At 45.1% G+C, this 60,948-nt stretch overlaps 1 protein-coding gene across 1 annotated transcript; it reads right to left on the reverse strand.

The window, feature by feature from the left end:
* Positions 1 to 8,088: 8,088 nt before the first annotated feature.
* SCML4 (Scm polycomb group protein like 4) lies at positions 8,089 to 50,865 on the reverse strand (the record flags this gene model as incomplete). Its single annotated transcript, XM_084202040.1, has 7 exons — positions 8,089 to 8,214; positions 12,559 to 12,704; positions 20,747 to 21,019; positions 36,288 to 36,482; positions 39,561 to 39,761; positions 42,285 to 42,414; positions 50,710 to 50,865. The coding sequence occupies 7 exons, from the start codon at positions 50,863 to 50,865 to the stop codon at positions 8,089 to 8,091; spliced, it is 1,227 nt and encodes a 408-aa protein (XP_084058166.1).
* Positions 50,866 to 60,948: the final 10,083 nt, after the last annotated feature.

Raw genomic sequence — 60,948 nt, forward strand, 5'->3', positions numbered from 1 at the left:
AGGGTGAAGGAGACACATGCATGGTTACTGAGAGAGGGAAAGGAAGGAAAAGAAGCAATGCTGCAGGAATGGAACTGGGGAGATAAAAATGAAACTAACTACAGTGGGAAGATAGCAAAGGAAAGGGGTGGGAAGCTCCAGGGGAAAAGACTAGTTAACAGAGAAAGACTGAGGTGGAGAAGAATGAGTGCAGGGCAAAGGACTAAGTGACCTTTGAAGGCCCGTTTGGGCGCAATTTTTCAGATTCATAAGGATGTAGTTAAGGGCTGTGTGAAGACACAGATGTGGACAGCACTGGGAGAAAAGTCAGAGTAAAGTGAGTGTAGAGGGTCTTGTGGTTAAGGCACTAGATTCAACCAGGAGGCTTGGTTCAGATCCCTGGCTTCACCAAAGGCCAGGCTTAAGAGTGTTGGGTGGGAGACAATGCTGTTCACCTTCATGGAAGTTTTGCTTCATTTTTCTCAGTGTTCTGCCATTTTCCACTCACATCATTGGGGGAAATTCATGCCATTTCCTTCAGGTTTTTTTCAGCATTTATCTACAATAGGAAACAAAAACTGTCTGCAGGAAACCCTTCTCCTTAGGTTGTCTCTTTTGCCCTATGAAGCTGTCAAGTCTCCAAGGCAGGCTGAGCATCCCACAATATCTCTGCACGGCACTGGACACAATCCTTACATGTTGTTGTGACACAAACACCAATAGCAAGTTTTGATAACAGCAGCCAAACCAGCTTGCATTTAAATTTCAGTACTGTCAGAGGACAGATCTATCAAATGAGATACAGATTTTGTTTAAACTGATAAGAATGTGTAACAACTCTACTAAATTTAGAGTGTCAATAACTCTACTGTATTTAACACTTCCATTTACAGAGTCAGTGGAATCTAGGTTGGCTTCTTGTATGTACATAGACCAGGTAAGCAAAAAATTTTTTGCTACTAGGTTTCTGAGAGGCATAAAATGAAAAGCTGGGTATGTTGACCTGCTACACAACTGTGGCTATAGCTGCTTTCTGGAGTTTTGTGCGACAAGATTAATTTTTTTTTTTTTTAAAGGAAAAGAAGAGATGTTTTTCTTTAAATACTGGCTCTTACCAAGCTGATCAGAAAGTTTCTAGATGCTACAGCATATTAGAAGAACCATGAAGAAGACAGATAGTTTTTAGAGACAGTCAGTTGGTTTGAGTGGAACCTGGACATGCAGATCAATTCACCGCACTGCCCCTACAGCAAATGCTCAGGGCCATAAAACACATTGCAGATCAGGAAACCATCAAAGTGAGGGATAATATTAATCACTAGTCTTTCACTGGCTTGTATTCACTTCAATTCAGAAGTTCTTTTTCTCTCCTTCCACGTTTCAGCTGGGAGATACTGAAACCCGTGAAACTGCTCCACCCTGAAATGTCCTCATTCCTGTACCACTTGGACTTCAGATTTTTGCTATTCCCCACTCTTTTAGAGATGTCTGACAAAATGAAGCTGGTTGCACGTATTTCATGTTCACAAAGGGCAGCATGATCCCACTTTTATACAACACTAAGGGAAGACTCTGGATAATAAAGACATGCTGTGCAGGGCAAGATCAATACAGACAGGGCTGCCTGGAGACAGGGCACAAACTCCATGGGAACCCCAGTGAAGCCAGAGGCTTTCCCATTTATAAAAGCCCCTCCTTCCTAGATGCTCTGTCCTTCCATTATTTCACTCACTTCACAGCTTGTCTGTGCAGCCAGGCAAGCCTTTCTGAGCAACACACAGACACTCACACATTCTCTCCAAATGCTGCTTTTTGGCAGCTGCCCATAGCCCAAGAGGAGCAAGACTCTGTAGTCAGAGATGGAGTCTCTTCTGAAGCTCTTTGAGCTATTGCTGTCCGATTATGGCACTACCAAGAGACTTGACCATTTGAAGTATGATGAAGTGCGGTGGATGCTGAAGGAGCCAAAAGTTGTGGGTCACTGAGACTCATTTTGAAAAGTTTTATTTTTAAATTCCACCTCAGCCTTCACCTCAGGAACACATGGAAATCTCCCAGTACAATCATGTTCAAATCAGTGCAAGTTTCTGCCTAGTGGCACAGCTGAAATCCTCAGGGCATGGGCTTTGGTTCGCTCCAAAGTGGAAAACCCAAACCACCTTCCATGAAACTCACAGCTAAAATGCAAAGCTAACAGGAAAAGGTGTTGGGGTCAGGTAGAGGTGCAGCTGGAAGAACTCTCTTCCAGTAAGCTAGCAGTTCTTCTGGGAGCAGGGGAGAGGGGCTGGCCAGCAGCGGCTGGTCTCTGCTCTTTATAAGAGAGGATGGAATAGCTTGTTAGGCTCTGGTTACTACGGGATATGGCTGAAGCTTGACCTGGTTTATGAGCCAAGCCCCAGTCTTATGAATTCAATAGAAAAACTTATGCAGACCTCCGTGGGACCTGGGTTTGGCCTAACATGCTTTATTTAGAGTCTTGAGTGAGGGAAACATTTTTCTTTAGATTACAGTTGAAGGATTCTTGGGTTTCAGCTTAAGCCTTATGGTGGCAGGGTATCGCACACTCATATTTCTTTCTTTTTCTTTAATAAATCACTTTTCTCCTGTACTTAGCCTCTGACCAAAACCTGTCTGCTTGAACTGCAATAAACCTGGCTGGTCAGTGATATCTTTGCTGAAGCAATCTGCTCCAGCCACACCACGCACGCACTGGCTGACCCCCAGGCTGCCACATCCTCCCCAGCCCCAACCCCTCTTGCTCCAGGTACCTGGTGGGGAGCAGAGGCTTTGGGAACGAAGGGAGACAGAGACTGTAAATACATCTTTCTGTAGCTGCACTTCTGAGGCACAGGGATTTGCTGGAGCTGGGGCCAGAATGAGTGAGCTGTGCTCGAGTCTATCGGATTTGTGAAGTACAGATGTGATAATTCCTCTGCAACCACAAAAGAATTTACAACAGGAAGTGTTGCAGCTGTTGCTTATTAGCATTAGTACAAATTATGTGAAGCAAATTGTTAGCAGTCATGTTTCCATGATATTTAACTCATGGCAGTGAATAAAAGTGATTCTTTCTCAAGGAAAATTTTAGATTTCCAAGGGAATCGAATTCCAATTGTCCATGAAGGGAGCATGGATTGGAGAACAGCATGCAACTACTTCAAGGCATCAGAGGCAATGTGTGCAGCTACACGCTTGCCTTCTCTGGTAAAGATGTGTGAATTTAGGACTGTATTTCTTGGTGAAAGAAGGAAAATCCCTATGGCTCCATATGACCCAGTTGCCAGTGGCAAGGTGTGTGGGTGTCGTGTTTTAACTCTACCTCAGCCAAAAATCAGCACATTCTGCCCCATTGTGGAGCTGCTGAGTAAAATTCTGCCCACAGAAGCGTCTGGAAAGGGAAGGAGGATCTTGCTGACCTGTCATTTCCCTGAATTTTTACCCTCAATGTGCTTGTTATGTCCTATTTCCCTAGCAACCCCAAGCCCGTTCATGTGGAAGCAGCCTGTGCCAGCAGAGCAGTTCCCTAACACAAGCTCAAGAAGGTGGATTTGGAGACAAAATCCACACTGCAACAGATTGAATGTGCAACCGACTGAAGGTGCAGACTGAAACGTTGGGGTGCAACCTGCATGTGTCTGACAGGGAAATCCCCAGACCAAATCCCTGGGCATGACACCTCTCTCCAGCCAAACCAGTTTCAAACCAGGGGAGCAGCTGGTTTTGGTCCTTCCATGCCTGCTGCCTTGCTGGATCAGCCAGCAGCAGGCAGTCCTTTCAGGCACCTCCTTTGTCTCCCTCCTCGCTGCTTTGGGAAGAAGTGGAAAATTGGCTCTGTGGAAGGAGGCTGTAGGTCAGAGAGGCAAAGGCCCTGAAAAGCATTTAATTTTAATTAATAAAAAGGGGGCATTTAATTCTTGCCTCCCTTTCCGGTGCAGAGGGAGCATCAGTTGTATCCAGGCAGATGTCTGACCCTGGAGATGCTCCTCTGTGGGGTGAGCTGAGGGGTCATTCACAGGCTGCTTGAAGGACCTGCGGGATCTCCCTCGTGAAAGCTATTCAAATGAAAAGAGAGAGTAGGCGGGCAAATAAAGAAGGCACTAACTAATTAACTGAAAGTGTTGGGTATGTTTTGGGGCAGTAAGAGCTGACAGATTCCTCCCTGAGATTGCTCAGCCCCCAAACAGTGCAGCCAGTGATGGGGCATGCTGCATCCTATGGGCAGGAATGAGCCACGGGCTGGCTGTGCCAGGGCGAGAGGAACGGCCACCCAGGGCTGCTGCAGCCAGGACCAGGCTTCAGAGGACGGTGTGTGCTCCTGCTGCTGATCCAACAGCAGCATTCTTTCCACACAAAAACTTTATCAGCCATTTTCTTGTTGTTTTACTAATTATTGCTGGTTTTGCTAATAACGTTCCATTTAATCTCTCCCAGCCAGCCGTTCTTTACAAAGGCATGAAGTGTAACTCACGAAGGCTGCTGACAAGCTATAGAAACCCAGCCATCAGTTTAAGGCCAATAACAGCCCAGAGTGATGCTTTACATGCCGGTCCCAAGGGTGCCTGCCTGCATGAATCACGCTGAGCAAAGCTGCTGACGCTGCAAAGGCTGCTGCAATCCTCTGCCTGCCAAGCAAGACAGTGGGCTCAGAGAGGTGGAGGCATTCCCAGAGGCATTTCTTGAAATGCAATTAGGTCTGGCTGGGAAGGAGGCATTTGCTGGTGCGAGAGAAGAGGCAGGTGGATGGGAAGCAGCGCGGCTGGCCAGTTCTGGCAGCTGAAGCTGAGCTGGTCAGCCACAGTAGATCCAAGAAGATGGTCTGCCAGGGAGCACTGGCTCTGTGCTCCCAATACCCTGTAACCCCCACTCAAGCATGGGAGGAATGGTCCCCAAGTCCTTGGACTTCAACTGCTTGCTTTTTAAGGAAAAAAAAAAAATGAAAACTCACAAAAAATTGAAACTGCCTGGAGCAACCAAAGTGCCTTTTGATCCAACTACAAGCGCTTAGAAGAAGAAAAGAAGCACATGTGCTGCTTTTAAAGGTACCACACATCCACCCACCTGTTGGGAAGAGTTAAAAAATACAACTGGCTGGCTACAGTCTGAAGGGAGAGCTGTGAAAGGAATTGTGAAGTAATTTCTACTGGCAAAGCTTAAAGCAGCAGCTAGTGGAGAAGCAGCTGACATGCATACTCTGGTTCTTTAGTGCCTGTTCTGAGGAGACAGCCTGACCCCCCCAGAGCTGCTTAATTACCTTCACTGACAAGACTTGAAAGATAAAAATTAGGTACAATTTCTATATTACAGCGATTGCAATAATGTTTGTCTCTTAATTGCCTCTCAAGTGAAATAAAACAAAACAACATCATGCAATGAGGAAATTTTTGTCATAAGCATTACTTACATGTAAAAGGACTCCACTAACTGCCTCCCCTGTGAAAAACAGAACATTAAATATCATGGCCTGGACGGTCCTTGATGTACCTACAAGTGTGATATCAAATGAGATGGCACCACTGACTGTGGGTGTCAGGTGCATGCATGAAAACCACCTCAGCATGTTAAATCATGGGTATGAACATCGCTTCCACCATGGAGTCTCTTCACACTGAGCTGGTATGATCAGCCCCCACAGCTGTAACATCTGGAGTAGGGGCAGGGAGTGGAGGGAAGGGGTGAGACACAGAACAGGGGTGAGACACAGAACAGAATCAGAAGGCTTCTTGCTGAGGAAAATCTAGTTGTGGGTTGTATTTTTTTTCTCCCCAATCGCAGAACAAAATGTGAAGCTACAGATCCTCCAGGAAAACACAATCAAATGCAAAAATATTCTTGGAACAAAAGTGTTCCGCTTCCAAAATGTCAAAATGATGTTTTGACACTACTGAAAGCTGTAGTTTCAGTTAAATAGAATTTAATGTTAGAAAGTGACATGCTTTTATGAAGAGTTTTGATTTTGACAAAGTGGGATTTTCCAGCATTGAAGCCATCTGATAAAGTCTAAGCAGCTCTGATTACTGATATATTACAGCAAGGTGGGGTTTTAAGTGAAAGAATTAAAATCCCATTTTGAAAAATGGAGAGAGGTTAACTAAGTTTGCAATTATGAGGGTGAAAAAAAGATTGTTTGAGGACTCTCTGAAGGAGATATTACTGATAGAGCAAGATTTTTACATGTTTTGGGGATGTAAGAGCAAGAAATGATCTATACAGGTTTGCTGTTGATGGAATGTCACCTCTGCCTCAACCAGACAGCTGACCAAAGAGATTTCCATTCCTTATTCCACAGACACAAGGTGACGTAGATGGGTGCTGTATTACAAGCATTGGCACCTTTAGGGTTCCCTATATTATGTCACTCAATGACATATAAGACTTTTCCTTTAACACAGTTCTTCAGCTATTCCTATTTAGGGTATTTCAGCATGCAGACAGGATTTGCTGAAAGCTGGTCAGTCCTGTAATGAGCCAATCCTGCAAATTTATGACAAGTTTTTAAATTAGGAGACTAGTCCCCAGGAGTTTAGTGAAAGTCTTGTAGGACATGGTTTCTTCTATTTTTAAGGATTTCCAGGAGCAGGCCTTCGAACATGTATCTTTTTGTAGGAGTTCTAGTCTAGCAACATGCATCAAGTTGAATTTTATTTCATGAGGTATTTTTGGTAACATTCTTTTCTACATAAACAGGGTCAAACAATCTTGCATACTATCAGGACCCCGTTTCTCAGTGAAGTTGAGCTAACTAGCTCTAAAATCACCTGCATGACTTTCAAGCACTTGCTACCTCTCCCTGTCATGCACTAGGGGTTTGAACTGTATGGATGTGTCCCTTCATAGTCATCCTTTGTGGATGAACAAGGGCTCCTTCCACAGATTCATACACATTCCTCAGCCTGAGACCTGTTCTGTCCCCCTCATTTACAAGGAGCGTCAATAAGCACCTTTTAGATTTGGGTAAGAGGCAGAAGTGAATTTTTAACTCATTTGAGACTGAAAGTCCAACACGTCTGTCTGTGTACTGAAAGCCACAGCCCAATCAGGAACCCTACAGCATTTGTCCTGTGCAAAGCGCAGGTCCTCGTGAGGAAGGATCCCACCCGGCTTCCTCGTTTTGTGAAGATGCAAACAAAAGCAGGCGCAGGCGCTCAGCTTTCTCCCGGAGCGGCGGCAGGCTGCGGCGGCTCGGGGAGCGGAGCTGGCGGCCGTGCGCGCCAGACACCGTGGGTGCCATCCCCCCTGCCACCCCCGCTCGGCGACGGGAAACATCCCGCCACAAACACTCGCTGCCTCCGGGCTCCTCTCGAATGGATGATCTGTAAAGGCGGCGGGAGCAGCCTGCTGGGAGCCCGCGATTCCTCGGCGGTGTTACGGACGTGTTGGACAGGAGAGTCATGACGGTCAGAGCCCGCCCGACGCAAAGCCCCGCAGCATCAGAGCTCACGCCGCAAGTCTGCTAGGGCTGCTCCCTCTAGCGGGATAGAGTTCTTCAGCTGGGCGAAAAGCCTTCCCCTCCCTCTTTTTTAAAAATTATTTCTTCTTTTCTTCTCCCACCCCCCCCCCCCCCCAATTTTCTTTGTTCTTGTTTGTTTGTTTTTTCAGTTGTTTGAGTGAATAATTCAAGTTTTCCGGATAGGGCAAGACACGGGGCAGTTTCCATCAGACAAAGGCTGCACTTCTCCAGCCCTTTTTAGGGTAGAGCATGAAGAGTGGAGCCGGTGCCCAGGCAATGCAGGTCAGCGATTACTCCTCAGAGGCGGCAAGTGAGGGACTCTTGGTTTGTCTTCTAGCAGTCCTATGCATATGCTGTAGCTGTGTTTGGTTTTGATTTCCCACTTCTGGTTACAAAAATAAGACTTACTATAATCATAATAATATTAATGATACAAAATAATTATTGTAATTATATACTTTTTGGCAAATTATTAACACAAAGCAGCCCAAAAGATCCCATTGGATTAAAAAAAGGTGACAACGCACAAATGTTTAAAAAGACAAAGTCTTTGATAAAAAAGAAGGAAAAGCAATCTGCAAATGAATGCATTTCTGTAAGGCAACATGTTACCTTTAGTCTTCCATCTAGATTTAGCTCAGATTCTGTTGTTCAAGAAATTATTAGAACTTGGCTTGCTTGAGCTTATCAATGTGGTAACACAGTTTCAGTGCTGGTCCCAATTTCAGCCCCAGGTATTTCATGATCATGTCGCTTTTCAGCAGTAACAAAGCATTGCCATCAATTTCCTGGTTTCAAAAGAGAGGAAGAGAATCAAATGTGTTAACCCCCCCTTAAGCGCTGTGTCCTGACACGTTAAACAAGGTGAATTAGAAACAGCGTGTCATTTAGGGTAGAGCTACCTAAAATATCATGCATTTCGAAATTTCATTTAAAAAATTGAAATCTGAGGTGTGATAGAAGGAAGCCATAAAGGAAGGTGTAATTAAATACTGCTTTTTATTCTTCAAGGAACTATAAGTTTAGTTTAGGTTTTCAATTTATTTTGCAATTAAAAGTAGATTTTTTAAAAAATCAGTGTTGCTCTAAGTGCAATTCTGAGAAAAGGCAGTCAGCCTTGAGAGAAAGGTATGAATGATGGAGACAGAAAAGGATGTAGCCATATTAAACTGCTAATAGAACACCTCTGGATCTCAGTTTCATATCCCCAGTACACTTATACCCAGTGATGCAAGTATATGGCATACCTGCATATGTGTGTGTGTGTGTGTGTGTGCATATATATATATATGGGTTTTCATATATATGGTTTTTTCTCAGATTGAAGACAGTAGTAACTTGCTTCTTTAATTGCATTTATTATTAAATTTGCTAAATTTTAATTTAACCCTCATGTAAGTGGAGGAAATTGCCATCAAGCTAAGCTGTTTATCCCAGAACTGTTGGCTTGAAAACCTTTTGAAATTATGAAGTACTACTGCAAAAGAAGCCTGAGCCCACAGAGAAACAGACTCTCCTTTATTATGGGCTGAAGAATACAGATGCTTTCAGCTGTACTGTTCTTCCTTGGACCCAAAGCCTTTTTTCCTGACACTATCAGTGGATCTGCCAAAAAATACTACCCATTCCCACAGCTTCCAGCACATTTACACACTTGGAGTGTCAGAGCTAAAACATCACGAGTGCTATGTGTGTGTGCATACACATACACAGATACACACACAGCAATGCTGTCTACACTGTGATCCATGGTTTTGATGGTCAGATCTTTCCACTGTGATCCATTGCCTACTTATTAAGCAACGCTATGGATCCTAATTTGCCCTGATCATTATTATTCCATTCACTAGGTGATTTATCTGATGAGCAGTTAAGGTCACTTTCTGATTAACTCAATCAATTAATGCTCCTCATTTTGCAACCCCCACTCTATCCATAATAGAAACTCTCTCCACCTCCCCGCTCTCCTTGCCATTATTTTAAGGAAGCTAATGTAAAGTTAGAATAAGTGTTACATATAATTACTATTTGCCTAAGAAATAAAATAAGAACTCCTTTAGCTGTGGTGCCATAGGGTAAAAACACTGTCAAGGGTCAGGTGTGCAGGCAGCTGCTTCTAAATGTTGAGTTCAGCATTTTATTATTTCCATTATTATTACTGTGTAGGGGTCAAGATTAAACTCCATGACAATAGTATGCCAGAGGGAGCATTCATATCCAATTAAATAGCCCATATTAGCCATTTCCCTGTGCATATTCTTGGCTTGACTTCTTTACAGTATTACTGTGTCAGCCCTTTTAAAAATAATTTTTAAAAAGAAGACTTTGATAACGTGGTTCCCACATGTACATTAGCCACAGCAGATTTTGAACCAGGTCTGGAACTGGTAACATTCAGTGCCATCAGGGCCACCTTCCCCCTCCTCCAGTTCCTTTCCCCCTATCTTTCTGCCAAGTCTTTCCTGCTGATGGAGTCTCCACGGGATCTCACACGGTGCTGCTGCAAGGTCCCTGGCCAGGGCAGCGGCTCCTTTCCGTGAGACCAAGAGCTCCATCAGCGATGAGCTCAGCTGTCCTTGGCACACAGACCTGCTGACAGAGCAGGAAACAGCTGATGGGAGGTGCAGGAAATTTCTCAGTCTTTGGAGGACACTCTCAGGAGCTACCTGTGACAGAGCTCCTCAGGTGTCTTGGCAAGAAGCAAAGCTGCTCCCGGTGGGAAGAGCAGACAGAGCCAGGACATCCTGCAGCGCCTTTGGGGGCAGTGAAGGATGTGGCTGCAGGCTGGAAGAGCTCTGAGGACTGAGGTCAGCACCCAAATGGCCTGGTAGAGCAGTAGGAAAGCACACTGCCCATGTTCAGGATACATCCTCCAGCTGTTTTCTTCCTGCTGGTCCCAGCAGCCTCTCTCTCCCAGCTCAGATGAGCTGATTGCCAAAGCAACTATTCTGGGCGCTAGCTGGGCCTTGTCAATGACAGTAAGTGCTTCTAAGTAAATTATGCACCTGCTCCATGGAAAGATTGAACATACAGGAAGATATGGCTGAGGTTAATGGACTAATCACTTGTCTCTCACCCCTGGGGTCTTTGTGCTAATCCAGATGAGGTTTGAAGGCTGAAAAATTGCAGGGCTATATATAACTCAAAAGTGTAATTGAATTGAGTTGTGTGGCAATCATACCCAGGTTCTCACACCTATGGCATATTTTACAAGGAAACCAATGATAAGTAGAGCCCATGGGTGCTGGGTGTGCAACAAAGGATGACAGGGACAGTCTTTAGTGGCAATTTAGCTTGATCTCTTTGGTTGCAGAGCAGCTGCAGTATCATGGCATTCTCCAGCGCAGCTGGCCCATCACTGCCTGGAGCATTCCCAGGCCCTGCTGCTACGTAAAAGCATACTTTGTTACAAATGGAAACTCGACAAAATTAATGCTTTTTGCACTCTCCATAGTTACAATAAAAACTTTAAAAGTTGGGTTTTTTCCCTTTGGGATATACCTGTATGCCTCAGACCATGTAAATTCTCACTCTCTTGCATGAAGATTTTCTCTTGATGCACAGCCCCTTTTGATATTGTGAGAAACTAATTTTATAGCAAGTTCCTTCAAGTCTGAAGGTGGCTTGTTTATCTGCCTGGTTGCCCACATGACTGCTATAGGCCATGCTTTCATTATCAGCGTATAAGGCAGAAGGCAGGAAAGGTAGGCCAGCATCTAACCTGGACCTGCAGATTTGGCCCTACACCGCTGTGCCTGCTGTTGTTCTCATCCCACAGACCTGTCTACAGAATGGCAGATGGCCTCAACACCTTCCTAGGGTGAGCAGACACCAGGACCTGTGGTCATCTTAATTTTCAGCTGTTCCTCAGCCACCTCCTCTCCTGTACCTGGAAGCCCTGGAGGCAGAGTGTAGCTGGAAGTCCATTTACTACCCTCAGCTCTCATCCCTCAGCTCTCATCTGCAGCTCCACAGCTCCACTTCTCTCTGATGGCATAGGGTCAAGGAATGATCAAGCCCTCTTGCTGTCTCTGCAGCACTGGGGGTGCTGCTCAGCACTAAGTGCTGGAGAGCAATTCTCATTTAGACCTAGGTCCAGGCACTTACATGAAAACTTATGACCCCCAGCCAAACACAAACAAGTCACTTTTAGGGTAAAATCCATTTTTCATAGCCAGACTGAATTGATTAAGGAGAGATAGAGAAGAAAAAAATTGCTAATAGATACATTGGTGTCAAGTCCATATACAGCAGCAGAACAAGAAACTCCAGATTAGACAAGTCTCCCCTTTACTAATTAAGGATAATAAAATTTCCAGCACTGGAGGTTATCCTCACAAAAGCAACTATCATATCCTCTAGAGAATCAGCAGGTCTGTTAAATTTGGTTATGTAGTTACATAATACTGAGGGAGAAAAGATTAAAATATTGGCTGCTTTGGGTTCTCTTGCTAAATATCTAGAGACACATAAAAAATGCTCTTCAGAGAAGAATCATATATATCCTGAGAAAAAAATTGTCATTGAAACGAGGCTTTTTTGTGCCAATCTGACAATGATAAATGAGCACCAGATCCTCAGTGCTTTCTCTAAGGCTTGGCATAGAAACAATTTATGCTGGAGTAGCTGAGAACAGTGAGCATTTTCTAAAGACACCGTTATGGTGTCCCCATTGACGTAGAAATGAATAGTGTAGCATAACAGAGCACAAAACAGAGTGGAATGGCATGGAATGGAATGGAATGGAATGGAATGGAATGGAATGGAATGGCATGGAATGGAATGGAATGGCATGGAATGGCATGGCATGGAATGGCATGGCATGGAAAAGAATAGAATAGAATAGAATAGAATAGAATAGAATAGAATAGAATAGAATAGAATAGAATAGAACGGTTTCAGTTGGAAGGGACCTTCAATGATCTGGCCCATCCTGCTGTTTAACCACCATCTCAAGGGATAAGTGAAATTTCTTTAGCCCAAACCCTCCAGAGGTGCTGAACTCCATGCTAGGCCCTGCATTCAACCAGGTTGAGGAAGCCCAAGGCAGTTGAGGGGTTATGTGTGACGTGTGCTGTCTGTTTCTTGTGACTTAATTTACCTAGAGGTGGTAAGGGTTGCCTTCTACATACGTGTTTTCTGAAGAGCTCCACATGAGGGCCTAAAGCTTGAGGGTCTGCATCCTTCACAAACCACACCACATCATCCACCGTCCAGGTCAAAGGATTCTTGCTTGATGGCCGAGCTGCATCTTGTTGTTCAGGTGAAGGACTTGAGGCTATGGTACAAAAAGCCCACAACAGTGCATTAAAATGGCATCCAGAGGTTTCCTCGGTTTGGGATTGTGAGAGTGCAGGGCTTTGGCAGCCTCACTGCAGCCCTGGACATTGGATCTCTGAGTGCAAGTATTGGCCTGAGATGGTGGCATAGGGGAAAAAGGGGACTTGCAGAAGTTTCCAATCTGACTGCTTATTGGGAGCCATGATCCCAGCTGGTGAATTGTGTTAAAAAACATGAAACCCTTAGGTCCCTGCTGGGGAAGGAAAAATGTACCAGCTGCCAGGCTCTTAAACCAAGCTGCCCCTGCTGTCTGATCTGCAGCAGCGGGGATCTTGGCTCAAGAAGACACCACCCTCACACCTGGAGAGAAAAGTTCTTCAGCACTAAACAAAGGAGTTTGCCATTGAATGTGAAGGCTAGAGGATAAAATCAGGATTTAGCAAACAGGGTTTTAAAATTTGTATTCAGATATTCATACTTCTTTTAGAGCTTAGCTGAAGGTTTTTGGTCCGTATCTTCCAAATCTTAGTCTCTCACAAAGCTGATGGTCCCCAGTGAATGCCAATTTGGGAAGTTACTAAAACATGTGAAGATGAACATTGCACATGTGACTTTTTAATGGTATAACCCCTCAATGATTTAAGATGACTTCAGCTTGTTGTAGCTTTAAATCAAATGAATAAAGGCACATTGGAATGAAAGTGCATTAATGTTTTTATTCTTAGTCTCTGCAGAATTATAAATCTCAATCTTCACCTGAATATAATTTGTAACCCCACTTACGCTGCTTTTTTACAACAAGAACTATATTATGCTAGGTTACAGGAAAGCTGTTTCCATTTGTTTACACCCACACCAAGCAAACTTTGCATTAGCAGGCAGCAGCACACAGAAGCATTAAATGTTACTTTCTCACATCTGCTCATCTCTTTCTGTCAAGGCCCAGTTTTTAATGAGAGAAGTGCAAATGGAAAGCAAGTACACACTGCAGAATACCAGAAATCAAATGGAAGAGTGTAGAGGGAGATCACAGACACCTAAACTAGAGCCTGGAAATGCCCCAAGTAGCCAAGAGACAATCCCAACTGCTGAGGAGAGAAGGGATGAGCTCTCCAGAGAATCACTGAGCTTAAAAAGACAGATGAAATGTGTGAGAATCTCCATGCATGACACAATCCTAAGGCATGTGAGTAAATGTGGGTTTGGGGCTTGTGTTGATTGTCATTTCATTGACTTCAATAGAGCTCTGGTGATTTATATTAGCTGAGACTCTGCCCATATACACCCAATAATGGGTTTATGTGCATATTTGTCCTTTTTCCCTTTGCACCATGCTCATCTTACAGTATAATGTAACGAGGTGTATTTGCAGTTACTTAGAATGAACTCCAGAAAGCAGCAGTGCTATGAATGTGCAAATCTGGTCGACGGTTTTCATAATGAGATGAGATGTAAATATCATGATAATTGCACTCTCATTTGCTAAGTCACTGTTCTGGATACAAAGGACAAGGAACAGCCGCAGGTCCTTTTAATTAGACAGTGAGGACCGGTGTTTGTATGGACTCAGGTGACCCTGGGCTCTGCTCACAGAAAAAATGCAATACACGATGGTACAGACACCATCTGGAGCCTTTGGCATGAAACAATGAAGACAGAGAGTGCAAAACAATGAACAGGGTAGTCTTGGCCAACCCCTGGATCATCAGGGAAAATAAGGAACTCTGTCAGGGACAGTGGGAGAACTGAGACCTGTCTTGGAGACACAGGGCTATTTCTCCCCTTCATGGTCTGTCAATGGTTTGGATGAGAGCTGATGTGTGGAGGCATCGGGCACTGCATCACCTCAGACCAAAGGTCAGGAAAAAGATCAGGCCTTTGCAAACTAGTCAGAAAATAGAGGGAGGAGAGAAAGGTTTTGCTGTGACCAAAAGACTGCAGAAGTTTCTCTGCTACTGCCACAACATGGTCAACGGAAATGTGCCACTACTAAGGAGAATACTTTTTCCCTTAAATTTGTATAAACGTAAGGAAAGCCCAGAGGACTTAGCCTGGGATTTACACCAGGAACAGAAAGGGCAGCCTGCAGCCCACTGACTCCAGCCTGCAACCTGCCCAGGAAAGGGCAAAGGGGAGCAGAGAGCCCCAAGTGCAGCTGGGAGCCTTCACGGGTATTGGAAGTATCTGTAATAAAAGGAAGGGAGATGAGAAGAAAAGGTTGAAATGACAGGGGGAATCTATTCACTCCTTTACAATCCAGGAATCAATAGCATAAATGTGATTTCTGAAAGACAAATATATAAATGACCTTTCTAAAGAGACTGCATGGCTAGAACTCTTCCCTCTTCCAGACCCTAGCAGGTGAAGATAACCCTTTCAAATCCACGCCTGAGGGATAGTATAATATACAAACAAGAATTATGTGTCAATATTAATTCTTCAAATAACTTTTTTATCTTTATATACCTACCTAGTATCAAGTTTCAGATTCTCTGCTGCTTTTTCATGAATTAAGGTGTGTTAATTTACTTGTGTGAAAGGAGCTACCTTTACATGTTATTAATAAAACTGAGATACCCCCAGTTTGAAGCAAAATATCAGGTTTTAGCTGATGAGTCTGGAAACAATCTGTTTTTCCATATATTTCATAATTTATTTTGTTGATTAATTTATTTGGCTTTTTAACATCGTAGTTTACCCATCTGAGTGTAATTTCTCAATTTACAAAAGAAAATAGATCATTTCATGTCTACACAAAGGCATGGGGTTTCTTTCAATAGCACCACTTTGGTGAAAGATTATATGAAGCACAAAAGTGTTTGATGGCAGCAGGGCAAGTGCTATACATTCTTTTCATATCTGAAGGTATTCACACTTAACCTAAGAATTAGATAAATGAGGAAGTCTCATGTCTCCTGGGTATCCTATGCCATCCTGTCATCAGAATTAATCAAGATGATAATGAATACTCAGATTACAAAGAGATGGGAGTGCTTGCGACCAATAATTATTTTTAGAGATCATAATCTAGGTCAAATCCAATTTCCTGTTTTTGACAGGTGGCAAAAATTTGTCAAATTAATGGAATGAGATATGGAAATTTAGGTAATCAGAGGGAAGCACTTTCCCCTCCTGCCTCAAACCATATTGGGGAAGGACAGTGAAAAGGTTCCTCTGCAGGGGAACATCTCCAGGCATCCCAGTCAAGACCATTGCCCACACAGAAACAGCTAGAATTACCAGGTCAGTGACAAAAGCTGAGTGAAGCTGAGAGAAAGAGGTGGCCTGGCTCATTCTGAGTTCTCACCCCACACTTTTCTCTGCCACTCATCTCTATCCTCTGGACTCTCCTGAGAAGGAGAATGGAGACAGAGCCAACAGCCAAATGGCTGCAGAGGCATGACGAGGAAACAAAACGCTAAAATGGAGTTAAACCTGCAAAAGAAGGAAAGACAAATAACAGACTCCCTAAATATGTTCTTGGCAAACAAACAGAGCCCAGAGGGACTACAGTCATTGATAGATAAGAGTGGAAAGGGAGTGACAGATGAACTTTAATATTGCTGCAGGCCTAAATGATTTCTTTGCCTCAGGGGAAGGGGGTGGGAATGAAATTTTAAAAGGTTCTCTCTGATTGCACTGGAGCAGATAATAAGGAGTAGCAGATCTACTGAAACTAAGCAGAAGTAGCAGACCCTCAAAGGTGCAGAGGAATGGGAATTATTTTAAAAAACAAACCACCCCCCCACTACAAAGAAGGAAAGGAGGAAGGCTTTAAGACACTTTTCTAAAAATCTAGGGCACACCAAGCAGGAGAAGAAGAGATGCGTCAGACAAGCAGGCGTCTGGGAGAACACAACTACAGGATGCGTGGGGCGGGGCAGGGTGTTGACAAGCCACGATCAGCAGAGAGCCCTGCAAAGATCAGGCTCAGCACATCACATCTGTTTGCACTGGCCGGGGCTGGCAGGACGTGTTGGCACCACCTGCCTGGTGTCCTCCGCCTTGCAACGCGTCACAGCAGAGTCCCTGTCCCGGCAGCGTGGCAGGCGCTCCCGCTGGCAGCGCCGTGCGGGGATGCAGCATCGCAGGTGCTCCTCCGCCCGCTGCAGGAGCAGCCAGCATCCACCTGCACGAGACGTGGATATTAAATATTTATCTGGCCTTTTCTTGCTTTGCCTCTCCTTTGTCGGTGAAACAAAAAGGCGGCTCGCTGGAAGCACTGAAAGTTTCAGACCTAAATGTCCTCAAAAATTAGCAGGCAGGCTGTATTTGCTGAATCCAGTGCTGAGGCTCACAATGCCATCAGCAGCTCCTTTGCCTTGGGGCGATGCTGGATCTGCCCCCCTTGAGCTGCTTGCAGCATTGTTCTGGAAAAAGAGAAATTTCAACTCCCATGGCCCCAGACGTTTTCAGAAAATACATGTACTAATAAGCAGGACTGCCCCTTTAACAAAGACCCTCAGGTGATAATAATTAACTGCTAATACTGGATAATAAAATCTCCATAAAAATAACAAGCTACAGGGCAAGGTTAAGGTTATTATATTGTGGTTGAGCACACAATTCTTCATACTTGGGATAAAGGCTTTGTCTGTTATGTAAGCAGGCTTGGAAAGGTTTATTATGTCCTTGACCATTCCTTCCCTAATTTAAAAGCTTCAATTTGGCAAATGATGACAGGAAAGCACATGTTTATCTGTTTGCAGCCCCAACTGGCTTTCTGAAATGAGATTTTTTGTTTACATCTTTTTTTTCAGAATTTTTTAGCATAATCAAGGAGAATTAGGCACCAAGCTTCCGATCGCATTAATGAGAGCTTTGAGGTTTAATCTCATCCATTCCGCTTGAAAGACATGTTCTGCTATGCACTGAGATGTGTTTTATGATTATGGCTTTTTCCATGATATTTGCCCACCATGATAAATAAGGCAAGCTATTTTTCAAAACTATCCATAAATAAACAGGATTGGTTTGAGGTTTCAGAGATAAATTCTTCCTCTTTTTAATGAGCCCGTCTCTGCCTCATAAGTATACAAACTGAAGAGGATAAGAACAGAGACTGACATGCTCCACTTACTCATCTTTGCTTGCTTATGATTCAGCAACGTATAAATTATGCCTAGAAGGAAGAAAAACACGTGCACAGATTGTTAGGGACCTCGGCATGTAGGCAAACCCTACACCCTACCTCTACCCTATCACCCATGATAGACCCTAATCTACAATGCGTGATACCAGGACTAATAAATGCCTAAAAATTAGCAAAACTCCAACAATACAAATGAATCCAAAACCATTTTAATGGTGATCACTGCATACATTTCTGTTTTAGGAAGCCTTTACTGTTGAGCTGGCCAAATGACCCAGAGACCTCTAGGCTATGCAAGTGTCGAATGATTGTCACATAAAAACTACTAAGCTGTTTTGGGATGAGTTCTGTTAAGCCCAGGTAGTATATGTAGCAGTTTCAAGTCACTTGTGACTGCTTCAGAGGCACTCATGTCATGGATGCCTGGTTCAAAAGCAATCTCGCCCTCTTTGTTCCTCAAAGTGCTTTTAATGGTTTTAAGCCTGAGAAATACAGTGACTTTTTTTGTTGATTCAGTTCTGGAAAAAACACATGAGCCATATTTCAGCCTTCCATTTTGTAAAGACTGCAGATTTTGTGCGAAGTCATGAAAAGAGAGATGGGGGTGTCTCCTGAATTTTAGCTTCCTGCTCAGCACTACATGGAGGTTTCACACAACACTGGCCAAGACTGGGAAACAGTGACATTCAAAGTCTAAAATAAAAAGGGAAAGCAATGTAGCTGAACAAGCTTAAAAAGCTCTGATTTTAAGTTTCAGTCCCTTGAACATAGTTTCTGTCCCCTGATACCAGGGGTTTTCTCCACACAACACACGTTCTTACATACCAAAGTTCTGTAAATTCTGAAAATTCACAAAGTATTCAGTAAGCCACCAAGTGGACCAGAGGAAAAAATATCTGTGAAGGGTTACTATGTATGAATCTATCACCTCTGGCTGAGGAAGTCTTTGAGCCACAAATTTCTGAGGGCAGAGGGGGATGCACCACCATCTCTGCATTTGTCCCTTTCCTTGGGGCACGCTGCTGTTTCCTGCTGGAGACAAGATGTGTGGCTAGACAGACCTTTGCTCTGAACTGCCCTGGCTCTTCATATGTGCTACAAAGAGACAATGACTGATCCCAAAAAAGAATGATCAAGATTTTTAAGGCAAGTAAGTATCAACATTGTTAAATCTTGGCTCCTCAGAGCTGCCAACTATAAAGCTTGGTGAAAGGGTCCCAGCTCTGCTAGGAGGCTCTAAGGAAGTGGTAGGAGAGGGGTAAATGAATCCTCTGCACAGTGAACCTCTTGTGCTTCCAGCACCTGATTATGCCAGCCTGAGAGGCAGTGAACAAGATCTGAAAGAAAATGGCTTTTCATTTCCTTTTCTTTGTAACTAAGGCCACCAGTTCCTAGTGACAAACTTTTACAAGCTGGTTGCAGTGTATTTCTGTACTATCCACTTTGCTTTGAGTTAACTCTGTTAGTAAAGAATGAGGTAATTACGAGAACCAAACACTTATCAGTGGTCTCTATAATAGACTAACACATGGCTAAACCAGGGAAGCAAGTGTGTAAAAATAATAGCAAAGTCAGTGATAGTTTTGGGTGGGTATTGAATATCTGAGAAGGCAAACTTAGATAAACAAATAAATACAGAGGTAAATACTTGTAATACATATTTTGGAAGAATAATGTTCTAGAATATTAAATAGTGAAAGTTCAGGAACAAGAAATAATACAGATATTGGGGAGGTGAAGAATGTGAAAGAATTAAGTAAAGATTAAGCAAAGGATACTAGAAAGAGGCTCTGGAATGGCTTCCAAGCAAGAATATGCAGAATCAATGGAAGCTTCCAAGGGAAATGCAAGGGCAAAAAGACAGTGTAATGAGATAATGGTAGACAAAGGGGCTAGGGGAACCAGTAATCTTCTGCAAATATATCAAGATTTTAAAAAAAATAGTACTAGAGTGGCAGTAGATTCCATTAATAAATGAGGAATGGAAAAAAATTAATGACTTTAAAATGGCTGAGACATTTGACTCCTTTGTTAGATCTGTCATCAGAATGAAAAATGCGTACATGAAGTTTGAATAATTAGTAAGGGGTGAAGACACTGTTGGCATCACTACTGACAAAGACCTGTTGACTGAGAATTTGGAAAATGCAAACAAAGTTAACTGAAGTTCAGTGAAATAGCTAACCCATCTGATGAACTTGGGTAATTTCAAGAGGAAAAAAAAGCATGGCCACTAGGAACTGTAGTGGACGAGCAGAGCAACTGCCCTGGCAAATGGTAACTGAACGAAAATACAGAGAAAGAGAAGAAGAATCATTGAATGCAGTGGTTTCCATGGCATTTCTTGAATTTGCAGATAAAATTCTTATGCCTTTGCTGCCCGGAGAATAAAAGAGCCTTAAGCCATGAGCTGAAGGATTTTTAAAAACATATGTTTTGTTGAGGAGTCTTTTTCAAGCAAAATCTGGCTTGGTATGTAATTAAGGGGCAGGATGGGCACAGAGCTAGGAAGCAAAACCTCTGGGTAAATGCTTTGAGGTAGGCACTAATATTTGGGTTTGCTCTGCATCACATCTTGTACACAGCTGGTGTCACACAAATAACAGGAACCTGCCTGTAGGCAGTATAAATTTTTGGGAGGAAGGCTTTATGTATTAATGTCTATACGTCTGAGCTGATAATAACAGGTGTGATTGCCACACAGTTATATGTAATGCATATGTTTACATAACAACAGCATTAGAAAACCTTTTTACTTAATGGTGAACAGACTGATTTTTTGTTTACACAGGTTATTATTCCCCCTTCTAAATGGAAGCAGGAGTGGTCTGGATGGATTCCATCACAGAACCACCTTACTCATTTCTTGGGAATTTGGGAATGAGTTAAGACTGCAGCACAGCACCAGCATAGCAGCACACATTGCTAAATGGAAGATGTTACATTACCACTTCTTTGGTGGTTTCCTTCAAGATAGGCCCCATTCCTGGTAGGGCTGGAGGTCTGATGCCGCAGGCCAGTAGCTGAGGACCCCCCTGAAGACGTGTGGGCAGGACGATGGCTGCAGGAGGAAGAGGAGCCTCCAGCAGGGTGTCCATCTGCAGGACTCTGACGCACGGCGTACGCGGAGCCCATGGAGCCCAAGGCAGCGTCGGCAGGATCCACACCGTACTGCTTCCTGCTTGGAGCATCGGCCAGGTAGTCCTCAGGTATAACTGTCTCTGCTCAGGAGGCGAGACACAAAATAAACATCAGTAAAACAGAAACTTTTTTATCAACTGTAGCAGATGCTGAGATGGCTAGAGCCTCTTGGCGTGTGGAGGCCTAGAGATACGGGAATGCTGGTCACAGTAGCTATGCCTGGAGTCTTCACTTAGGTGCTGCTGGCCTAGCTTATCTCTCTGTGACCCCATAGGCCATTCTCCCTGACCCTTAAAATTGGTCAGTTCCCAATCCCCCTAACCCTATATAAGAGGCCACCCTGCCCCATTCTGGCAGAAGAGCTGCCATCAGAACCATTCTCGAACTCTCTGCAAATAAACCATCGTGGAATCTCCGAGGCTGCCTCCTCCTCTCTCTCCCTCTGCTTTGTGGAAGCCACTGCCGGCCGAGCACCTTAGCAAGCAAAGAGCTGAAGCTATAAAAGAGCTGAAAATCACCAAGAGCTGATAATCCCTGAGCTTGCTAAGGTGGCCAGGGCTGCAGGGCGCTTAGGGCTTGGACACCCGGCCTGCGGAAGGTGAGCTGCCCGGCCCGAGACTGCCCGCCCAAGGAGCCTGGATCAGCACTGACCTCGCTATCCGGATAGAAGCCACCCAGTGGCATTACACATATTGGCGCCTGAACAGGGTGAAAAAAAAAATCAACCCCTTGAAACAAAAATTATTTTTTATCCAGAATTCCCATTTTTTTTGGTGACAAAGTATAACTCCATTATCAACTTTCTGTACAGACAGCTGGCCCCAGGAGAGGTCCTTGCTGACAATTAATAAACAGTGAAGGGAAACACAACTGTTCAAAGTCAGTAGAGTCACAAGAGGGAAACCATGGCCTGATATGAGTCATCTGCGTCAGCTTACAATATCATTTTCTGTAAAATCCTGGGCCACTTAGCCCCGGTCCAATGGGACTCTTGGTGCTCCTCAAATACACCAAGACTAGAGGATTGAAAGGAAGGAGACAGAGGAAGACAACAGGACAGTTTGTTAGGTTCAAAATGCCTGGCAGCCAGTAGAAAGGAGTGAAGGTAATAAAGCAAAGCATTCTGGCTGCAATTACCAAAATTAATCAGAAGCATCCTCAGCTGCAGACATCCATCAGGCCCAGTATCCCGCAAGGATACAGGCTTGATGACTGATGAGCACACCCAAGGTTTTTCATGAACAGTTATATGTTATGTGTGAGTCACTTGGACCTGACTCAGGTTGTGATGTGCCAACATCACAGACAACTGCAAACCATTGCTATGATGGTTCCTGTCCTCTCCATTGCAATTTTCACACTATGTAGGAGCTAAATACCTTGCTTTTCAGATTCCTGGAAATAAACCAAATTTTGCCCTTCAAGACCTACTTGGGAGACTTACACTTCCCTTTGCTTAGGGGTCTAACACACAGGCATAAGGCAGATTTATCTCCACATTTTGCAGCATGCAGGTATTTTTTCCCATTTCCCCCTCTCATTTAGGCTCAGGTTTGTCTCTGACACTTCCATGCCTGTGTCGCTGTCTTCCTCCTTTGGTTTCATCATATCTATGTCTTTCCTATTTGCCTGTTTTGCCTGTGGCCTATTGCCACAAAAGATTGCCACAGGTCTTCCTCCTCCTTTTTCCCACTACCATTCTCCCTACAAAACCAGCCCTCCTGTCACCCAGCCCCAGTGTCACTACTGGGATACAAGCAGAGCCTTTGGAAACCTCTATGAGATCCCAGCCTCCACAGAACCCTGCAGGCAACCTGCACTTTAGAGATTCCCCCTCCCACTGGGTGCTAACACCTGGCAGGCAGGGAGCCCCTAGATTAGAGAAGTGCCTTCCATTGCCCCATGATATTTTCCTGAGTTGTTGAAAAGGCCATTTTCCTCATCATGAGTATTCTCCCTCCAGACACATCTGAGCAAGGTGAAATTTCCCCCATGGTGTCGCACATCAGCTTCCTGGCCTGAGCAACACTCTCTTCCTGATGTGTTATGCAGCCTTATTGAGTAACAAGAAGAATTTGTGCTGTAATTCATGCCATAAGACACAAACTCCATTGCTAATAGATGTTGAGCCTCTATATGATAGAGTATTCCTTTTAATTTATATTGTCACTCTTTTCCTTAAAAAAACCCCAAAACATTACTTGGCAGCTGTCTACCATAGTTGGTGTTAAACCAACATGATTTATCTCAATAACTCAAATACTCAGGAGTTGTGCCATGCCATCATCTTGGCTTGTGTGTCAGGCCACAGCGCAGATTTTTGTTACATTGTTCTATTTTATTGCTTCTTTTAAAATTTTGTCCCATTCAGGGCAAAGGCTGGACTCTCCATAAGGCAAACATCAAATCTGAAGGAAAGCTGCAAATGTGAAATTTCCTTGCTTTTGGGCATTTGCCTTTGCAACTGCAACTTTCCTTCAGCAAGGATTTTTCCTTTAGATGATTTGGATTCTTACAGCATGCATTCAGGTGTCCTGCTGCTTTCTGCCAGGAGTTTCTGGGCTTGATTCTCATACAAATACAGACAGGGTGTAATCCAACTGAATTCAAGGGAGTTCAGATAACGTAACACATAAGAGAAATGGGAATCAGACACTCTGAACCTTTCCCCTAACCTCCAACAGATGCCAAAATTATACAGCGATTGAGCTAAATACCTTGCTTTTCAAACTCCTCCCAATAAACCAAAGAAAATCCAATCAAGCCTCCTCATTCAAAGGAATTTAATTACTGTGTAGAACACTTGCAATAAAAGCCTCTTATGCATAAAGAAGATGGCTCTTTCTGCAGCATCCTGCCTGCACTGCATGGAATAATTATCCCTCTTGTGAATCATTACCTCTTTATTCCAGGAAAAGAATGCTCTTTTAATATGATTACAATATGAAGAAGACATAGACTATCAAAACAACAAACAGCACATTAAAAAAGTCCTGCTCAATATACAGCATATAGCTTTTATTGCCATGGATGTAAATTACTCCAAAATTTTTGAGCAGACACCAGGGATTTTTTGATGGAAGTCAGACTGTCTCAACAATCTGTGTGAAATAAGACATGTACAGATACAGTGTCCCTGTGGAAGGACACCCATGAATTGTGTACGAGACTACAATGAGGAGCCAATCTCTGTCAGATCTGTTCCTAACTTTTCTTGCTCTAGATCAATTTATTCCACATCTCTGCTCTGGGCTCCACAATGGGAATGATGATGCCTATTGCCATGGAACAAGCCAAAGCCTCCATTCATTACTGTGTGAAACGTCCCCCAGTGGGAATTTGAAAAGTCATATGAATGTCTTCATGGGACCGAGGGGAGCAGGGATCATCTCAGGTGGCCCACTGCCCAAAAACCAAAAAACCCTGTGGAAACTTTTGTGTTCCTATTTTTCCAGCTCTCTGTTGGTTTGCACCACAGAGAAGCTGCATGACTTGAGGTTCCATTGATGATGCGCATAAAAAAATCTGCATTTTGTAAGCTCCCAGAAAGCTTTATAAAGTGAATAGCCATCACAGCTTCTAATCCCACTTTGGCCAATTAGGAAAAAACCACTTTTTTTGAGACAATAGAAGAAAATATAAGTCTCTATTGGGGTTAAAAATGCAACAGTTCATAAATCTGTAGCTTAGCCCTTCTGTATTCTGACTCATTTTCATATTTTATTTTGTTTTATTTATATGTGAGACTGACTAGTCTCACATATTTAGTACACGATGCTTTAAAGAAGGATTTATGAGAAAGCTGCTGCAAGCTTTTGCTCTGAGCACAACAGTCTCTGTTACAAGTGCTCACCACCCTGAGATGCCTAAGCCATTTTGGCAGTTTTCCTTTCCATGAATGGTCAACAGGCAGCTGGATGGAAAAGCCCAAGGCTGTTACGTCCAGCACACCTTAAAATGCAAAAAAGGAGAGAAAAAAGCAACAGTTGCCTTCCCAATTTAAAAATGTGCATTTCTTTAGCTGAGCTTCTTAAAAGTAGCAGTCTGTAAGATTCCTAGTCAAAATCCTGAAGATCTGTCAGCTGCGAGTTAAAAGAGCCTAAGAATCTGCAGTTAACATCCCACCTCTGGAGCAACCTTGGTCAGGTTATCTGTCATCTCTAGATCTCAGTTCTCCATTAGGATGAAGGAAAACACTTGTTTTGTCTCTCACTTCTGTAAAATGTTGTGTTGTTTGCCCCAGCAGTACTCATTTACCACTGTGGAGTGCCACATGGATGCATGTTGCATGTGTGACTGCAGAACACAAACACTGGGCCTCTGGTAGCATCTGGGAATAGGGACACTCCAGAAAGACAAAAGAATTGACTCTCATTGTACATTAGGAAAGCAAATGAAAATCAATTTCAAGTCAAGCAGGAAATGAAGAATAGTATATACACAGGAAAGATGATCTCTAGCTGACCTTTTCCTGAGCAGATCTAATCTCTTACTTTTTCTTCTAGATCTTAAAAAAAGCCCAAACTTAATTTGTTAGAATCTCTCCGACAGGCTAAATCTCTTTGTACACTCCAGAGACACTCTATTCTGCCTTCTCTGCTCTCAGGCCAAACGTCTTGCACCACTTTCCTCACCTGCTGCTGCTCCCACATCACTGCTCGTGTTACATCTTTCTCTCCCTTTACCTCTCTCAGCCTCCATACCCCATCCATGCTTCTCCCTCTGTTCTTCCCTGTGACCTCTTCCTACTTCTCTTCTGCCATATTACCACTATCTTGACTTAGCTCTAACACTGCTTTCCTGCACCTACATCATTCTTTTCCCATTTTGCCAGTTATTTCCCTATCTCTCTTTTCTATTTTCCCTCCTCCCACACATATGATTTTCACAGCCATTTTCTCCCCAGGCTGCTCCCCTTCCACCCATCTCACACTTTCATTGATCCAGATTCCCCTTTCCTGGTACTCCCATGCCTTTTTCTGGGTTCATCCCCAGATTGCTTCTTGGACAGCAGAGACCAAGGTCAGGGCAGTGAAGTGAGACCAGAGTTCCCTTTCCCAGCTAACAGGCCATATCCTGCACAGCCATGAAGTGGCTGCATCTGGGTGAAGGCTGCTGGAAACCCACACTCCCTGCCCTGGGCATGCTGGACACTGATCCCCAAGCCAGGGAGGTCCCTTTTTACACACCAGTAGCTTCCCAGGACAACTGCCCTTCCTTCTAGGACAATACTTAAATGTCATTTCATAACCTTTTACTTTACCACCTGCAATGCTCAATCATTTGTTTTTGCTTTAATTAAATTCCCCATTAACTTCTTTTCCTCACAGTCAATACAGATTTATTTCTGTCTTTCTTTTCTCTGCCCCCACTATTCCTTTTTTGTGTCGTCTCCTATTCCTCATATCATTTAGTGATGGGCTTTGCCCTCTGACCCTTCCCTGTACCTTTTAAAGTGCTACCATATATTGTCTATAATGGGTTGACCAGATGTGAACTCCATATTTTAAGCAGCATGATATCATAGCTTCCTCAGACCTCTCCTTTCTCATAGCCAGGGACAGCCTTTTTTCATCTCCAAGTCATTTCGAGAGGAGCCAGCCACAGTGTCAAAATCCTGTCGAGAGGCTCCTTCTTTGTACGGTTTTATCTTTGCCAGTGTTTTATAGTTCCTGAGCCTGGCTCCTGCTCCCTGCACAAGGATGGCATTTGCCCTATCAGGGAGGTGGGAGGAGTGGGGGGAGGGGAGGGGACGGGTTTAAGCAGCAGCTTAGAAACCCTGCATCTCAGCCTTCATGAAAGGAAAAATAGAAGTGGGGGAACACAAAAAGCAAATGCTGAAATGCAGGAGGAAATCCTTCAGATGAGTTTAACCATCAGTTCAATCTAGCGTAAGCCAGAGAGGGAAAGAGCAGAAAGGTATAAACAGTATTTAAGATTGTGAAAGATATGCCTTGGCTCTGAACTGCTATATTCTGTTTTAAACATCAACTCTTAAAAGATTTTAAAAGAATTTTTTCTGTTTCTTCCAAACAGCCTCACACATTTCAGTCCAGTCAGGAATGTACCACGGCCCTTATCTTCCCTGCAGTTTGAGCCTGCATGCATCTATCTACAGATAAGAGTCTCCTGTGATAGATTAAGACTTTCCAGCTCTGGCTGCTGTGATTTACTCTGGGATTACAGCACCAACCCATTCCTTTTAGCTCCGTTGCCCATCCAGACATGCAGCACAATGAAAATATGATGTCAGCCCTTAGCAGATATTTCTGTACCGTGTCAGCACCACTCTCTGGTGCATCCATCTGCCCCCTACACAGCTGGGCAAGGACCAGGCCTTTTCCACACCAACCCGTGGCTGGACAAGGGAAACATTATGGGGAGTGACATCTGGTTTGTGACAGCAGAGCTGAGCTGCTCGCTGCCTGCCAGGGTGGAGTGGCATGGAGACACGTCCCCAGGGAACCACAGCATCCCTGAGGCTGCTGCAGAGAGGCAGGGAGAGAGCAGGCAGCCCAGGGCTGTCACGCCTGTGGTTTTTAGTCCAGGGGAGAACATTTGCATGGGTTACAGGAACACACAGTCGCATCCACAGGGAAAAAAAGGGGGGGTTAGTAGTCAGTCAGCACAGGAAAATGTAAATATGCCTCATTCACTTGTGAATGCAGATATTATGAACACGGAAACTATGGTCACACTGTGGAGATAAAACCTGAAATGAATTCTCCAGGGTTTAGTCTGAGACTTTACTGCACCATGTATCATCTAGCTGTGTCCTAGCTGCTAAAAAATACTTTGCAGTAACTGAAATGCTGAGTCCCCCAAGGAGAAGCTGCCAGTCAGTTAACATCAAGAATCTAAACTTTTTTAGAGAATTTTCCAAAATCCAATGTTGTCCTGATTAGGTCTTCAGCATAAGCAATTTTTTTTTCATTATTTAAACAATTTCCCTTGAGTGTTTGCAGCCCAGACAACAGCCACATTGTGCTTAATGCAGTAGAACTAGGGAATGAAACCAGCTGGGAACAGATAAACATGGTTTTATTGTCCAAACTGAATAAAAAGGTAGAGTAAATTCAAATGCTAGCTGCTGACAAATATATTAGATTTAATAATAAAAGGTGCTCGTGTGAATAAATAACCCATTGAGGAATTTTTTTCATTTTCAAAGTGCTTGGGGAGGATTGAGTAAATGTATTTTGTTACAATAGAGAGGTTTTAGTCCTATGTTACAGCACAGGCAAATTGTTTAGGCGCACGCACGAGTGCAGGCAAAGGGATTTCAATGACACAGGGATCTAGGCTGTACTAAAAGTCTTCCTTTGGTCTCTTCCACCTGATTTCAGACCTGCTCCTCCTCTCTCTTCCCTCCTCCCTTGCCTTTATGTTATACCAAAGTGTACATCATGAGAAGAAGATTTATCAGGGTTGTATAGTTTTGTGTCTCAGCACAGCAATGGTTCTGTGATGGCAGAGGGAGATGGGAGAGGCTGCGATCGATCTTTTCCGTTTCCAGCTTCTAGCAGTAGCTGGAGGGGTTTTTCTGTCAAGGTAGTTTATAATGCACTCTGTATCCCTATAAATCAGCATTGATAGAAGTCACAAAAAAGCTGTATACAGAATAGACTACATGAAAATGACTGTTATTCGAAAATTTCAAGGTATTATATACTGGGATTCTCTGCAGATGAAGTACTTAGTGCATTTCTGTTTTGCTACCACCATGATGAATGTCCCTTAATCATATTGCTTAGTACTGGCTTAAAATATTTAACAGTAATTTTTTTATTGTTTGAAAAACAAATAATTTGAGATACAAGAAGTGAGATGTCTAAAGCAAAATGCAGTGACTGCAAAATGAGCTGTGTTTGCTCATTAATAAATATAATATTCTCATCCAGAAATGAGGTAGAATAGTACATATAAAGCATGAGCCTGTGCACGTGTTTGTGTGCAAGTATAAGATCTTTATAAAGTCTTTGTTCCATTTCTCCCTGCCCAGTGCTGTGGCTCTGCTGAACTTTCTGATATTTCTTCTGCCATATAAGTACAACATATATGAGCCCTGAAGTCTTAGTTCCCTTTCACAAAACCTTTCTTTTGCTGTCTTCTTTGCTTCTGCTTCTGACATCTCTGGCTGACCTCAATCCCAGCAGCTAGGAACTCACCAATTTGTTGAGCATTTTTATCCCCTCCTCTTTCCATGCTCCTGCAGAGCCAGTTTCCTCCCACAACACTGTTCTGCACTGTGCCATGCTGCTGGGGAGCTGGGCTTACCCTGGGTCTCCATCCTAGGGGATGGGGTCCCCCATCCTGGGGGCTCATCCTCACCCTCACTGCATTTCCCTTAAATCCACCTTCTATGATAAAGACCATCAAGCCACTGCCACCTTTTTGTTTAAGTCACTTCTGTAGCCTTTTCTTCATGTTTCTGTGGAGAAATCCACCATAAGGTATCTGATTCCCTTCCCCAAGCCACTATTTGCAGCTTATTTTCAGTCAGAGGGTGTAATTCTCTTGCCCATCACCAGCTGCTGGTGATGCAACTCCTTGCCTTGCATCCTTACGTTGCTCTCTGCTGTCCACGGCCAGCACAAACACCAAACTGCTTGTCACCACCAACAATTTGCTTCTGGTACTCTCTTAATTGCTTTAATCCCCTGCTTTGCACTCATTTTGCCAACAGATTAATGTTCTTCAGGCAGATGCTGCGTGTTACTACTTTCGTAAAGGCATTTGATGTACTCCGTATAATTACTGCAAACAAATGAATCCTAAGGAACTGGGGAGCCCTGTTGATTAAAAAGTGGCCAAGATTTTTCAAGAAAAAACTGTGGATGATTTCCATGGAAACCCCACTGTGTGTGGGTTTCCATTTGTTTTGTAGTGAACTGGGAAAGGATAGAAAGAAACAGAAGGTAGATAAAGACAGATAAGGGAGGGATGACGATAAAAGGCTAAAAAAGAGAGCAACATGAGGAATGTAAAAAACTGAAGAACATCCAAGTAAAAATCAGTAATCTCCTGTGGAAAAAATTCTGAATCTTGTATGAAACATGTCATATTGAAGCAACCTTAATACCAGTTTCCCTTTCCCCGCTCTCTGCTGTCTTTTCTTCCTGCCATGGAGGTGCAAGCCCAGGCCTTGCCATAGGCACCACATACCAGGCAGTCACAGAAGCAAGGGCCCTCTCATCCAGATTCACAAGGAGAAGTTCCCCTTTCTTCCAAAACCTTTCTTGTTTTACATAATAAGTGCTGGCTCTTGATGTTCACCTTTTTTCACACTTGTATCTTTGAAAACCAGGTGAGTCACATTAATTTATGTTTGCAGCACTTGCAGAGGTGTCCCATCCCCAGTTCTGACTTGTGGCCAGCTCATCTGACTGCTTGAAATACTGGTATATTGGATCACAGGTATTTGGATCAATATTTTAAAAGTTCAGGAATGAAAATTCCTGTTTCAACTTTAATTTAAGCTATTTAAAATTAAAGCCTGGACTACTAACTCCTGAAAGAATCATATAGCTCTAGGGAGAAGGTCTTAACCAGTTAAAACAAAGTTAAAGCTAAACCTGGAGCTAAAACAGAGTAACAATCACATAATTTACCAGACTAGGGCTCTGAAAGTGTCCGTGCTTCCTCCACATGACTGCTTGTAAAGCTTGAATAAAATGCATATACCCAGGGGTATTCTTTTCTGTAGTGTATATGATCTCATCCATCATGCTTCATGCATTTATGCCCATCATTTCATCCCCTTTCCTTATGCATACCCTTTGATATGGAGAAATAAAGCATCCTTAAATTCTATTTCATAGCTTGGCTGTCTTTTCTAACCTCCATGGCTGCAGCCCAGGCAATATCCAGCACTGCTGGTGTCTGTGCCACGGCACTGAGCACATCTTGGGCTGAAGGACAAAAAGGTCTTTGGGCTTTTCCTCTCTCACTGCTGAGAGCACAGTGCCTCCCCCACAGGGGTAGCTTTTCAAAAGGGATGAACTTCCTTCCCAAGTCAGTGAAGGTAAAACTGCCCAGCAGAAAGTGGGAAGGAGGATAGGATTTCCCTGGGGCTGGCTGCTGAAGAGATGTCTGCTTACAGCTTCATTGCTTAGCATCCACAAAGAGATACAACTTCATAAACTTAAAGAGTCTTCATTTGTGAGTTAGCAAACAATAATCTCACAACGTAAAGGTCAGAAAGTTCAATTTATCCAATTCTGCCAATTCTATAGAGTCCAGGCAAAATACATCACAGCTGAATTTTCTCTCTTCCATCCATCTCTTATTTTCCTTCCTGCCAGGATTTGCTCCTTAGCGTACATTTTATTAATTTCTTCTGATCTAGCCTGAAAGGGTCTGAATGCTAAAGCCTCTGCTACCACCTTCATGAAACCCCCCCACACGAGCACTGACTGCCTCTCTCTTCTCTTTCAACCCCTTGCCTTGACTTTCTATCCTTTGGACCATCCTAAACTGTTCCTGTCCCTCCTCTGGGCTGCAACATGCAGCTCCAGCTGCCTCTCCTTCAGCTCTGCCCCAGAGTTACCAGCCTTGACACCTCCTTCTAGGAAGCCAGTCCTTGGGATGGTGCTCCAGCTGCAAGCAGGACCTCAGCAGGGGGGTCCTTGGATGGATGCCTTGCCCTGTGGCCACTTGTTTCAGGTGGGGAGGGAGGGAGGGAGGAAGGGAGGGAGGGAGGGAGGGAGGGAGGGAGGGAGGAAGGAAGGAAGGAAGGAAGGAAGGAAGGAAGGAAGGAAGGAAGGAAGGAAGGAAGGAAGGAAGGAAGGAAGGAAGGAAGGAAGGAAGGAAGGAAGGAAGGAAGGAAGGAAGGAAGGAAGGAAGGAAGGAAGGAAGGAAGGAAGGAAGGAAGGAAGGAAGGAAGGAAGGAAGGAAGGAAGGAAGGAAGGAAGGAAGGAAGGAAGGAAGGAAGGAAGGAAGCCATCCCAGCCTTTCTCAACTGTACTGCAGGTTCTGCCATCAATCCAAAAGCCCTAAAGACCATATAAACTTTTTATATTATACTTTGTTTTGGCTGGATGTCTCTGCTCCCTCTTTAAGAGTGACCTTAATGTTTTATTTATTGTTTAAAGGATAATGATCATGGTAGAGGAATATATGAGGCAATAAATGGCCTTTGCAGGTAATTAAATGCTGAAGAGCACTGAAGCTATTGATAGCCATAAAAGCCATTTATTCTGAGTGTGCTGAGAAGCCAGGAGTGTCGTTCCTCATAGCATGCAACAAGACAAGATTAAACAAGCTATGGTACTAGAAAGGGGAAAGACAGCATTTTTCTTACTCTCTCAGGGCTTGAAACTTCTGAGCTGCTGTTTATTTGGTGCTTGCAACAGAAAATATTGATTGTAATAATATGTGGTTTTCTATCATATTATTCTTTTTTTCCTAGCTGTTTTAGAAGGGCTTTGCACATGTTGGCAAGAATTATTGCCCTCCTTTGACACATACTCAAATAAAGGCACAGCAGGGAAGAGTGGCTTGCCCACATAGTCAATAGGAAAGTCTCTTATAAAAATCCAGTTCCCAGGCCAGTGTCTTGCCTACTTAGTCACACTCCTATTGTCCATTGCTATTGTGCTTGTCATACCATCTTTTTGAGGGCTTGTAGATAGGAGGAGCCCACCTTCCTACAGACAGAGGCACTAGCAGCCTGCGGTGCTTCTGCTCCATATAGACCCCTACTTCCAGCCAGTGCCACAAGAAGAGAAGCTGTTCTGCAGATAGTGGTAGGCAACTCCACATGGTTCCAAATTTGACTTGGCCATGGGGAGAACAGCAAGGCTGGGGACCTTATTCACTGACCTTCCCATCTTCCCCTGTGATAAAAACAATACAGGGTGACCACCGAAGTTCTTGCTGCAGCCACATGCAGCTGTGCTCTATGTGGAGACATCAACTGTCTGACAGCACAAAATAGCCAAAACCCAAGGTTTGGGACAGAAAGAGCAAGGAAAGGATTGACTGAAAGGGAAAGCTTAGCAAACTTAATGCTTCCCACATAAAAGAAAAACTTCTCCCATTTCTGTGCCAACCATCAGGTTAGCCAGAAGTTTTTTAGTTTCCTCTAAAGAATAATCTAATATCTCATAGATGCATGTCAACAGTGGGTAGGTGTCCTAGAAATAAACTTTTCACGTGCTCCCATCCAAACCTCCATCAGCTGAGCATGAGACAAATGGTGAAATCTGAATGCAGAGTGGAGGCACTTTACAAGATCTCTGTTGGCTTCCCATGTTTAGCTCCTGTCCCACTTCACAGGGTTTTCTGCACAGGTCACCCAGGTCTTGCCATCATTTAAGCTCAAACTGTTCTGCTGCTCCCATGGACAATTTTGGCGTGCAGGTCCAGAGGTGCTTTGAGCCCAGGTGCTGTGGTGACAAGTAACATCTCAGGCTTTGCTGTAATGCAGACCAGAAGCTGGGCATTTCCCAGGAAGCCTGGGAGTCATCCCACAGCTGCTCCCCACAAATCACTCTCATGAGCCAGAAGGTCCCTTCACAGCTGAGAAAGAGCCCTGGGGAATGTCCCATGTGAGGCATGAGACAGGTGAGGGTCCTGGGCAAGGCAGGCAGAGAGCATGGGGCTCAGGTGCAGGGAGAGTAATGCACAGCCAGCCAGGCTCATTGCAGAGGCCAGCTCTAGGCACAGCCTGATGAGTGTGCACTTCCCAGGCATGTAAAACACAGTTGTAAGTGATATATGCATATGTCAACAAATCCCACCTGGTCTGTACGCAGCCATTAGCATCTGGCAGCTTGCTGTGAGCACAGGTGAGTTATGGCTTAGGGGCATGTGCTTTGGGGCAAGGTTAAGAGGTGACTCCTGTGTGGGGTAAGTGGAATAATATGGCTGGACACGATGCTGGCTTCTCCTCTCCCTTCTGATGGTGTAAATCAAGGGTAACTGCACCAAAGTCAATACCTGGATTAGATTCATTGGTACAAAGGGGCTGAAAAGCACATGATTTTAAAAGAAAGGACATCTCGATTACAAGATAGGGAACAGAAACAATGAAAAATGTGGCTGCTTTGCATGTCTTCCTGTGGTGCTTTTTTATGGCCCTGCTCCTTCCATGAGAGCTTTATCCCAACAGGAGCCTTCACAGACCCATCTGCAGCAGAGCTCCTACTCATCACTGGCCCTCCGTGTCACTGCCCTGTGGGGAAGCCCTGTGTCTGCTCTGTGCAGCAGAGGAACCCCCAGGCTGACCCTGCTGCAGAGAAATGCTGGCTCCTGGGGGGATGGCAGGCTATTTAGGCAATGCAGCATTAAACATAGCCTCAGTGCCTCAATCCAGCCTGCCTTGAACACTTCCAGGAATGCAGCACTCACAGTTTCTCCAGCAACCTGTTTCAGTCCCTCACCACTCTCACAGTGAAGAATTTCTTCCTCATGGCTAATTTAAACCTACCTGACTAGCCCAGGCTGCCCAGCCCATGCTGCTTCTGGGGGCCTATTGATTGCACACACACACCCCCCACACTTCAGGGGAAACCCAGGAGAGAAGGCTTGACTACACCCACATCCCTTGTCTAGTCTGAGGGAAAAATAATGTTTTGCCCATCCTCAGTGTCTGGGGAGATCCAGTGAGGATGGTGTCAGGGACATCTCCATTGGAATTTTCTGGTGATGGAGATGCTCACAGTACAACAGCAACTGTAAAAATTCTGGTTGTGGAATTGCCTTCTCTCACACACAGCCCTGCCGTGAGAAAGCAAATGCAAATGTACATGCAAATTAAAATGCAAATGCAAACGCAAATGCCAGGCCTCCTGGGCTGCACTCCTCAGTGCTACAGAAATCCCTTGACCTCTCAGAAGCATTCAGCTTGCTGCAAATGTCCTAGTGGAGAGGAAAGAAAAATACTGCTTTTCAGTCTGGGCTCCTGCCTTTCTTCCCCTATGTGTAAGAGTGGCAGTTGGATTTCTTTGTACAAAAAGATAATTTCTGCACCATGTGCACAGCCCTCTCCCATTTTGGTAAGCAAAGCACACACTGAGGGTATTCTTGGTGAACAAGTGATTCAAAAATCGTGATTGTGGACACTAAAACATCCTTCTGTCATATGCCAGTGTGTATCTGCCATTAAACTGAATGCATGAGAGACAGTGTCCTCCCCAAACACCCTCAGTGTTGTTAATAAAAGAGACGGAAAAATTATTTAAGTCAGGAGAAAGACTGCAGGTGAAATGAAGTCTCATGCCCATAATTTACATCTTCCTTTCTTTCTAAACTAGCTTTTACAATGCCATAGTAAGGACTCAGGACAGCTTTCCAGCCTCTGAGTTTAGATGGGGCTGCAGGCATGTCCCAGCTCCGTGGGGGCTGTGTGGGGCCAGCACCCTGTCCCAGAATATGAACGAGAAAGAAGCTCAGAACTACCATCTGGGAGCTCAGTGCTGCTCAGGGCAGCTGCCCCTCAGGACCACCACCATCCTTGGATGCATCTGCCTCATGCCACAGCTCCTCCAGGCTTTGCCTCACATGGTCAAGCACTGAGACAGGGACCTGGCTGGGTTTTAAGCCAGGAGAAACATCCCTGCAAGTAGCAAAGCCAAGCACTTAGCAGTCACAGCTCATTTAGGTTTATACTCACAGGTGGAGGTGGCAGATTGGGAACCAGGCTGTCTGTGCTACAGCTAATAATGTGTACCTTAGATTTGTGCTACCATAATGTGCTGGCCCGAAATTTCTCTGCTGGGACGTCTCGACACGGGGGTTCTCACCCAAACTGAACCTCTGCTATAGCCACTGGGAGAATACCACAAGAAAGCTCACTGCCTCCCTCTGGAAGGGTCCCACAGAGGCCTGCAGTTCCCTATCACACACAGCACAGCACTGTCACAGTCATATTTTCTGAAAAATCCCTTTGCTCAGGGCTTTGCTCCTGCAAAGCTGAGAAGCCTCAGAGAAAAAGGAAAACAATAATTATCTGATTTGCTTCTCCTGTATTTTGCTCCTTTGGAACGTGTTTGGAGATTGTTTACCAACAGGTGGTTGTTTCATTGTTTTCATGTGAATTGTTTTGACTTATTGGTCAATCAGGGTCAAGCTGTGTTGGACTCTGGAGAAAGAGTCACGAGTTTTCATTATTATCTTTTAGCCTTCTGTAAGTATCCTTTCTGTACTCTTTAGTATAGTTTAGTTAGTATTCTTTTATATAATATAGTATCACAAAATAATCAATTAGCCTTCTAAGAACATGGAGTCAGATTCATCATTCCTCCCTACCACGGGGCACCCCACAAATACAATACAGCACCAAAAAAGGACAGTCATTTCTTCAGCTGGATTACATCTTGATCCCAAGGTGACCAAGCAGCCTACCTGCCTCCATCCGTCTGCTTTCACAGCCCTCAGGGCTCTCCGTGCCGGCGCTGTGCTGCTGGAAGGGCTGGTTGCTGAAGAGATTGTCACACAGCAGGCTGCGACACAGCTTCTTCAGGAAGCGCAGCACGTACCCAATGCTGTTCACTACCAGCAGGCTCTGGAGATGCTGCTTCCCCTCAAAAGAAGCTGAAACTGGAAAGCAAAACAAGAGCGATTCAATACCTGTGGATGCATGGCAGAAGGGGGAATGAGAGTAGGGGAAATAATTTTACTCAAGTACTTGCATGTCTTAAAATATTTTGTAAAATTACCCTACCTGAAGCACACAACAAACAGGAAGAGCTTAAGGAGCTGAGTTTGTGTGAGCCAGGTCACCTTCCCCCTGGAGGGCTGAAAGATGCTGACTGGCATAGCCAGCAGTGCAAGGTTTTCTAATACATGCATCCACCTGAAAATTGTGTCGTGTGATTAGAAGGAGGCTATCGTGATACCCTGGTCTAAGGAAGAGGAGAGAAAGTGATGTGCAGTGATCACCAATAGTGATGGGTAGGCTGACTTCAGCAGTACCCAAGGTTATAAATGATAATGGGGAGATAAGAATTAAAGGCATGGTTGTGAAGGAATGAAAGGTACCAGGATTGTACTGAAGAAGGAGGTAACAGCTTCATCATCGGTCTTTATTTACTGAGTTAACTGCATTTATAGGCAAGGGAATGTTGGCAGTTGTGGTCCATCCAGAATTCAGTGAAGTATGAGAAATCTTTCATTAAATTGGAAATGATTGCATAGGAGGGGTGGGTCAAGAAATGGCAACAGGTTCTGCTGGCAGGAGACCCCAAGTCTCAGAGAGAAACCAGCAGCAGTCTGTGCTGGCACAGAGTTTTTGTGGATGCTGTAATCTGGCAGACACCATCAATGGAGAAGAGGCCTGGGAGATTGCGCATAAAGTGTCGACTGATTTTGACTTAGTAAAAATGAGTGAAAAACAATCTGGAAAATAAACATATAAAATGTTTAGAAATCCATAACTCTTTGAAGAGGCTCAAAACAACCTGATGGGACAAGAAATGATAATGCAAGATCACAAATGCCCGTAAAACAGCAAGGTGACACAGTCATGAAAAACTCAGATATATTTCCAGAAGGTGTGGAACAAAACATTTCCAGGAGAGAAAATGGAGTGTTAAAGCCTCTATACAAAGTTCTGGAGAAGCCTGAGGTGGGTTGATGGGCATCATCCTGGTCATACAGGCTGAAGAAGGGGGAGTTCACACTTGCAGAAGTGCACGGGCAGACCACGTTGATGTTTAGGGAACAGAAATTTTCCCTGTGGCACTGCAGCCACCACCGTCCTGCTGAAAGGAACTGTGTATTTCAGCCTAGCAGGATGAGGGTGGCTCTCTTAGAAATACATCTAAGGCTAAGAACAGGGCAATTAAAATTCCTGCGTAAATCTGCCAGGGGGCATACTTGGCCAGGAATCAAAAAATGGGCATAAAAGCCATGGAAGGGGTGGAGGGGTCAAAACAGATCCACCAGGATCAGTTGTAGCAAAACTCATTCAATTTCAACAGGTTTGTAGGGAGGACAGCATGATATGGCTGCCTGAAGTCTTCCACCTGGAAGGTTCTTTCCCAATCCTATAGTCCCCCATCACGACTAACAAGAAAAAATTGCAACATTAGACTTATAATTTCAGGGATAGCTTCAGAGATTTCCTGTTGGCCTGAGATGCTGAGAGGGATCATGCTCCACAGCTGGTTGAGCATCTGTGAGCCAAGCCATGGGAAGACTGGAAAGCCCCTGACAAAACTCATCTGCACTGCTGGGAGTGAGGTGCAATTACAGAGCCACACCATGACTAGGAGGCCATTCACCCCTCTTTGATGACTAGAAGAACCATGAAATTGGGAGAAATGTTGACCAGGTGCTTTTAGTTCAGGTGAAGCTGAAGCTGATCCAGCTCAGAGGAGCTGAGACCAAGGATTTTGGCAGGCTCGGTGCATAATATGACTCTCCTGATTGTAATGAAAAATCATATATGCAGCACAGAACTAGGCAAAAATGAAACTTTGCACTGGATTGATTCAGTCTTGTGTTTCTGTGAACAAGTCTGGATCATTCTCAGAGTATTTTTGCCGTCCCTTAGGGGAGGCACACCTGTGATTACAGAGAACTCGAGGAGAGGGAAGAAGCAAGATTTATAGGCTGCACAGAGGGCCAGGGCTTGGGCTCCCACACAAGAAGGTCCCAGTGGCACAGCTGAGCATCTGCAGTCCCTGTGAAACTGATTGGACTTGCAATCCTTGGCTTTGTGTTTGTGCCTGACTCATCTGCAGCAGCTCATTGGAGAGTGCTGTTCCCATATTCCCATCATTGTTTCGTTCCCACTGCATCCCCATATGCCAAAATAATGTTGTGACACAAAACTCTTGCTGTGATAGAAGAAAAATTCACATTCACACTGAGAACCAGGACAGGGGATTCATTGTGGGACATGGGAGGTTCATAAGGACACAGCAAGAAGTGCCACTGCAGGAAGATGAGGAGCTGCTGGGAAGCTCCCCTTGGTCTTTGATTCTCTCTGATGTAGACTGTGTGCAGTCCTGCTGCACAGGGAATTGCCTTGGGACTTTTGCAATTCCTGCAACAGAGAACAGGTTTGGCCCACGAACTGCAGGCAGGAGCACACCAACAGCTAAACTCCATGAAAGTTGTCCTTTTGTGAAACACAGAATCATCAAGTTATATAAAGATTTTGGCTGGAAGGGACCTTTACAGGTCATTTAGTCCAACCCTCCTGCAATGACCAGGGACGCCTTCAGCTAGCTCAGATTGCTCTAATACACATCCAACCTGACCTTGAATATATCTGAGCTTGGGGCATCTGAGTTTGGGGCAACCTGTTCCAGAGTTCTGCCACCCTCCTCACACAAGGCATGCATGTGCACTTGTGGTGCAACATGTGTCATGAAGTGGGCTGGCATTGCTGCCCGTGCTTGAACAGCTGCATGAAAACAGCTCTCAGCCCTGGCCTCAGCACTGTTCCAAAGAGTGGTAAGAGGCAGACTGGAGTGCACATCCCTCACCTGAATCACCAGTGCCATACCCCTTACCAACATGCTTTCATCTGACACCAAGGTGATTCCTGCCACAGCTCATTTTACATTATCATAACTGATATTCAAAGCTGGCTGCCATCCCACTGATAGGAATGGGACATCCAGGGCAGACAGGATCTGGGAGCATGTCTGTCCACAAACCCCTTACCTGACACCATCTCTCCTCCGTAGCCCTGCCTGAGGAGGGAGAAGACCACCTTTTGCTGGAGTGCGCAGTCGATGCAGGCTTGCACTGCCTGCTGCAGGGCTGCTGACGGCCGCTCGGGCCCAAAGTGCTCCGGCAGCTGCTGCACCTTTTTCCTGTCAAGGTACGGCCCCAGGTTCGCTTGCTTGTTGACATAAATGCAGACTGTAGACATAAAATCCCAACAAGGTCATTACAGAACAGCCCTGGGAGCATCCTAGGAAGTGCTAGCATTCTACATTTCTATTCATTCCCCAAGTTCTTCCTTCACTGGTGAATTGTTGCCACTTGGGGTGGCAGAGCCAGACTTCCTTGTGCTAATGACCCATTGCCAGAGCAAAGCAAGCCAAGTTTAGGTCTAGCTCAGTGTCACAGGCTAAGATAAGCTACACACATCTAAAAAAGCTCCTATATATGACTGGGGTCTGCTGTCTTGAGTCTACCTTGTCCATGCAACTTGTGACCAGAAAAACGTGCTGGGAGTGCAGACCAGTGACTACCAGCAGTGACTTCACAGCAAGGAGGGAATGCCAGCCTGAGGTGTGTTTTCAGATGGTTTGGGGTTTTTTTCCCTCCGTTTTTAGACTGATTTATTGAGAGCTGCTGTGAGAAGCACTGCTCTGAGGTGACTTTTGGAAAGGCTTTGGAACCTTGCCTCTTCTGACGCAGCTGTAATTTCTGGAGGGTTATGCTGCACAGTGCCATGGCAGAAATCTGGTCTTTGGGAGCTTCCTAACCCTCCATGTCCAACCTGCATCAAATTGAGGGAAACTGTACATGGTGTGCAGTGCTACATTTTGGGACTGCAACAACCTGCCTGTGCTGCTCAGGGGTCCCTGGGGGAGTCTGCCCCAGCCTCTCCACAGCCAAGCCCTGCATGCCTCCTCTCATAAGCTGCAAAGGCAGTTTTTCTACATGCCATCAGGCCTGCCAGCAATAGCCAAAAAAATGAGTGTTCTCCTCACTACCATGAACTTATTTTAAGCTTGGCTGAGGCTAACTGTATCTCAGGGGAAGCAGGGATAGAGCTGGGTAACTAAGGGCGACTAAGACACAGCCTAAAGTCAGGCTAAAGTGAGACATATTATAATAGCTGGCTGAGTGTGCTCGAGCTGTCATCTCTCAAACAATATAACATTATCTTCTGACAGAAATCAGATATGTGACAAAAAAACCCCATCAAGCAGAGTGGAGGACATGATGACAGCTGCGTAAAGTTGGAAATAATTTACAGTTTGCATCACCATAATGAAAATCTAGTGCAACTGTCACAGTGCACTCTGCTCCCCCATCTTGCAGGGACCAGCAGAAGGGGCTCAAGCAGTACACCCAGGGTAAACAGGAGGATAATAGCAGTCACGCTTATCATTACACTGCTTCACACCTTCCAAGTGCCAAACAAACAAAGGGATACTGCGCTGAAAATACAGCAGCGGCATGCAGGAATTGCAGGGGGATGTGGGAGTGCAGCTTTCCCAGAGTGCCACACCTTGACAAATCTGCAGAATGCGGCCTCTGTGTGACAATCCACTGGTTTTGTCGGGGCTCAGCTGCGGGAGGGACTCTGGCAGGTGGCAGGTGATGTGCTGAGTCCCCCACTGCAGAGCCAGGGTCCCTGCAGTCCTTCTGAAGCAGAGAGGGAGGTAAAAGCTGGCTTGAGCTTCCCTTCACCTCCTGCCAGCCCCGCTCTGGTGGGAACCTGCACGCACGGTAGGGAGGGTGCTGGGAGGAAAGGTGCCAGTGGCATGAGGACGGGCAGACAGAGGTGTGGGGCACTGCCTGAAATGACCCACAGAGCCCCTGCCTCTGCAGGCACCCTGGTGATCTGGCAGGGCTGTAGGACTGTGCCTCCCTGCCCCGCTCCAAAAGCAGCCCTGGGCACAGCCTCTCAGGGCACTTCCATCCACTCAGCTGCTGTTTGCCAAATGCTTTGTAGACTTTGCGTGTGAAGGGATAAACGAGAATAAAATATATTATTGTCATTGTTGCTGGGTTTAGTATCATTCTGCCACCAGAGCAGATGGAAAACTTCTCCTCTGTGCATCCCAGCTAAGAAATAATGGGATTTATGTGTTGTGTTTAGATTCTAATGTTATCTAATTCATTTCTCTGCTGAAATCTCAGGGTAAATCAGCTGTCTTGTTCATTTTCTTCTCATTTACATCACTTTAAAAGTCCTTGACCTATGTTACTTCTGGTAATATAAACAAAAAGAAGGAGTAAGGCTGTTTTCTGACTACATATGGAAATGACCATGCCTGCTGCTGTGGTGAGGCATTGAGGTTTCTGTGCTGGTAGCCCTGCCTACAGGCCGACCATGGCTTCTCTGTTCTTCTCCTCACAGCTGTAACAGATGTTTCATGTTCACACAGGGATTTAGGTTGGTCACTGCAACATATTAGATGGGGTGGAAATGTTAGGTATAAAATGCAGCATTCATGGCTTTTTGATGTTCACATTTCAAGAGCAATGGGACTGACATCTCCACTAAACTCGACGCACGGCAGTCAAAATACAATCCTGCAGGATAACTCTGCTCCTTGTCACTGGTCACTAGACTAATCTGCAAACACCCCATTTTCATGAGCTCCCTCTGTTCTGGAAAGCCCAGCATCTGGCTGTGACATCTGGCTGCCAGCCCGTGGTTCCTGCTCACCCCTTGGCCAAGGAGCACTTGAGGCTGAGTACCTGTGAGAGCCTGTGGGGTGTCCGAGTTGGGTACCGTGGCTGCATCCTGGGGGATTGAGCTGATATCCGGCTCCGGCGTGCTTCTCGGTGGAGAGATTGCTAAAGGCGTCATCAGGACACGAGATTTCAGCTGCAAAAAATAATGAAAGTATACGCAAGATATTCCAATTTTATTCTATGTATGTCACGCCCCATGAACTCCCACTCATTAGCAATCTGCTATTGCATCACTTTCTCCAGGCCAGAAGATCCATCCTGCTCCCAGGAGGATACTGGAGCCTGAAGCCTGACTGATTTGCTGCAGACAGCAACGCCTTAAGCTACAGGATGCAAATATTATGCCACCCACCGGGTAGTTATTTACACCTGAGCAAATTGAGCCTAACACTCCAACAAATCAGTGCGATGGCATTTTACGAGCCATTTCATGTGGGTGTAAACAATGCTCCACAACTCAGAGACACGGGGTCTTTAACTGCATCATAATTTAGGGCCAAATTCTGCTCTTGGTTGCAGGGCTGTAAATCTTGTATAAATCCAGTGGCACCAAGAGGCTACTCTGGGCTGACACCCATGTAAATAAGCTCACACTGTGGTCCAGATTGTGTTATTACCGGCTAGTAAATACAAACTCCCTCGCTGCTGCACCCAGTGATCTTTGCAACCTGCAGCCCAGCTTGGAGAAGAGAAGCATGATGCGAATTTACAGTGCAATATCACTATGTCTTTATGCTGCCAGTACCTGGCAGCACCTCGCCAGTCAAATGATGATCAGGTCCTCATATTTAAAAAGGACTGATGTGATGGATGTGACCTGAAGGTACCACTCTTGCTTTTCTTTTTGCTGAGAAGGGAAGTAGGGGGAAAGCAAAGAGCCAAGCACAGAGCTTGATGGTTTATATATTTACACATCCTACACCAAAATGTTCTCCTGACAGGTATTTATTTCCTTTTGTTGTTTTTCAATGGACAATGTACAAAGTATATTTTAGGTAGAAATGAAGTCAGACAACTGCCTCCAAACCAAATCAAATCTTGAGCGATCTCTGATGGAGAGTAGAAGTTGTTTTGGATGAAGACTTTTGTTGTCCATGACTATGAATTACAAATGTCTAAAATAATTGTCACTGTTTCAGTATAACGGTAAAACTAGAAAGCTGGGGAAAGGAGAGAGAAGTATATAGAACTTAGGGACATCTAAGTGAGTTTTTACCTCCACCTTTTGCTTTGTCTGAAAGAGGAAAAAATATTAAATAAGTGGATCTGAGACAAGCTGTGGATTTGATCTCCTGCCATATGGCAGTTGTAGAGTATGAGACCCTAAGCTGGCCCCTGGTTAGTGCCATTTCTCACTTGCCTGTGTTGTCCTGTTTTGCCTTCAGATTGGAATCAAGAATGACCAGCGACAAAGTGCTGTCAGATTGTTTTCACAGAATCACTGACTATGCTGAGTTGGAAGGGACCCACAAAGATCATCAAGGCCCTCCACAGGACCATCTCCAAGAGTCACATCATATGCCTGAGAGCATTGTCCAAATCCTTTTAAACTCTGTCAGGCTTGATGCTTACTTCCTTGGGGAGCCTGTTCTTGTGCCCAACTAACCTTTTCCTTATCTCCAACCTAAATCTTCCCTAACACAACTTCTGGCCATTCCCTGCTGCTGCTCACCAGAGACAAGAGATCAGTGTCTGCCCCTCCTTTTCCCCTCATGAGGATGTTGTAGACTTCAATGAAGTTTCCCCTCAGTCTCCTCCAGGCTGGACAGACCAAGTGACCTCAGTCCCTCCTCATATGGCTTCACCTCAAGGCTTTTCACCATCTTTGGTGTTCTCCATTAGATGCTTTCCAATACTTAAATATCTTTATATTGTGGTGCCCAAAGCTGCCCCCAGCACTCAAGGTGAGGCCGCCCCAGTGCAGAGCAGAGCAGGACAATCCCCTCCCTTGCCCAGCTGGCCATGCTGAGCCTGGTGCCCCCCAGGACACCACTGGCCCTCCTGGCTGCCAGGGCACTGCTGACTCATGTTCTACTTGCCATGGACCAGGACCCCCAGGTCCCTTTCCACAGCACTGCTTTCCAGCATCTCATTGCCCAGTCTGTCCTTGTAGCCATCCCAGGTACAGAATCCAACACTTCAATCCTCATTGAAATTCATATGGTTGGTGATTGCCCAGTCCTCTGATTTGTCAAGGTGTCTCTGCTGGGCCTCCCTGCCCTCGAAGGAATCAACAGCTCCTCCCAGTTTTGTATCATCTGTGACTTCGCTTAGTATCCCTTCCAGTCCTGCATCCAAATCATTTATGAAGTTATGGAAGAGCACAGGGCTGAGGGTAGAGCCCTGGGGGAAACCCATCAGTGACAGGTCACCAGTCTGATGTCACCCCATTCCCTATGACCCTTGGTCTGGTGAGCCAGTTGCTCACCCATGGCGTGATGTGTTTATCCAGCTGTGTGCCTGACATGATGTCCAGAAGGATATTGTGAGAGAAAGTATTTAAAGTTTTACTGAATGGGAAGAGAACAGAGTTTCAAAAAATCAAGGTCTCCATCCTGTTTGGGATTTATTCCATGTAAGAAGGTGAGAAGCTGCATGATTTATTACATTCTATAGCAATCTGTCAATTATTCACTTTTCTATGGCAAAGCGGGCTGGCAAAGTGAAACTTTGTGTAGGTCCTATGTTAGGCTTCTGGGCTTTTTATCACATATATATGCACACACATATACAAAGAATACAAAGAATATATATGTGTACAAATACATAATGTGCATTTGTACACATTCTATATTTATTATATAAAATAGATATGTTTATAGACAGATGTGCAGATATAGAATCACAAAAGCATTTTGGTTGGAAAAGACTGCTAAGATCATCGAGTCCAATCATTTCCTAACATTGCCAGGAGCAGTACTCTCCACTACTGTCCACCATGTCCCTAAACACCTACATACCTTTTGAACACTTCCAAGGACAGTGATTCCACCATTCCCTTTGTTCCAGGGCTTGAAGACTCTTTTAGTGAAGAATATTTTCCAAACATACAATCTAGACCTCCCCTAGCACAACTTGAGGCCATTTCCCTTTTCCCTATTGCTGGCTGTCTGGGAGAAGAGACCAACCCCACCTGGCTACACCCTCTGTCAGGTGGCTGTAGAGATTGAAAAGGTCTCCCCCAAACCTCCTTTTCTCCAGGCTGAGCAATCCCAGCTCCCTCAGCTGCTCCTCATAAGACTGATGCTCCAGACCCTTCACTGGCTTTGTTGTCCTTCTCTGGACAGGTTCTAGCAACACTTGTATGCTGTTGCTCTCTGTATAGATATTATTTTTGAGACAGTACACCTGATAAATTCTGCTTCACTTGCATGCTGGCTCCCTAATATCCTTACTGGCTCACATTCCTGTGATCCCAAACAAGCACAAAAGTCTCCTCTTCAGCCCTTGAACCTCGTGAGTGTGTGCTGCCCCACCAACACTGTGCACTGCCTCACCAGCATCATCAGACCTTTTTCTCCTCCTACATCTTGGAGGCCCAGCCAGGCTTACATTCAAGAGCAAATAAATAGAAGGCAAGGCTTGTGTAAACTCTGTAGTGTGGAAGCCTCTTTCTTTGTTTGTGGAAACCCCCCTGCTTTAGTGAACAATTTATTGCAAAATTAGTTGCAACAAAATATGCTCTACAGCCTCTGGGTACAGATAAATGTCATTTTATTAGGGATAGCAGAGAACTGGCCTTTGTTAAATCAGAATAAAACAATGCCTGATTAGTACAAGAGACAGTACACTAAGCAAACAACAGCTTAGCTGCCTCCTGGCCTGAAACCCTCAGTAGCCCCTGAATATAATGAAGGGTAAATCTCAAAGTATTCCATTTAAAGATGTCTTTTCTTGGACTGAGTCTTCTCTGTTGAAAAGCCAACCCAACCACCAGCTGACTGACTGAGAGCTTGCCAGTAGAAAGCACATATGTGTGAGAGTCAAAAAAAGCAGTGAAGAAGAGAGAAAGAGAAAAAGAGACAGAGGAAATCTGTCAGAGCACATTGGGAAATCCTTGTGGTAAGGCATTGGAATCAACTTTTGACTATCAAATGTCATGAGTTTTAATATGCACAGCATGAGATGTAGAAGTGGTTGCTTTAAAACAAGATCCACAACCAATCCCCCACTCTTACGGACTTTCTACCATGGAAATGGGATCAGAGAAAGCTGATCAGGGATTTTGGGTAGGAAATAAGTGTGTCTACTTTATCAAAGTCATCATGCATTCGATGCAGAGAGAGTGGGCTTTTGTGCCATTGATGCTGGCTACAAGTTTGTTTGAGTATATGGTGTCTGGGGATGGGGAGGACTCTGCTGAGTGCTGGAGTTTTTATTACAATCTGCACACCTCTTCAGAGAAACTAGGATTCATCTAACTGGTATTTATGTCATCGTCCACCAAAATAAAGATGAGAGGGTGAAGAATATTTGCCAGGCATCTTTTTTTTTCTTTCTGAAGATCTCTGCAAGCTTGTATAATAAAATACATGGGAAAGTAACATGATGAACCACAATACAATCTTTCCCTGCAGTTTTCTTAAACCATTTAGATGCAGGTTCTCATTTTTATGGCTCCCTGTTCCCCTGTACCAGTTGTCCCTTGTCCTGAAAAAACAGTTGCTAGAAAAGGCTGGGATTCACCCCATCCCCATGGGTCTTTGTCCTTCCAGAGGGCAGAGGCACCTCCTAGAAGTGAGAGCGTTTGCTGCCAGAGAGAGAACCATCTCCAGCCCCTACAAATGTGCAGTAAGTTGAGTGTCTGAGCCAGCCTGGTTCTCCCACATGAGCTTCTGATGGCTGGACAGAAGGTTGCCATTAAACATACACCAGGGAAGCACAGAGCTTCTGAGCACATGTTTTGGGGTCTGTGGCTCTGTGCATTTGGCTGTGAGTGAGGACACTCACAGCACAAGCCCAGTCACTGAGGGTGAGACGAGAGGTCAGCTGGAAAAGGCAAACACAGTCCAAGGTCTTTCCCACCTTTTCTTCTCGTGTTGTGCAATAACTTTCTTCTGCACAGCAAATCATGCAAGCGAGTCTGCACACAGCCTCCCACATCCCATCAGCGTTTCCCAGAGAATGAGGCAGGTAACCTTGACAGGAGGTGTACAACCTCAAAACCCAAAGCTGTACCACAGGACAGGTGAATAAACAGGGCACTTTAAGGTTGTCTGTGCCATCTCATTCTCAGTGCATCCAAATCCTGACTGCTTATTTGTCATCATTAGTATTGACTTCTAGGGCAGCAGGGTAACCTGTGCCCTGTAATGGAACTGTCACTCCACACGTGTGACACTCGCTGCCCACCCCACCTGGCCGATCTGGGCTGGGGCCACCAGCTGCACTGGTTGCATAGAGGGACAAACTGCCCTGGAGCTGCTCAAAGGGTGCCATGGCTTTGCTGCCCTCTGGGAGGGACGTGATGGTCTGTGCTGCAGTGCTGGCCCATGCGCGTGTCCCTCCCATGTCCTCTGACAGGGTGCTAACAAACCCTTCCTTCTCACAGCCTTTCCAGGCAGCTCTTCAGGGCTGCTCTCACTCACAGCCAGAGACATAAAACCCATCCATCGACTAACCTCCCTCTCTGGCTGCCAGAATAGGCTTTTTCCCAGAGATTTAGACAATCAGAAAGAATATTGTATTTTGGGGAAATGTAACATTTTATGGCAAATAGCTCCACATAAGGTACAAAACAGTTTTTGGAAAAACAGCTGATGAAATTTTATAGCCAAAGCTGTGAAAAAATAAACAGGATAGCAAGGAAAAGACTTTTCTTGGTGATGAAGTGTGATGAAATGTCATTTCAGGAAGACACAGATATTTCCTTTAATATCAATGAAAACAGGCAATGGGTCACCTGTCTATAAAGAGCATGTGATTGAAAATGTCTGTTATTCACATCTTGGTCAAAATAAATTTAAATCTAGGCTGTAAATTCCAAGTTTCTTAAAAATTCAGAAGTATTTTTCCATCTGTTCTGTAACAATTCAGCTCTCTGGCTGCTATAAAGAATTTGGTCGTCTGCCATTTGGGCAGGGAGTCATTTTTTAAAATGCATTTAAGTCTTGTGGTATCTGAAACTCACACAATTACCAAGCTAATTAAATCAAGCTAGAGTTCCCCATCAAAAAATGTAATTTTTGACTCACTCTGGGGAAGTGCTTTGGATGGAGGGGGGTTCACTTCAGCTGAGCACACAGCGTACAAAGGTGCCTCACGGAAAATATTGCTTTGGTGTACAAATCCTACAGCGCAAATCAACAGCACCAGGCCAGGTGCCATGGGTGCTGCAGCTCATGAGCCCAATCCACCTGAGCCATTGGCTACAAAAGGATGCCTTTTCATGTGCCATGCTCGCCCTAGAAGGAGCCTCATCTCAGATCCAGTGCTGAAGGAGGGATGCTGTTGCCTCCTCACCAATTGCCTGGGGACAAAGAGGAGGAGTGTGTGGTACCCAGCCAGGGATAAAGTGTCCCTCTGGAAGAAGTGGGGGACACAGCAGTCAAATGCTTGGCCATGTAGGTCCAAAGCACAGTGTTACTGCAGCACTTCCAGGAATTTAAGTCTACCACTTCTCCCATTTCTATATATGTGGTGAGTGGTGAAAGACTTTTTTCCTGGTGGATGGGTACATTTGGGATAGAATGGAACATATTCCACAGCATTTTTTTTTTTTGGTCAAATTACAAATCAAATGTTAATGCATGAGCAAGAAGTGGGGGTCACCAAAACAAGCAGAGACAGAAGGGACAGGGTCTGAAATACTCTGCATACAAGATCATTGTGGTATTTGGCAAATCACTCAATCTCAAACCTCAAAGACCCAATTTCAGCACATCTCCAAAGTATTATTGTCCAGACTGGATGGTTTTGATCTGGAGAGTCTGCAGGTCACCCAGCTTTACTGATAATTACTAAATTACTTGAAATAAATATAATATATAATAAACTTGATATAAGAAATACCTCAAGTAAAGCAATTCAGATATTTCCATCCTGGAGTTTTATCCTGATATGGAAGTGAAAAAATAAAAAGTATTTCCATATCCCACATTTTACAAAACACTTGAAAATTTGCCCCAGTCTTAGCTTGGAGCTCTGTTTTGGACTACTGTTGGACAGAGGTTAGGGGACGGGAGGAAGAAGGTCTGGCAGGAGGTGAAAAGGAGGGAAAGGTGAAGATGAGGGTAGCCTGCTCTAGATTAAGCTCAAGTCCAAGGCTCATGGCAATCAAACAGTTGGTCCCTGTGTCCAGAGCTCAGCCAGCAGCACCACACATGGGACCTTGTTGCTTCCTATGAACCAGGAGAGACCCATGGAAGAGCCAGGCAATGCCCCGGACAAGACCTTCTCCAGGAAGGCTGGGTCAGCCTTGTGCATACCCTGATTGTTTTATTCGCTTTGCTGTCTTGAAACCACGAACCCAAGCAGCTCTGATTTTCCAACAGTCAGCAATTTGCCCTCCTTGTGCAGCACTCTGCATGTCTGCATCAGTGCCCATTCCAAACAAGGAACAGGCACGGCAAACATGCACAGTGCCCGAGCTGGCTGGGGACAGAGACGGGGAGATGAACAGAGCAACCTGCTCAACACAAGACCCCTTACTAAGCTGTGGCCCAATTTCACTCCCCAGAACAAATTCTCCTTCCCTGAGCATCTCCCATTTTTGCCAGGTGTGAGGCATCACAGTGGCACTGCTCCCACTGCAAGTGATGTGGAGGGAGAGGCCCAGCCCAGAGCAGCATCAGAAGGGCTTAAGGCACTAAGGGCTCCTGGCTTTCTTTAGTTCTACCTTTGCCCCAGAGTTGTACAGAGAGCTGGGCAGTGAGCAGACAAATAAAGTGAAATACCATTATTTTCTCAAATGCCCCTCTTTTTTCCTTTGGAAAGTAGGGGGTTTTTTCCCTCCCTTTATTTCCACTCTCCTGTACTCCTTTCCTTCTCTGTTCAGTTTGTTCAGTTTCTAATCACTGTTAGTGAGAGAGAGGAAAGTGACAAATGAGAAACCATTCCCTGAAGGTGTGCAGCCATCCCACACAACACTGTGGAAAACATTTTCAAACAGACCAAAATAAAATAACTTTAACCTTGGGGAAAATATACATGGTGTGGTTCTTGGGGTGTCCTGCGCAGGACCAGGAGTTGGACTCAATGATCCTGATGGGTCCCCTTCAACTTTGAATACTCTATGATTCTGTGATTTTTTTCACCAGCTCACGTAGAAGAGAATCCATCTTCTCTTCTGTTTATTTTTTTCTTTGCATTGCTCTGCCCCAGACTCGCACAACTTTTCCTCTGTTCCTGCATTTCAGCTGAAATTCTAGAAGAAAATGCATGAAGACTACCAGGAGGTGGACAAGGAATGTGAAAGCCATGCATCTACCTTGTGCCCAGGTTTTCTGCCTCTCTTCTTTGGGATCTTCATGCCTGGCAGAGCTCCAGCTGGTGCTGAGAAGAGGTTGTGAACAGCCATTTTGATGGGTGCTGGCTGGAGCGGGGGCCGCCCTCGCTTCTTCCCTGCCATCCTGGGGGACTGCATCTCCCCAGCAGCCAGGCTGGGGTCCAGGCACGGTGGGTGGCTCATCTGCCCTAAGGAGACAAAAAAAAAAAAAAAAAAAAAAAAAAAAGGCAAACCAACTCTTTATTTAATTTTCAGTTTAGTTTGTTGGGTTTTTTTTTTATCTCAAGGCAGTTTTCTCAGTGCTGTCATTTTCCTTCTTACTGTTGCTCAAAAAGCAGCAAGAAACCCAGCACAGATGTATGACCCTGGGTGGGATTCACCTGACCACAGCCTTATCTTCACCTGACCACAAAACCCTTGTCTTTCCCATTTCCCTCTCCTGACCATGAGTACAGTAGGGGGAGTTGCTCAGCTGGTGAGGCTTCTATTGCAGATGTCCAAGAGGTGAATCCCACAACCTTGGGGACACCACCTTGACCTTGCATCCTGCAGATGAGCGTGGTGAAGGCTTGATCTTGCAGCCATCAGTCAGAGGGGGTTTGGAGTGGATGATCTCCTAAAGTCCCTGCCAACCTGATTTTTCTCACAAATTCTGTGGTTCTGCAAATCCTACCTCACCTCAGAAGTGCTCCCAATGCCAAAATGGACTTCCCTCCTCTACATCCACAGCTCTCCTGAGTGGGGAGGCTGGGCTGGGCCATGAGGCTGCCAGCACGAGGTAGCCATGTTAGAGGGTAATTGCCAAACATTTCCTCTCTGCAATTTATAACATCTGTTACCACGCATGTTAGCAGTGGGCTTTTGGATCTATTCCATCAGCACAGTTACTCCACCACAACTCCATGCAGCTGCTGAAGTTGAGCAGGGGTAATGGAGTGGAATCTGGTCCATTTTCCTCTGCCCAGATTTTAATAAAGAAAACAAATACACAGCTATATGCACAATACCAAGGGAATACACAGCATCCTTCACAGCTTCTAGTAAGGGTCACCTAAAAACAAAGGTTCATTTTTTAAAAAAACAGCTGTAGCAAAATGTTTCCAAATGTTGTTTTGTCCAGGCATTTGATCTCCTGCATATGGGCAGAATAGTAGTCCCAGTCCTGTGTGCGTGCATTGCTAGACACAAAGGTCCAAGCAATTCTCAAACTTTTATAATAAAGCTTGCAATGGCTGATGTTGTCAAAATTGTGCTCCCTCGGGCCAATGATAATGGAATACTCCCTGTTTTCTGGGGTTTTTTTTCACAGAGCAGGCTCATAGTTCTCTCAGCTTCAGAGAAAACCTAAAGATGTGGTTCAAGAGCATTCTCTACATAAAGCAAATAAAGGTTTGTTTATTACTACAGACAACTACATTTTTTTACAAAATCTATAGACTATAAAACCTAAAAATTTCTCAGAGCACTTCAAATTTCACAATTTCAGGACCCAGTGTGACCAGAGCTGATGTTGCTGGGAATGAAATCGGGAGTGCTCATTCACATGATGGGAAGGGTACCACTTGATAGGGGCCTCTGGTGACAAGTATCTGCAGCTGGGGGCTTCTTTGTTTCAATGGCAAGTGTGTTATGCCTAGTTAAAACTCTCTAAGTGTGACTAACCAAAAAGAAACCCACTTTTATGGTATTATCCATATTATCCAGTTTACACAATCTCCTGTATGATAAAAAAATAGAGGGCTCCCAGCCCTACCCTCCAGTAAAGGCATTTATTTGCAATATTTGCCTCTTAAAACCTGTGTGTTTTCAATAATGCTGGGGGTACCTGCTCTGTTCAGACAGATCCACTATATATGATAGGACTTCTAGATTGATTATAACATTTCCAGTCTTCAACCCCACCTGCCTAAAACTCTCAAGCAAATACTGGATGTCAAACATCAGAGCAGAGCAAACGTGCAGTGCCTGATTTACCATATTGCCCAGCGCCACTGTGGTTGCACTCACTCTCCAGGCATGCTCAGCCAGCTTGGGAACCCCACGAAAGCCTGCCATGGGGCTCTGACTTTTACCAAAGAAAAGTCTCATGTGACTGCAGAGAGTGTCCTTTCAGTGTTAAAATCATCAGGCTTGCCACAGCAGAAGTTAAATGGAAATGCCCAGCTTATCCTGAACGTCACTGCTTTCCTTCTGTCTTCAGCAATCTTCATTTTCCTCCCTGTAGTGCTTTCCGAGGGACACCCTCGGTGTCTCTTCCGCCTCCCAAAACAAAACATTCCCAGGCTCTTACATTACAGGCTGTCTGTAGGCAGGCAGTTCAGCAAGGAAAGGAATGCAACAATTACACTGGATTTGGCACCAAAACCCACTGAAAGCCCAGTGCCGCAGGCTCTGCATTTTGGTCTGCCTTAAACAAAACCTGGCAAGATAAACCTTTGCAGAGGAGCTTGGCGGAGGCTGGGGAAGACAAATGCAGCCCAGGTTTGCTCCCTGCTTGAGGAAGGGAGTGGTTCCTGCAGAAGGGACACTGGTGGCTGTGGGGCTGTGGGAGAGAGGCTGTGCACGGGCAGGGAGCACCACGCTGCGTTGTCTGCTTCGTGTTCTCCTCTGATGGTAAAAGTAGCTGATGGCACCTCAGAAACCCTGAGTTATCAACCCCCAAAACAAGAGGTACTGACTCAGGGCGCTTCTTTGTCAAAAATGTTGCTTTCTTTTGCAACTGGTGAAGTATTAAATGTGTGCTGGTCAGGAGGCACAGTAAATTTTAACAATCACAGGTATTTGTGCTGCTTCTGCACTCCCAGTACGCGCGACACTGTGCTTTGGCAAAACCTCTCAGAGCTCCTCACCACGTGTGAGGAGCTGACACACAAGACCCAGATGAACTGTGCACAAAAGGATCTCAGTGTAACATACTTGATTTGATACAGCAAAGACATCGTCAACTTCAGCATCCAAGCTGTTGTAATTACATTTTGTTACAAGCCCAAGCGTGACTTGATTCTCCTTTCTTGTGTGCTGAGGGAAATGTGAGTGCTTTTGGTGGCATTTATTGTCACACTGCTGCAGATCCTGGGAGGCAAAGGTGCTCCCCAGCAGCAGGGAAGGGCAGCAGGCACACAAAAACTGCTTCTGCCTGACAGTGAGGGGTCACGGCAAGACCTTCCCTGACAGCCAGGAGGAAGCTCTTGGGCAGGCTGGAAAAACACACAATCAAATTGCAGGTTGGCCAAAGAGGTCACAGGGACACAGAGGCTTGTCTGACTGCCCCCCAGCAAAGGCAGGGTGTTACCTTGGAATGACTTTCCTGAGCCAGCTCTGACTGCTGCCGCAGCCTGGGCTTGACCCACAGCTCAGTGCTGGAAAGATTGGTGAGTTCAAGGCAAGTCATAAGAGTCTGATGAAATTTAAGGGCAAATTCAAGGAAGCAAATTACAGGCTACTAGCAGAGGCATTGCCTCAGTTCAGGAAAGCACTGTAGCACAAATAGCTTGGGAGAATGCCCTGGGAGGGGAATCAGCATATGTTTGCCCTGTCCTTGTACTTTTCCAAATGCACTAGCTTTTGGATGCCCAAGGATGGTGCAGCTTCAGTCTGACCTGGATCTACCTCTTTTGTATACTTAGTTTAAAAATAACAGCAGGAAACTGAATGTATGGCTTCTCATCACTTAATGCAGGGCTAGGCACAGGGTAACCTCTCCTGACTTGTCTCTCAAACAGTGGCATTTGGAAATGCAATTTCTAACCCTGCCTTCCACATCAGGTCCCAGAGAGGAGGCAGCAGGGAAACACCTGTCCCCACCTTGACACCTTGGAAAGCACTGCAGGAAGGGTGGAGTCTCATCCCCTGAGGCAGCAGAGGTTCAGCTGTGACTTCAGAGGATCCTGAGGAGCACCCTGTGTACAGCAGTCTGCCCCATGGGATGCCAGGGGTGGGGAGAAAACACTCCCTAGGCCAGTGCTGCTGAGCTGTAGGATGTTTCTCACAGCCCATTCTTTGCACCATGCACACCTTGCACCACGTGTTGGTGTGTATGCTGTACAATTAGCAATGCAGATCAGTGTGCTGGAAGCTCCCTCAGATGAGAGCAGAGGAAGCTACAGTGCATTTCCTCCCAAGCTGAGTGTTTTTGATGGACTGCAAAGATCCATTCTTAATAAAAATAAATGTCTGCGATAAATGCAGCTTTTAAGCTGCACTCCAGTAACTGCAAGGACTGAAGGTAAAAATACCTCATTAAATTTTATATCGGTAATTCCACAGGATGATCATTTAAACTTGGTTTATACCAGGTCTCATGCAAACCCGTGCCTGGACAGGCACAGGGATGACACATAGGGAAGGAAGAAGCAATTCCTGCTGTAAGCCAAAGGAACGTGCAGGGGTGCAGTCAGGTAGAAAATGCGCCGGTTCCTCAGCAGCTGAAGGAAATTGCCCTTCCCTCCCCTACACCCATTGCTCCCAGCAATTGTCAGCATTTGCAGCCCTGCCTCCAACTCTTGACTCCTGCAGAGCTTTGTGTCTCACTGATCTGCATACCCAACAGTGGTACGTGGAATGGGGAAAAGAGATAAACTTCTTGTGATCTTGTCTGTCTTTTCTTCAGATGTTGTTCAGGAGAGCACGTTTGTGGGGGACTATCACACTGTTAAACAGGAGGGAGGGGATACCTTTCAGTCAGTAACATGACTATTTTCCCGTCTTTCTCTGTGCACAGCAGGGCAGCCCTTTGACTGTGACCGCTCAGTGATGATGGTCTGAGGAGTAGGTGAGCAAAAAGAAAAGCTTTGGATTGTCAGCTCCAGAAGCCAAGCTTTAAACCTGCCTGCTCCTCCTGGGGAGCATTCAGGGACATGAGACATCACACATCTCTTCGTCGTGAATACCAAAGCAGCGCCGCAGAGTACATGAAAGGTAAGAGTTTAGTGAAGCAGACAGTAGGAATTTTTGCTAATAAAAGCATTGAGCCAATATTCTCTGCATGTCTGTATGTGATTGCCTAATGACCTCTCACGGTGAACACCCATTTCACCACTGCTCAAAGAAAGGTCAGGATAATTTTTATCTGTGGCACAAAGTTCTTTTACAGTGATTTGCAAACCACTTCTCTTTTCTTGCCTATTGCTTTGGGGATTGAAATGAGAAGCTACTTCTCTGAGGGACTTTTTTGCTCATTTTGACCCCAGGAAGAGTATTTCTACATAGAACTCTTGAGACTGCCTAGCCAACAGGCTATAAGTAGACAGGCCTATTTTCCCAAATCAATAATTCAAGAAAAAACCCAAACACAAATATCTGTGCTAGCTGTGGGAACCAAAAATGGGATTCATCCCACCTAATTTCAAACCCCAGTTTATCTTCACCTCATTATAGTTGCCTCTGGCCATTTTAATGTGATACCCTGTGTCACATCTGCCAAAATATTCAGGTCATCTAAGTGTGTGAGTTATTTCCATCTAAGGTGCCACTAGATTACTATTTTAGACAACCAGACTTAGTAACAGATTGAGACACTTAAGTGCCTACATTCAAACCCTTGGACACAGGTGTCTCTATGGGTGCTGGATGTCTGATGTCCCATAGTGTCAGGACAGATGTGGCCAGTATGGTTGAAGGTCTGGGGATGTTTCCAGATATAAATGGTTGAAGTTGTCCAGATACAAATGTAGTTTGTGGTGGCTTTAGTGGCTCTGGGGTCCACTGATCAGGTTCACTTCATCCCTGCCTTGTAGACATCTGTATTTATGTGTCTTAAACCAAAATTGTTCTTATTTCTGAAAGTTAGGTTTGACTTACCTACTTTATACCCAACACTAGGGTGAAGTTTATCATGTTCTATGTGCACTTGCTTCTTCTCACTATAAAATGAGTCCAGAAAAACCCAAACTCATGTCTAGATATCTACAAGGCCCTTGTGAATCCTGCACTTGGTTGCTCATGCCTATTTGCAGTGGGCAGTTCTGTGTTGTCCTGTGCTCCTGGTTAATAGTACCTTACACTGCAGAGGAAAGAATTGGCTTTTTGAAAGTGAAAACTCAAGCTTCCTGGGTAAGAAAGATGAGATTCCTGAGCTTGTTTCAGCCTCATTGTCAGGTTCCAAGTTAGCAACTTACTATCCTTTCAGTGTCTCACTTCTCCCACATGTCCCACAGAATCCCCTCCAGGGGTCAGAAGGCAGCCAGACATGGAAAGCAATTTTCCTGGGACAAGGGCAGCTGATTGCAGGATCCAGGCTCTTCACATTCCCATCACCCATACCCAACCACTGCCACACATTGTTTCTCAAGGCAAAGTGAGCAAAATATTTCAGTACCTCTCATTTGAATAAATTAATATGTTTCCCCCCATAGCTCCTTGAGTGGTTTATTTTTGCCATCTATTTTATGGCTTAGTCATTTTCAGAAGCAGTTTAGAAAAGCTGAATAAAATGCTAACACATTTCCTTCTTGAAGGCACTCCCAAGAAGATTGATCCTGAGGTACTCAAAGAGATATTTGTGAGTTTTCCCTACGTGGAGCAGTGCTACAGTGAAGAGTGTACACAGGTACAAGAGGGATAAATGTGTTCTGGACTGTAAAAACATGGATTTCCAATGAGCTGTAGTCTCTTGTTGGAAGTGGTAGCCCTGTATCATCATCTCTTTGCAGCACAGAAAAATTTAACTCTCCTTGATAGAACTGAAAGTAGTTGCAGCATCCAAAACAACATTCAGTGGCATCTGTCACTGCCTAGACTTTGTGTATCTTGCCCTGGAGCCACGGTGTCAGCCAGGGACACTGTGGGAGATGACAGTTTTCCTTCAGTGACATCACTTTGGACCTGAGATACGCGTGGCAAAAAGTTGGTTCATTTATTTAGTTTACTTTCCTGCAGAGTAAGACTTCATGTATTCATAGACTCATGCTCTCCTTCACTCCTCATGTGACTTTTGTTCTTTGTTTCAAACAGACCTGATGGAGCCCAAGAGCAAGGGGTGCAAAGGCTTGCAGGTGTAGTGGAAATGTGGAAAAGATGGAGATGTGAGACCCCAGTTGTGCTCTTACGAGACAATGAGAGCAGAATACACAAGGTAAAAGTTTGATGCTGGGAAAAAATCTTGTGAGACCTGACACCCTCCCAGACACCAGAATCAGGCAGTTAGAGGTCACCAATGTCACCAGTCTATAGAAAACCAAGTGTCCTTGTCTCCTCTGCTCAGGAAACTACCTGAGGCTGTTCCTATAAATGCTGTGATTGACTTTGTGCCTGCCCCATGGCAGCTGAAGGAGGTGCAGCAGCCAGTCTGGGCATGAGTGGCACGCTGCTGGTTGGCTTTCACATCTTGGAAATTGGCACATTTCTCTTTGCAGGTGCTTTCAGGCCTTTGCACCTGCATGTCTCCAGCCTGTGCTGAAGGTTACCCTGTAATAGCAATTCTATACTGCTTCATTAAATAATTTGCCAGAGGATCCAAATCAAACAGAGTTAAAGCAAGGAAACACACTTTTACACTTGCAAACGTGTCTCAGTGCAGCAGAAACCCACCAATGTGTCTGCCACAGGTGCTTTGCTGCCTGCTCCAGGCTCAGGAGTGGTAGAAGGGGTCTTGCAGCAGGCTTGCTCTTCAGGTGCTGAGAGCAGGTCCTGGTATTTTCAGTCACTGCATTGAGGTGAAAAAGGACTGGGCAGCATGCAAGCAGTATCTATGCTGTATCCTGCCCTCTTCTCCCTCTCACCATCTGGGTGCCTTAATAATGAAGAGACAGGGAGCTGGTACAAAAAACCACAGGATTCTTCAAAATCCAGACAAAAATTGTTGATGGTATCTGCACCTTTGGTTGTTACTAAGAGCAGAAGAAAGGAAAAATGGTTCTCAGTGCCTTCTTAGAGCCTGATTATTTTTTTAAGTTAAATTCATCAGCAGTGACAGTGCTGTCCTTGAGGAGGTGTTCTTTTGAAGGATAGCACCCTGGTGACAGCAGGTAGAGCAGTAGCTGCATGCCCCTTCTCACTCAGGTTTGCTTAATGAGCCAGAAGAACCTGAAAACCCTGGTGAGAATGGCACCCCCAGGAGCAGCCGAGGCCAGCCTCGCCTCCTGATCTTACCTTTCTTCATTTGGCCTGACATTTTTGTTGCAGATGTGCAGCCTGTAGCAGGGAGTTGGGGGAATGAAACTTTATGGAGAGTGAGTGAGTACAGGCAGAGCACCAAAGCAAAGATGTGAAAAATGGATGAGCGAGGCCATGAGAATGACAAGGGTCACTGCAGAGATGGCAAAGGCAAATGTGCACAAAGAATGGACAAAGCAAAGGCAATCCTTCCTTCCTTCCTTCCTTCCTTCCTTCCTTCCTTCCTTCCTTCCTTCCTTCCTTCCTTCCTTCCTTCCTTCCTTCCTTCCTTCCTTCCTTCCTTCCTTCCTTCCTTCCTTCCTTCCTTCCTTCCTTCCTTCCTTCCTTCCTTCCTTCCTTCCTTCCTTCCTTCCTTCCTTCCTTCCTTCCTTCCTTCCTTCCTTCCTTCCTCCCTTCCTCCCTTCCTCCCTTCCTCCCTCCCTCCCTCCCTCCCTTCCTCCCTTCCTCCCTTCCTCCCTTCCTTCCTTCCTTCCTTCCTTCCTTCCTTCCTTCCTTCCTTCCTTCCTTCCTTCCTTCCTTCCTTCCTTCCTGTTGGGCTAGTGGCCCCATTTCTGATGTTGCAGAGAAGCAAGAAGGAATACAGCAGACTTGGTGTCCAGCCTTGGTGAGCTGCAGGCGTGGGAGGAGTTCCATTTGCAGATCTTTGCCTCAAACTGTGGTTTACCATTTGCAAGACAAGGTCCCAGAAAAACGACTTGGACCCTTTCCCTCGCTGTCCTGAAACTTCTTGCCTCAGCTTCTGTGTATGCACAGATGCCATTTTGTTTGGCTAAAAAGACCCTCTTAAAATCCCCTGTCCTGAAATCCTCGGGGTGGTAAAATGGGCTGCTGGGGGATCTGTCCAGGAGCCGTGCAAAACTCCTCTGGGATCTTGGAGAGGCAGGATGGAGAACTAAGGCCAGGGGCTGAGCATTGTAAGTTTGGTGTTTATGATACAAGTAGATGCTCCTGCAGACTTCCGAGCTGTTCTTGCCAGGCCTTCCTATCAGGCTTCCTCCCCTTCATTTCCTCACCTCCCCTGCCGGATCTGAGCATCCTCCCCTTGGTGCTGACAGGCTGCAAAGTCTCCAAAGGAGATAGGTGTTCTCCCCCACTGCCTCCACAGCCATTATACTCCTGTTTAGGTGGCTCATGAGACCCTGCATCCTTCCCCAGCATCCCTCTGGATGTAAGGATGTGTAATGGAGGGCTGCTCCCTTTCCAGGTTGCAATCAGCCCCCACCTGCTTCTCTGCCACCCTGCCTTTGACCATCTGCAGTTTGGGACTGGATGAATTTCCCAGTGACTGGGAGGACTGTAATGCAGAGTGCATCATTCCTCTCTCCCTGACCTACCAGATGTGATTTCCAACACCAAGATCCTTGAGTTTCAGTTTCTCCAACTCTAACTCCAAGTGCTGGAGATGCAAAGATTCCCAGTATATCTGACAGTCTGACATTAATTAATTAATTAATTAATTAATTAATTAATTAATTATATGGCACCGAGGCTGGGATTCTGAACCATCAATTTCATTTAAACTGGTCTGATCCCTGAAATCATCTGTAATTAACAGAAAGAATCCCTAGAACAGAAACTGGAGTCAAGTTGAAAAACTCCCTGTCATCCCCTGATTCAGGTTAATAAGAAATATGAGCAAACTTTGTATGGTAAAAGAGAAAATTGTCGTGATGAACAGCTTGAGGTGGTCTGGATGTTTTGTGTTGGCATTTATTGCCTCCTGTGCTAATCTCAGTATTTCATTATGGCTTACACACCGCCATCCTGAGTTACCTTGCCAAGTAAGTACATTTCTAATACAGAGACAGCCCCTGTCCTGAGTACAGATGCCATCATTCCCCACCTTCCTTAAGACCATAATATGGAATAAAATCTCCATTTTTCCTTCCTTTCCAGATTATATCTACTATGTGAAATCGCCGGAGCTAATGTGCCTGTTTTGGGAAAAAGATGTGGATCTCTCCCCTCTTTCCCACTGAAGTATGCTTTGCAAGCAGTCTGAGCACCAAAGAGGCAGTGCACTGCTTCTCCAGTCACCCACAAATGCCATCCCAGCAGCATGCTGGGGAGCCCGGGGGTGCCTGGCTGCCGTGCCCAGCCCCCTGCTCC

The sequence above is a fragment of the Fringilla coelebs genome (assembly GCF_963513975.1).
Source record: "Fringilla coelebs genome assembly, chromosome: 3".
Taxonomy (NCBI): domain Eukaryota; kingdom Metazoa; phylum Chordata; class Aves; order Passeriformes; family Fringillidae; genus Fringilla; species Fringilla coelebs.